This window comes from Chelmon rostratus, chromosome 19 (assembly GCF_017976325.1).
Source record: "Chelmon rostratus isolate fCheRos1 chromosome 19, fCheRos1.pri, whole genome shotgun sequence".
Taxonomy (NCBI): Eukaryota; Metazoa; Chordata; class Actinopteri; order Chaetodontiformes; family Chaetodontidae; genus Chelmon; species Chelmon rostratus.
Window position 1 is genome coordinate 19,113,294 of NC_055676.1, and position 72,089 is coordinate 19,185,382.

The 72,089-nt window shown below is 43.7% G+C and overlaps 1 protein-coding gene across 2 annotated transcripts; it reads right to left on the reverse strand.

The window, feature by feature from the left end:
- Window positions 1-39,619: 39,619 nt before the first annotated feature.
- On the reverse strand, window positions 39,620-57,475 carry olfm1b (olfactomedin 1b). 2 transcript variants are annotated; one of them, XM_041960114.1, is made up of 6 exons: window positions 57,237-57,475; window positions 50,560-50,709; window positions 49,646-49,801; window positions 47,482-47,701; window positions 43,105-43,211; window positions 39,620-40,725 (listed from the first exon to the last, which is right to left on the reverse strand). In XM_041960114.1, the coding sequence occupies exons 1-6, from the start codon at window positions 57,300-57,302 to the stop codon at window positions 40,051-40,053; spliced, it is 1,374 nt and encodes a 457-aa protein (XP_041816048.1). In that variant the 5' UTR covers window positions 57,303-57,475; the 3' UTR covers window positions 39,620-40,050. The 2 variants fall into 2 exon arrangements, with proteins under 2 accessions (XP_041816048.1, XP_041816047.1); XM_041960113.1 differs by lacking the exon at window positions 57,237-57,475 and adding an exon at window positions 52,097-52,502.
- Between the last annotated feature and the right edge of the window lie 14,614 nt (window positions 57,476-72,089).

Below are 72,089 nucleotides of genomic sequence, written 5' to 3' on the forward strand. Positions count from 1 at the left end.
ATGTTTCACATCCATCTCTGTTGCCTCGATATGCATGAACTGTTGCTCGCCGCGTCGCGCGCTTTCAATCAAGCCTCGCTGCTCCGGTATGTGGCTCGTCAGGATGTTTACAGATGGTGTCAAAGCGGGAAAGAGAGCAGGAGAGGAAGGAGAGGGGAGATGATGAGACAGAGATGTAAAACACAAAGATGACGTTCGGGGAACAAAGAGGATTTGAGCCAAACTCAAAATGCATCAAAGCGGCTCATCGAAACAGTACAACAGCGAAATACAGAAGTAATAAAGTAGTCTGAAGCATGCACAGATCATCACAGAGATAAGAATAGGCAGCTTGGAGAGCCTCAATACTCATCAAACATTAAAGAAAGTAATATAATCTCCTCTACAATTGTGCTGCATTTAACTTCACGAGCAAAGCTAAAAGAGAAGTCACGGTATGACAAGTAAATAGAGTGTGGATCGCTTGCAGAAATTGGTCAAAGTGTTGAGTAGATTCGAGGAAGAACCATTATTTTCCATTTAGAGGAAACTAATGGTCTACTGCTAATTTACTAATGGACCCTGCCAACACACACACACACTGAGAGGAGGGTGGGGGAACACATTCTCACTCGTTTCCACGCTTTTCCACCGGCCAACCAACCCCGTTTGAAGGCGCCCAAGAGCCGTTTTGCAGGTCTCAGCTCCCACTAGAAGAGGAATAACCCAGGATGTTGCATGTGCAGTTTTGATTTCTAGGCCATAAAGGAAAGCTTCTCTGGGTAGATATAAATATCGCAGTGTGGAGAAGGCAGCGTGAGCATCGTGAGGTTTCATATAGTCTTTGGACGAAGCTCGCACGAGACACAATGCAAGCAGGGCATCATAGAGAGAGAGAAATAAGGCAGCAAACTGCGTTACGGGGAATACATGCTTCTTACGTCAGTAGATCTCTCTTCCTGCCCCTCTCGCTTGCTCAAAACAGCCAATTTTCTAATCAAAGCAGTTTGAGATTAAATATGAAATGCGATTAAGACGCCGCTGAGAAAATGATGTGTTTGTGATTGCATGCCTGCACACTCACCCAGCATGTGCGTGTGCTGCTTTTCCTCAGCGGCTGTCCTCATTGGGACAATGATCCGGAGGAGATCAATAACCAATTCTAGCTTTGTGTGTGTGTGTGCGTGTGTGTGTGTGTGTGCAGATAAGACCTGGTCAGGTTCATGGCTGAGAGCAGCAGTAATCCACTTACCTTCTGCCATTGTGTGCTCATAAATCCAGAGGCAGCTCGAAAAGTCCATTGAATCTGAATGTTTCCTGTGACAGTGATGACAAACAGACATGAAGTAGAGTCAATAAATTGAGTAGCTGCATGTGCCACAGTGTTGATGACTAGTGTGTTTAATTAGTCACACAGACACACACACACACACACACACATATATATAAATAAAATCCGTCAGTACTGTGGATAACAGAGACACTTTCCGCTGCTTAATTTTGAATGAAGCCTCAGTCCCGTCTGCTCCTTCTACATGTACACAGTTCCACTTCAGTGATTCAAACATTTCCAAAGACACAGACAGAGATGTGGAGTCTGAGGCTGCAGCCCCGGCTGTGTTCTGCGTCTCATCTAAACATGAGTTGTCTTGTTGGTTAGCAGGTGGTTTGCTGGTATGGCGGGTCTACTGAGGACTAATGATCACTGGCAGACTGGTTCGTCCAGATGGAAGTGACATCTAACAGTCCTTGCTTGATTTGCTTTCGTTTCCCGGGCTCATCCATCTTCTCTCCCACCGTCTCCCTGGCTTCAGTGTCGTACTTAACAGATAAAGTAGTGAGACAGAGAGTGGTATCTGTCTTCTCAACTGGAAGGCATATACAGTAAGCATTTAAAAACTCCTTTAAACTATGAAATTAAAGGTCCAGTGTGCAGGATTTAGTGGCATCTAGTGGTGAGGTTGCAGATTGCATCCTCCCCCATCACCCTCCAGTGCAGTGGCTGAGCGAGTGTTTAGTTTGTCCGTTCAGGGCTACAGTAGAATGATTACATCATTGATAATACAATACTGGACTGCACTACACCCACACTACACTCATATCCATAGACCATATTCACACGGCGGCCATTTTTCTCTGACGTTTCGCTCAGGGTGGGAAGCTCCCGCGCTGCTATCTAAAGGAGGGGAATCTGTCGTCCTTTAAACTATGAAATTAAAGGTCCAGTGTGCAGGATTTAGTGGCATCTAGTGGTGAGGTTGCAGATTGCATCCTCCCCCATCACCCTCCAGTGCAGTGGCTGAGCGAGTGTTTAGTTTGTCCGTTCAGGGCTACAGTAGAAACATGGTGGTGCAACATGGCGGACTCCATAGAAGAGGACCTGCTCTTTCTGTAGATATGAAAGGCTTATTCTAAGGTAACAAAACACAGATGTACTTTGTTTTAGTTGATTATACACTAATGAAAACATAATTATGAAAATCATATTCCATTTATGCAAATAGATCCCACCAAATCCTACTCACTGGACCTTTAAAACAGCCTACTGATCATCCAGAAGACACAGACCAATATTAGCACTCATTTGGAGTCATGTTCCTATCCATTTGATGAATCCAGCTTCATTATTCATCCTCCTCTTGGCTCTGGCTGGTAAGTATCTGCATCCTTAGCAGCCATATGCTGCATGACGTTAACCAGCTAGGTGCTAACTTTGTCATTTGATGCTCAGCAGGTAGTGTGCATTTTGTTTTTTGTTTTTTTTCTAGAAACAGCTGCCTAGTGTGGCTGGAACAAGGTTGATGTGGGTTGTAAAACCAAAACGGTGAGCTGCAAGATGCTGGAACTCTCCCAGAAATGTGTTGGGGAATATAAAGTAGTTTGCACAGTACGTCTTCCTCACTATTTTAATAGCCGTTATTAGCTATTAAGCTCACATCGTTCGTACAAACTTTACACTTGCAGATCCATGCTCTCTTCTTCTCTCGGTTTTAGCATTTTCACTCACCCTCTTCCCCACCCCTCCTCCTCCCCCTCTCATCTGTCTCTCTTTCTCAAAAAAAAAATCAGTATTTTTATTCCCCTCCAGCGGCATTACTGCACTCCCCACTCTTGGGACTGCATATTAAACCTCGCCTCACGATCGATCTCGGATAAACACATTATGTTCCATCTCGAGCACAAAATGCAATTCTGATCCCACCATAATGACACGGTACACAGGGACAAAACAAAATCACCACCGCTAACAAGCCCCGCTTCTGTTATATCCAAATGGTTTACCATTCACGTCACAGTTGTTAACATAGTTGGGGTTTTGCTCGCAGGACCGGAACACACTGAAATAATGATGCTTGCTTTTATGCAAGTCTGATTTCCTGTGTTTCATTTTTTATTTTTTCCCCCGTGTAAGGTGACGTGATGTAGAAGGTGCTTGGTGTTAATTACTGAGCATGTGGCTTTAAAGGTTGGCCAAGAAGAGGGAGACCTCCATCCTCAAAGCCAGCTGGAAGCTTGGAGACAGATCAAACACTTACTGGTTGCAGACAGTGGAAACATGGCCTTAGCGTGCCAGCATTAAGTCATTCCCAAATACATACAAACATGCAATATGCGCCTGGATGTATGATTTGCATGGATTTTTGTGCACTCGCTCAGCCGAATATGACCGTCTGACAGCTCAGTGAATATCCTAGAATGATCTTGAGATACAAAATTCACTTTCATCAGAGATTGAGGGCTGTGCTTGCAGTGCTGGAGATGTGTGTCATGTGTATGTGTTTGCAGACACGTGAGCATGTTGTTTTGGTGGGTTTGTGAGCTGGAGGGCTGCAGCCCTGTTTCTACAGTCTGCGGTGTTTGATCTCAGTCCAAGGTTGTGGGCTTCACTGTTGGCCATGAGGATGAAGGTCTCTGTGTCCCCAGACCCCTTAATTCATGGGCATGCACACACTAACAGATTCTCCGCAGATAACAGCTGCTGATACAGAGCTTTAAGATTTTAGCTTTAACTACGAACTCTGCAATCATACAGTATGTGCGTGGTCGGAGCTGGATGTTAGCAGCCGAGCAAGAGACAGAGAATAAATCATGCAGGTTCATCTGAAGACTTTCTGAATTAAATTCCAAGTCCTGAGAACCCCATGACAATCAATATTTCTTGCCCTTGCTGAAGGAGCCAAAGCAGAGATGGAAAAATAGATACAGGGTCGGTGTGGACAGTTTTAGCAGAGATGTGAAATTTGAGGTGGGCTCGGTGAGAAACGAGACTTGTTGAATGCTGCTAAGTCTCAGCCTCTCCCGTCGATGAGCGCATGATGATGCACGTACAGCATAATCCATAAACCATAATCTGTTTACATGATGGGCATTTATGGATTACATCATTGATAATACAATACTGGACTGCACTACACCCACACTACACTCATATCCATAGACCATATTCACACGGCGGCCATTTTTCTCTGACGTTTCGCTCAGGGTGGGAAGCTCCCGCGCTGCTATCTAAAGGAGGGGAATCTGTCGTCATTTGGCCATTGATCAGCAACTGAAAAGACAATGAAGAGTGCACATCTGGATGGACATCGAGCCATATTTCAAGAACGTATTTCACAACCCATTAGCCACCATTAGATAACAGTTAACGCTAGCATTCAACTGCTACCTAGCCAACATCACGATTTAATAGTGTTACATGAAAGGTGTAGATTAATTCTACCATTCTTTAATATCTTTACATCCAACACAAAAGTGTGTTTCAAGCACTTAAGCACTGAGTGTTTTGTGTGGCTTGAAGAGGCTGAGGACTCATTTCGAGTTAATTGAATTAAGGTTTTTCCATTTATGACCTTGTAAGCATGAGCTGAAAGAATGTTCTGCTACATGTTAATTGAAATCATCAAATTAGGTTTTAAAAAAAACAACATGATTAGTAAATTGCTCCCAGCATGCATTATTTAGGTTTTATTTTTTTTTTGGTAGTTTCGATAAAATATTCATGATGGCAACTTCCTGTCTGTCTCTATAATCAATCTCCCACAGGAGCAGCTCTAAGGTCTTTGTGTCAAACGAAGAACTGATTCTTCAAACTGAGAAAATGTAGAAATGTAAAGGAAGGTTTGAGTTTATGTGTCAGTGTAATGAAACATACCTGTTGTTGGTACTATCAGCCATGTTTTCACGTTTTGGGAATATCCGGGAAGACGACAGCGGAAACAACTTCTTCCTCTTCTTCTTCGTCATTGTCATTGAGCAGCGTTTGCTAGAAATTACAGTGCCCAGCTGTTTTAGCTCATGACTTATCCTAAATTGAAAACAAAACTATATATTTCATGTTTTACTTGTTTTGTCTCCAGTGGGAACAAACAGGTTTTGGAGCTGGGGAACACAGAGAAGTTGAAAAGCACCGGAAGACAGACCATAGTGCTGGTTTTGGGCTTCTCGTGGGATTTGCTGGAAATAGAAGAAGTACAGAATAACGCCAGCCTATCCTTTAAAGTTCAGCAGCTTGCAAGGGTGGAAAAGTGACGAGGGTGTCATTGGCAGTGCATCAAATGACAACTTATTGCAATGCATATCAGCATAATTGCTCTCAGTGATGGACCACAGTTAAGTATCAAGTGCAATTATGAGTTACTTTTACTTGAGTGGTTCCAAGTCCAAATCCTAAGATTAAGACACAAAACATACAATGCATTGTTATAAATTCGACCACCCAACATTATATAAGATAGTTAAAATTAGGTCCACCTCCACCAGCTACATTGAAATGCTGCTTCCATGTTAATGCATCAGCAACAAACCATTAATATAACAATATCAGGCTGTTGTGTTTTGCAGTTCAAATAAATCCAAATGCAGGAAGGTTGATGATACAAAAATTTAGCTTTTAATAACACAGAAGCTGATTCCAGAGAGAAACTGATAACCGACTGAGGAAAACAGGCAGGAAAGCTGACAGGAGACTCTTAATGATGAACGCAGACTGACAAGTGAAAAACGGAAAACACAAGGATTAAATACACAGGAGGCTAATTAACCAGTGAAACACTGGTGATACCGAAAACAGGCGGGAAAACAGAGACAGGAAGTAAAACGGATCTCTTTTTACATCAAACAGGAAATAACTAAACTAAAACCCAAAACTATGACAGCCAACAAAGGCCCTTTTTCTGCATGAATCACTCTTACAGTCAACACTTGAAGTAAATGTTGCTGACAATGTTGCCATACTGTTTAATACCATTTTAAATGCAGGAGGATTTTTTTTTACATTGTTACTCATTCTAAAAGACTTGAACACTGCTTCCACTGCTGCCATCCCTTTATTGCTACCTGGACTCCGCACACAATAACACGGCTTGTTTGCCACCAGCCGTTACAACGCGGCCACAAGGTGACCCTGCTGAGACAGCTCTTTACCTCCTGCTCCGTCTGCGGGGACTTCATGGTAGTAATGCCACAGAGCTGGCTTAATGTAAAGACCAGAGCGAGAGAGGCGGTGCCACCTCACAATTTCCAGCCACTCTTATTTTCTGTGGATTGAGCCGAGGCCAGCTGTGAGAGGAAGGAGGTAATTTAAGCACCTGTGGTGGATTGAAGACCTCTTGTTTCTCTTCCATCACCCTCTCTTCTCTCCCTCGTGTGTTACTGCTCTCCCTCTCTCTCGCTTCTATTTTCCCCTGCAGTGGTTACTCCTGCCTGCCTCTCCTGCAACAATCCCCCATCTCATGAGCTAAAAATGATATGTACCCTCATATATAGCAGAGCGTAAGTAAAGGGAGAGTCAGTCCCACTGTGGAGAAATGCTACAGCGTACACTAGACAATTCCTCTGCTGTTGTTCGTGGGGAGGAAGGGAACAGGAAATGTTTGAGATAACATCCTCAGCCTTTTGCTGACTGGATTTAATCTCTAAAAACTTTGCTTTCTGCTTCACCGTCTGCGTGTCAGACAAAGGAGGGAAAAGTGCGAGTAGCTGTGAGAGGCTTAAGTGACTGACACAGGGAGAGTGCTGCAGAGTGCTAACACTTTGAGGGTGATATTGAGAATGTGGGAGTATGAAAGCTAGATTAAAGGCGATGGGAGTATTAGAGAAGCAAGCTGACAGAGGAAGAAAGAGCAAGAAATAATTAGGCCAAGTCTGCCTCTTTATTTGCCCGCTCTGTGTTTTCACACGCATGTGTTTGAGAATATACGAGATGTATTTGCGTGCCTGAGTCTGCATCTGTGCATCCTTGTTTGCCTGTATGCACACGCATGCCTAAGTAGGCCCGCACATGATTAATGATAAATGCAATCTGCACTTATAGGCCAACTTCTTTTAAATACAACATTCCAGGAGATAAATGAGTTATTCTCTTCTACTGTGCACAAATCCTGTCACGAAAGGAAAAAATATGGATTTACTTTAAAAGGAATATAAAGATAGATTAGGCTTTGTGGTCCATAAACAAAAGAAAAGGAGGTAATACAGATCATATTGCACGGGCTAGATTTTTTTTTATTGCATTTCATAAGCATGTGCTGTATTTTAGTCGCCTTTATACATCCATAATTCATATTCAGTCCAGAAGTTAGAGAAATAAATGATTAGGTCTATGCGTCATCGCATGCCAGACAGCACCCATCTGTGCTTCGATGGGTAACATTACGTCAGGGAGTGTGTGCGAGTGTAGGCTGGCGTGTCTGTATTTGTGCAAGAGGGGGAAAGAAAGAGCAAAAGAAAGGGAAAGCATGGGGGAACATACTGCCAGCGAGCATGCACAGCTTGAGTATATTTTTACAGGCTCCCCGTAACAGGGAAGACAGTCTGGATGCTGCTGGGTGTAAGGCGTGTCATTAAAAGTTTCGCAGGCACACTGGATAGCTGTCAGAGCCCATGCCAATTAGTGCCACTTTAGGTGTCAGTCTGGTAGGCAGGAGAGACGAAAGGCGAGGAGGCTGAGAGGAGCACCAGGAGAACCCTGCTGACTGTGAGCCTTCCTGCTCAGCTGAGCATCCTACAAAACATCAGCTCGGCTTGATACAAATAGATGCCCAAGCCTCTGTTTCATCCGTGTGGCAAGTTCCATTTTCATGCATATAGGTTGCACCCATACGTCTGAGAGGAGAGGACACCCCATTACGTCAGCTGTAAACATAAACTCTCTGCTCTCCAGCTATGAATTGTTGCTATTTTCTACCTGGTAAGCATTCAGTTTAATTGAACTGGGGTAAAGGCACGACTAAAAGCAACGCAAGTGCTGTGCTTCTGATCTACTGGCCCATATTACTGTAGCCCTGGCACCCTTTTTCAATTTTCTTGGTCTGTTAAAGGCACCCTGTGGAGTTTTTTTACCTCTAGTTCTGCTGTACAGTGATATTTCAATGAGCTGGTGCCTTTTTTGTTTGTATTGTGCTTTATGATTATGTGCACATGCATGTGAAACCCATTTCTGCAGGAAGGTAGCAATACACCAATAAAGGAGGAAAAGGAAGAGTAAACAATGTAGGTTTTAAAATATTCAGGAAAAGGCTTTGGAAATGTTTTATTACACCTTCAGGGGAAAGTAAATGGGTTTTGGTAAGAAACAAGCGTAATCAAAACTTTCTTTGTTTACAATGAAAACTCCACACGGTACCTTTAAATCTGTCTTAATCTGTTAAAAGGACAGATGAGAGTCACACACAGGATTATACCCGTCATAAAAGCAAGGGTAATAACTCAGCGTTTACTATGTAGTTTATGTTGAGCGACCAGTGTGGAGCCACCAAATAAAACATGCCTACAAAATCAAATACCCAACCAGTAATCCAAAAACCAATATTTCTGCTTTTTATTCAGAATGCTACAAAACACTAAGCAAGACACTGTAAGCAAGGCACTAAACTGTTCTGAAGCTGTTCCAACACAACATACGATAGATCACAAGCATAATTCAATGATAAAAAAAAAAATCATTTATTACTGTATGTGCTGTTGAATGCACAGCTCCAAGAAGCAGAGTAAACTGTGGTTGCACAGTATTTTTCTCCTTGTGGTTACTGTGCAGAACAAAAGTACTGCCAGGGTCAGAGAGACTTGAGGGGCAAATGTTCTTGCAGAGCTGGCAGACAACAGCATCAGCCGGAAGGCAATTCAGAGTCAAGTCACAGTACTGACACTAGTCTAAACGCAAGTGAAACCTAACTGTGTACTGACATCCATTATGTATAGCTTACCTATTCATATTCTGGGTAATGGGGATGGGGAGGGGGGGGATGGTAGGCTATATATTGAAGAAGGTAAGAAAACACCATATATTCTGACAAACTGATAGATTGTAGGTGTTGTAATAAGCAATGCTGTTTGTGCACTGACTAAAATCTGTGTCACAGTTGCAAAATCCATTCATTTTAATCACGTGGGTGCATTTTTAGCAATGCTAGCAGCACGGCTCTGTAGGGGTATAAATATCAGTTGGTCGTGTCCACATCTTAACAAGGACTGGATGGATTGCTATGAAATTTTGTACAGACATTCATTGTCCCCAGAGGATGAACTTAAGTAATTTTAGTGATGCCTGACTTTTTATTTACCTTCATCGTCAGGTCAATATTTCAATTTGTCCAGGCCTTTGGTTGATGACCAAATATCTGCATAGTGATATTCCCATCAGCCTCAGATGTACTTTGTGTCTCGTGCTAATTAGCAAATGCTGCCATGCTAGCATGCTAAATGTAGATTGTGAGCATAACAAACATTAAACTCGCAAGATATCAGCATGTTTTCATGAGCATGCTAGCATGCCCATGTTACCATTTAGCCAAAGGCACTGCTGTCTAATGTCTGTAGTACAGTACAACAGGCTTAAACCCAAATGCACATTACAACGACACAGTCAGAGGGAGGTTTTGTTATCTTTTGTAATAAGAATTTTGAAAATAAGTAACGTATAATTTAAAGAAACTAGCAAACTAAGCACAGGTAAAAGGAAAAGGCAGTAAATGTAATTGTTGTAGAGGTTTTCAGTGACTCAACAGCCTGTAAGAGAACGTGTTTTTTGTATCTTACAATAATTTTGTTTGCAGGTTCAGGGAAATGTTTGGGAAAAACAAATTCACAGAAATGCAAAGAGCCTGGCTCAACAGATGCTCTCACAGACGTAATCAATAATAAACAGGTTTGTCCCAGAGTATCGATGGAGACATGGTCACCAATTGATGAAAGGTTACAAAACCAAGACACTACCGGAATCAATTCAGCACTGTCTTTGCTCCAATTATTCCGAGCCTTCTGGAGGTGTCACACAGATTTGTCCACAGGCTGTTTGTTCATTTGAATCGTACAGTTTGTGAAATGATAAGAGACAAACTGAAACTGCGAGTGGTCTCATTAATTAAACTGCTTTCCAGCTGTCAACTTCCCCAAGAAGAGCTGATTTGTTCAATCTGCTGCGAGAGTACAGCAGAACTGGAAACACAAGGTGCCCTGCTGTGCAGCTTTATTGTCTCTTCACAGTCTCATCGATATCTCTCAAACATCCCTGTATTTTATGTGATTTTCATCCATTTTCCTCCCGCATCATGCTAGTTTTTTTTTGTTTTGTTTTTTTTGTCTTCACAGGTTAGCAGAGATTTTTTTGTTGTGGTTGTTTTTTTCAAAACAGCATCAGTCTGTCAATTGTTCTCCCCCGTTGATCCAGCCTGAAATGCCTCAACAGCTATATGATGGATTGCTATGAAATTTTGTACAAAACTGTGAAGTATCTCAACATTTATTGGACGGATGGGTACAAAGTTTTATTCCAGACATTCATGGTTCTTTGATAATGAATCCTACTGACGGAGGGTCCCCTGACTTTCTCTCGAGTGCCACCATGAGGTTCACATATATTGAGTGAAATGTCTCAACAGCTATTGGATGGATTGCCATGAGAGTTGTTACAGACATTCATGTCCCCCTCAGGATGTAATGAATTGTTAGAACTTTAATCCCTTAACTTTTGTTATCCAGCTAATTGGTCCTATAACACTTTAATTTATGGCCAAATATCTGCAAAACCATATGGCATTTACATCAGCCTCAGCTTTCCTGTGCTAACTGACAAATGCTAGCATGATAACACTCTAAAGGTGAACATGGTATCTGATGAACATCACACGTTAGCATTGCCATTGAGACTTCGCAATTTTGCTCATTCATTCAGCTGAAACTATTAAAACTATTTTCTGCAGCTGCTGTTGATAGTGAGAGTTTTGTGTTTTACCTGGTTGTTTGGACATTAAGACTAATGGTCAACAACTGCACAGCAGCAGTCCCATCAGCATATAGCAAACTGCGGCATGAGGGCAGACAGACAGTATATTGATTTCAAACGTTACTAAATGTGAGGACCTACAGTCATAGAACATCTTGTACAATTACAGTGTGTGATTTTCATGGTCCACATTGTGCATCAATACTGATACATCTGAAGCTAAATTCCATATTTGTGCAGGTGCAACAGCCTTGCAATGAATAATAAATGTCTCTATCTAGCTATCATCATTAGAGTTTTTTTTTTTCCTTGTTTAATAAAGCAATTACTTTATGTCAGCACAGTCACTCAAAGGACAACCCTGGACCTCTATTAAAAAAACTAAATGACACTGAATTATACATAACCACAAGTTCATTACCATAAATATTGCTGAAAGTAATTATCTCCAGGCTGCTCAAGATGGAATTTAGTTTTTTAAATGTTCTTTTTTCAAATGCCCCGTTCATTATTTGTAAATGTGAAAATTACTAGGGTGTAAACATGAAGTGGAAATTGACAACATCCTTCATCCCACAACAATGAAGTAACCTTGTATCCATCTTCATAATTCTGACATCAGTACACAGGCTTGGTTGTATGTATCCCCTGTGAATACTCTTGCAGGAGTCTAGCTGCTTGCTTTTCAGAGGCAAATGAGGCAAAATTAAAACAGTTATTTGGAGTTAAGAGGTGAGAACGATGTAGTGAATGCACTGTGGACGCTGTGCATAAATGTTCTTGTGCATGGACCAACACTTGTGCTTGTAAATGACACTTTCTTTAAAGGCAGTAATGTTCATGTGTTGCATATGTAAGAAGGACTTAATGACTATGGTGAAGGACTGATTGAAGCTCCTCATTTTATTTGAAGGATTTTCTTTTGTTCTCTTTTCATTTAATTCACTTCAAAAACAGCTAGCTTGCTGGCTACAGCTAATAAAAACGCAACACTACCCAGATGTCTGCACGTGAAATATGAAGCTTGAGTTAGAGGCGGTTAGTTTAGCTTAGCATAAAGACTGGAAGCATAGGGAAACAGGTAGCCTAGCTCTTTAAGAAGCCCCCCAAAAATCAGCAGCACTTCTCAAACTCACTAATTCTTTTATTCGCACAAAAACAGAAATGTGAGCATGACATATTCTGCTTTTACGGGGGGTCGTGTGCTGCGCTGTTTCCTGGCTGAGAGCAGTGATTTCCTGGACTCCTGTCACCACTTCGAGGCTGCCAGCTAATCCGCCGAGACTCCAGGAAGTCCCCGCTCCTGAACAGGAGTCAAGAAATGCTAAGCCAAGCTAACCATCTCCCAGTTCAGCTTCGTAATCAACACACAGACATGAGTGTGATGTTGATTTTTTCATGCAAATATCAGCAAGAAAACAAACTTACACGGATATTTCACAAAATGTTGAGCTATGGAGAAGCTGGTCTTCGTCTTCCTGCAGAAGTGAAACTGTTTAAAAGAAGGACAGAGACTTGAGAGTCGGCCAGAGTGATGAGATTGTTTAGTGACGTGCAGACATATTGGCACATATAAAACTAGTTCACAGTGTTATTGAGGCAGTTTGCTGTGGGCTATGGAAGCAGAGGGTACCACTCCCCTGCTATACTCCTGGAAGGGTTAAGGGGGCATTCAGGATCGAAAGCTTACACGTGTTTGCACTCAACATGAATACAACATATTAAGTTTTGCATCTGTTACAGCAGAGCAGATTGTAAAGAGTGCTGTTGGCATGCACAGTAATTTCCCTTTGTGAATATCACATGACTAACACCTGTTAGCATAGCAATGTTTAATGCGGACAAAAGATGGCATCTGCTTACCTGAACTTGTCTTTGTTAGACATTTATGTCAAGCTTGGTGTTCAAACCCACCATCCTCCTCCTCTCGAGTCCACGTGACGAACACTGAATTGAGCCGCTCGCTCGGCAGAGATGGAGACAAACTCTGTGAGCCGAGCGAGTTTTTGGACATAGCTTGTGCCATCTATTGTCAGATAAAGAAAATGAATTTTTTTGATTCACTGTGACAGAATGAAATGCGCACCAGGAGGAGGGATTAAGCTGATCCCCACCAACAAGAAAATGTAATGATCACAGGCATGAAAATCAAATACAGAACAGAAATCCCTTTTTTCCCTTAGGCAAATCGCACTCACACACACACACTCTCTCTCTCTCTCACACACACACACACACACACCAACCACAAACTACTGGCTTACTGGTTACAACTATTATGGACCACAATGCACCTTGAGATAGATTTGCTGCACTCTACGAGGAACAGTGCCCCGTCAAAAGAGGCCATTTTGCTGCTGCCTTCTGGTCGTCTTTGCAGTTTCAGCTCATCCTCCCCCAGACACAGTAGCCTTAATAACCTCTTAGATGCTATGTAACAGCTCCTCCCATGAGAAATGGCTGCCAGTTCAGCTCGTGTGTGCGTGTGTGTGTGTGTGTGGAGGAGAGGGGAAAGGCCAGAAAATGTGTTCAGAGCAGAGATGCACATATCAGTACAGAAGAGCTGCACTGCTTTTTACAGAGAGTACAGAAATTAAACGTATTAATCTATCTAGCTATCTGTCTATCTATGCTCTGCACTCATAGCATCCACTTCACATACAAAAATCTAATTAGCAAATGAGTTATTGTAAGCAATTGCCATTTTTAGACACACATTGATCCTAATGATACAGAGATGCCATACTCCAACTAATGCATGTACTCCAGCACCACTTCTGACTTCAAAGAGAGCAGCTTCACACCCCCTGCAACCTCTCAATAATGGACCAGGGCCCCTTAAGTGATCTCTAATGGAAGCTCTTATGGGAGGAGGCACTCATTCATATTCCATATTTCATCCTGCAATACCACCACTGCTGCAAATGGGTCAAAGAAAATGCCATTATACACAGGCTTTTGACTCTCCAGGGAATTGCCATGGGCAGAGGGGATGAGGCTGCTGGTAATCCAGATTATATTGGGTCCCCCCCCCCCTCTTTCCTAATCTGTATTAATCCAAAACAAGCAGTGTGTGGCAGAAGAACATGCCTGGGCATATGTGATAGTGTTGACAAATATAGTTTACGCATCATGCCCAGACAGGCTGAGAAAATCTGAATAGTTTGACATTTGGAGATATGTTTCAATCGTACCTCATGTTCATTCATAGAGTCACTTTGCCAACTTGAATCCATTCATCTGGGTGACTCAAAAAGCGCTCCACAATTTGTGCATTATGCAAATGCTTTCCTTGCAACCTCCACTGTAATTTCTGATGAAATTAATCAACACTGTTAGGGTGTAGTTAAAGGAACTCATTGAGAATTATGACACGCTGGAATGAGGGATCGGGAGGGAGGGAGCATGCCTTGCTAATTAGCCACCTGCAAACAGGCAAGATGATCATGCCGCTAACGTTTGCACAGTGCTGTGACTTGTTTTCTCCATTAACCGGCAAGCCGAACACGGCTCAAACCTAATGCTTCATAATAGACGAAACCACAGTGGCTGTTAAGCCAACATGAATGCCGTCGCCAATGTCACCGGAATACAAAACATCAGAAAGGGAGACAGAGAGTGCATCAAATATTGATGTGCTTTACAACAACATCTGCTGTGTGCCATTTATGAAATATTCAGGGGTACACAAAGGGAGATACATGGTGGTTTGCCATGATCTGGGCGCTCCGTATTTTACAGTATATATGCTGAGCTGTGGAGTGGAGCATGAACACAGAGCTACTGGAGAAGGGGAGGAAGATGAGGGCGGGGGGCACGGAAAATCCTCTTATGACACACTGAACGTCTGGTGTGAGTGTAGAGCAACAGCAGACACATTAACAGTAAACTCTCAGAGGTAATTTAGGCCACGAGTGTTGGCATTTCATCTGCACTCATGTGGACTTGGCTAATGACAGTTCCCCCCCCCCCCCCCCCAGTATTTCTGTTGTTTTATAGCTTGCCAAACAGCCTGGTTAATAGTAGAGAATGGTGCTAGAAGAGACAAGACAGGATCATGGGACAGCGCATCATCATCTTCCAGCGAAAGCTTTTCTCACCCACCCCCACTAACATCTCCTCATCTATCTGTCGGTGTATCTATCTCTTCTCTGACTCCACCCTTCTGTTTTCCACCTTTTTTCTTTTTTTCCCGACCGCCCTCCAATCCCCCGTGCCTCAGCTCCCTCCCCGCCACCCTCGCTCCGTCTTCCCCCTCTCCTCTCTCCTCCCCCTCCCCTCCGAGTGTGTTCTGGGACCCCGCTAATTCAAAGACCAAACGGCACCTCATATCTGCGATCAGTCGGGTTTAACCAAACTCCCATAGCCTGTCGACACATCCCAAGTTCAAAGAAGACAAAAGGAAGAGTGGCTGTGGGAAGAGTCAGCCCCCCTCCCCCTTCGGCTTCCATAAATCTTTTAATCATGACACTGACAGAAACTGTTTTTTTTTCCTTCTATCTCCCTCGACATGCCAGTATTTTCTGTTCTCCTTCCCTTTCTTCTCATGTATTTAACATCCCCCTTGCTCTCTCCTTCCCCTCTCCTCACGGCAGTCTCACCAAATAGCCGATCTTTCTTCTTCTCTCCCTCTCCATTTGACAGCAACCCCCCCCCCCCCCCTTAATGAGTACACTGGCAAGGTCTGTAAATTATTCAATAACTGGAAGAAGAATCTCTGTTCCCCCCCCTCCCCTTTGTTATTCCTAAAATAGACTTTCTTATGTTGGGAGTGAATCATTCACAGCTATTAGAAATTGAGATGCTCGTCACTTCACGCTGAAGCAGAGGTGAGCGAACGATTTGACGGCATATTGTAAAATATTGGGACAACTGTGATCACATCCGAGCACCATCGGGTCGGAGCTGAAGGCCACATGTCGCTCAGGGTGCTGCTCAGCTTGGTAAAACAGCATCTCGTGCGACTCTGGAGGGAGCTCAGAAAATAACCCTGATGACATCATCAGAGTTGTTTTATAGAGTCTGAGAAAATAGCTGTAATGATTACATCACTCTTTTGGGTGGCTCAAACAGTTTCTGTATTTTGCAGACGCTTTCCACGCGACCTCCTCGGCCGTCCTTGATGAAATTCTTGTCCTCTGCTGCATCGATCTGGATCACATATGTATTTTTCAGCTTTAAGGATGGCGATGTCATTTTAGTGGTCGGTTCAGATTCGTCTCCACGATTATTATGGATTGCAATTATCTATCACAGACATTCACGGTCCCCAGAGGATGAATCCCATTAACTTTGGTAATCACTTTTCATGCAGTGCCACCAGCAGGTTCACATTTCATTTTTTTTTTTTTGAATTATCTCAATAACTACTGGACAGGCTGCCATAAAATGTGGGACAGATGCAGGGGCGGACTGGCGACCAAAACCAGCCGAGGACTTTGCTGTCAGGTGGCCCCAGTTTGACACTGGGAACTGACTCATTAGTCCAACCCTGACGCCACAAATACATATGTAGCGTATTATGCAACAACAATTCATTCTATTTCTTCTAATGCAACAATAAATAAATTGAATGAAGTTGTCTAACCTGATCATTGTTGCACAGTAATGTTCAATAATGCGCCTCTGATTGGATCTTTGCTGGCTCGTGCTCCCCCCACCTCCATCCTTCCCCGCTGGGCTGGCTATCAAACATTACATGCCTTCCAATTAAAATACAAAATAAATGTAACTGTAATTTGTGACAGTTACTGATGAAAAGTTGGCTATTACGAGAGGGGGTTACATCCAAATATATTCTTTTTGGTACATTTTCCTTTATGCAGAACATAACATTTATTCTGTTGCTTGCATCTTTTCACCGTGCAGGAACACCATCAAGGGTTCATCATTGGTTCTCTTGCTTGAATTTGCACCACCTCTCATCTGCCAATCAAATCGACGCGCATTGCTCTTGGCCGTTCTGACCACATCAAAGCGGGTGGCCATGCTGTCGGACAAGAACACCTTTCAGTGCTGTAAAATTCGACTGTATTTTGTTTGTGAAATCAGAAAAGGGCTCTAACATTATTGTTCAGAGCGGGTCCTCGGCTGCATTTGACCAAGGGCCAGAATTTTTCTGAGCAGACAATCTGGACCTAATTAGCCTATTTAGGCCTAATTAGGCTATTATTGTTTAATATTTTCACTTGCTTGCGAATTAAGGTTGTTTAATAAGCCTATATCAGTACAAACATAGGCAAAATGTGGGAAATTCATAATGATAACATGATACTTAACTAGAAAATGCTCTCAGACCTGAGGCAGTCAGCGCCGAATACAAAACCCACAGTTCATCTACTGATGAAAGAGTCCTTATCTCAGCAAAAAACTCCTCATCAGGATCCCGGGAAGCAATCAAAAACACTCTGTGTGGGTCTCAACAACAGTTGGCTCACAAAAACAAACCCAAATGACGCCTCTTGCATCAAGTAGACAAGCTTAGTGATTCTCTGACGGCTCTGGCGTTACCTCGCGGATTATTCTTTAAACACTTTAGAGAAATTTAGCATAAACTTCTCTAAACATTCGTGCACTGAATCTGACAAGTTTAACCTGCAGTGTAGCTCTAGCAATGAAGTTCTTTTGGAAGTTCATTTAGCTAGTTCACAGCCATTAGCACGTAAACCTGACAAAGCACGTGCTCCCTGCTCACTCCTCTTTCATGTTTGTGCCTCTTCACCACTGTCCTCATCATCAATGCAGACTCCTTAAATACATTTCTGTTATCTTAGCATACTTTTTTTTGCAGCATGCTCTCTGCACTGCCAGCTACATGTTTTCTATTTCCATCCATGTTTTGGCTACTAGTAGTAGACACTTTGAGTTTCAGTTGGCAACTGTCTCTCTTGTGTCTCTACCTGTTGAACATCTGTCGTGCCGGGGTTGGGGAAAAAGTACTCTTTGAGACTAGTCCACTGGGGAAATCCCAGAACTTCCCAATGGCCAGTCCACACCTGATGGTGTCAGGAGGAAGAATCCTAATGTCTTCGGTCATCCTCTGACTTTTCCTCCAGCAGCATCGGGTTCACATTCATGGTTTTGAGTGAAATGTCTCAACAACTATTGGATTTATGAACTGTCATCACAAACTTTTCATTCATCGCCATCATCGAGTCAAACTTTTACAGTTATGAATGTTTGAAAAACTCAACACAGAGATGGTAAACACTGTAAAAATTAGGTGCTATACTTGCAAAACACCAGCATGTTGGCATTCTCACATTAGCATTTAGCTCAACACACTGCTATGTCTAAATGAAGCCTCACAGAGCTGCTAGCAGGTCTGCAGACTCTGTTTTGTTTCAGCAGAAAGGCAGCCAACAGAAAGAGACACACGTTCACCGGGCAAGAAGGTTCTGATGAAAGATGCTAAAGAGTTGCATCATGGGAAACAGAGGAAATCAGGGTTTTTGGAGCTTGGCTCATGCTAGCTAATAAAAGCCAGGTTATCTTGTCTGCTGCTGTATTAATTTGGACCATTTATATTTAAAATCTGTCTTTTGTCCTTTTTTGAGAGTGTAATACTAAACAGCTGCAGATACCTGCTTCCTAAACCCAATCCAATAACTATAATAACAAGAAATAACTAGTGATTAATTAGATTCAGTACTAAATAGATAAATGGCACCTCTCATATTAAAAAATGTAGTTTATTCAGTTGTCACTGTTTGTAATTTTGACTTTATGGCAGTTAAAAACTTTTTATGAGATGTAAGATGTACTTATGCATAATGAAATACAAGCTATCTTAAAAGCTCAAGCCATTTATTACCACAAGTTATTATTGTATAGTACAGTACAGTATTACTATTTATCTAAAAGTAATCAATAAAACTCTCTAAACTCAACAGGAAGCCAGTGTGAGGCAGAGAAAGTGGGAGATATCTGACCCCTTCATTTAGTTATAGATAAAAGCCCATCTGCTGCAAAAGCTGTGAGGGTCTAAGCAAGAGTCACAATAATTACAGGATGCAGTAAACATGTGAGTTTACAGGTTCTATCTATAATTGTATAAATAAGTAAAAAAAAAAAAAAACATTTTAACACAGGTGGAATTAAATTCCTCCTTCTGCAGGAAGCACCTTCCTGCAATAAACACGTGGGCTTCACTTGTGACCCTTTGCACAGGTAAATAACTTTTTTTTTCAAAACTTGATTAAAGGGTGCAACACTGTACAAGACCATAGTGCACCTGATCTATGACGTCTTTTTTTAAAGTACTAATACTGTGCTTTTACCCTAATTTGTGTATGGTTTAAGATCTATGAAGTAAATGCTAATTTTACTGCTTAAAGAAATACTGCAAATTGATCATATTCGTATCAATCACGTATCTCATTTGGACTCAAATAACTGATGAAAAAATGTTATAGCCTTTATGAAGAATGGAGCCTCCAGTCAGAGTCAGATTTAACCTTTTGAACAACATCAAAACAGCACTGAAGCATCTGTAAAAAATATCTGAAAAAAAGGGAAAACTACACGTTTGAGCTTTTCTGGAGGAGATAAAAAGGACAGCGGCTTCCATTTGATCTTAAAGGCGTTTGGTTAAAGAAAATAGTGCACAGTACATGAAACATGCTGTTCATAATGAGCCACAGTGTGTGCCTGTGACTCTTATTAGTGAGTTTGATGCATACGGCCTGGCAGTTTTGGCAGATAAAACAGAATATAACAAAGAGACTGAATTACATTTACATGTAAGGTACACTGCAGCTGCAGTCCTGCATAGAGAACAGAGGTGAGACCTGAAGGCCCAATCCTCAACTGTACAATACAGGTACATCAAAGTACCTGTGACTTGTGCATGGATAATTGGATACTTTGGTGAGTTCCTTTCTCACTTTGCTTTGAAAATCCACGTAACAAAGTTTTGATATCCAGGCCTCTTTGTGGCTGCCCAGTCCTGGTAATTGGAATTCAACTTGTCACATGCCCCAGTCTGTTTCCACCTATATTTATCCATTACACTATTCTGAACCTGCAGTCCTATGATCTTTTAGTGTCTCTACACAATTTGATATTCAAATCTTATTTTATTATCCTTTACTATTAATTTCAAGTAGATTAGAGGGTGTTAAGCTTATGTTCTGAGCTCCAACATCACGCAGCTCAGTGTAACTTCAGTTAAAACAGAAAAGTTGTGTCTTTCTTGATGAGTTTATAATGATTATGATCATAGTGTACTGTGCTTTCTTAATCAACATTTCTATTGGCTAGGAATAGAAATGACTGCATCAGGTGACTGCATTTTAAAGTGTTTAAAACTTCAAGACTTCAGGATCGCCCTGCATGTTGAAAAATTATGTGGCTTAAAAAGTGAAGCCAAGGGGTCCTGACCAAGCATCCGACACAGTGACGAGTTGGGAGTGAGAACAGGTTGGTTGTGAAATGAGTTTGTTACCTCACTGAGGCGTTGGAGGCGTGCAGCCTGTTGCAGCAGCTCTCCTAGTAGCGCCGTCTTGTTCCATTACTCCCTGCAAGATTTCAAACTGATCTGCTGTCAAAATAAATGCCAAAACTGACTGTTGTCTTGTTTTAAAGATGCATGTTTGATGAACAGTAACAGCGAATGCAAACCTCTGACAGCCACATTTCATTTCCCATCACTGCTTCAGAATAGAGGTTAGCTCGTGTTTAGTCAATTCCATGCTTTTAATGTGAAGGTGCAGCAGCAGGAAATGTTTGGCTTGCATTAGCAGTAACTTAATGCAGCAATGACACTATAATGAGAGTGAAAGTAAACAGTGAGGCCAGTATTAATGTGTTTATTAGAATCTGTAATGTAATCTGCATGTAATCTAGATTACATATAGCAACACAGATCCACAGGTAGATATATATGGCAATGGCGGACTCCGCCACCAATAAAAACTGCAAAACAGAGTAGTATACTTACAGATTTACTGGCTACTGCAAAAAAACACTTAACGTTAATCTTAATTTAACTCTAGCTTTCATTTTATTGTCACGTGTTGTCATCTTCCAGTGGAAATCTAGTGGAAAACTACACTACACATGTATTAGATTGCCAAGGGAATTGACATTTGTGTGAGCTCAGTGCTATCATCAAAACCATCTACCATCATTGTACACACGCACACGCACACACACACACACACACACGCACACACCTCCCCCAGATCCACCACTCCATCATATGAGGTGTCAGAGGAGGATCAAGAGATGATGAAACAGCTTCATGTGCTGTATAAGACACCGTCCTTTTGATCAGATCCCCAACCCCCACCTCCTCTTTTTCACTCCTGCTGCTTCTCTCCTATTTCCCAGCTGATGTGGGGAGGAAATGTGCCTCCTTCAAAATGAAACAGAACAAACAAATGAGATTGGCTGTGCTGACCTCACTTTTTTTTTCAAAGTAGATACACTCCTTGTGCATACAGAAGTCTGTCTCTCAGTATGTGTTAGTGTGTGCAAAAGAGCATGTGTTGTTGCAAGAGAGCAAAGAAAGAAGTTCATAATTCATTGTTCTGGGATGAAACGTACGACCTGATTAATTAGTGAATACGGTGAGAGCTCAGAGGGGAGGAGGTGAAGACAGAGAAGTAGTGGGAGGGAGCCAACAAAGGAGATGGATGAGCCTCAGATGTGTGCTGAAGGTGAAAGAAAATTTATTGTCTGTAGTTTTCCCTTCATTTTAACATGTATATTTGCACATTTGCAAAGTGTTGGGCATCAGTGTGTGCTCAGGAAACGTCTCCTAACCTCATATAAACACCATAACAATTACATCAATTATTTTGCTGCTTTCTTTGAATGAATCTCAGGATTTATCACTGGACCATCACGTGTTATGGTGGGTTCTCAAACAAGAGTTAAATCATGCAGCCTCTCTCTGAGAAAACAGTCAATTAATTTGTCTGAGGCAAAAACACCCCACTAATTGGATAATTAAAAAAAAAATATCAAAATTGATGCAGCAGAGCCAGAGATATCGTCTCATTATTCCAGGCATTCTTCCTCTCTGTCAAAAACTGGCACCGACATTACCCACAATGCAACTTGACAGTCAAGAGTTTGATTGGAGATTTGTGTTATTCTGGTAGCAGTTAATGCAACGTTAAGCCATTAGCTTCTAGCAGAGATGAGCGGTGGGCTACAGAGATCTGGTAAACTCACCTCTGTCTGACTCAACACCTCCACATTTTATTCATTTTCAACATGCTGTTTTTCAGACCCAACCGACTCAAATGACATCACTTGAGGCCATTAACAAGACTTTGTGCAGCTCTCTCTGGAGCCACAAAAGGCTTCATACGACTTGTAACAGATATGCTTTAGTGCTCCCCAGCACCTGTAAACAGAATGCTCCATAATCAACCACAACATGAACTGCACTGCCCCAGACATCCAAAACCTTCACCTTGAATATATTCACAGAGTGCAAATAACACACAAGCTGACTAAACTAACTAAACAGGCAGAGGTGGATGTCAGTGGAGCCAGTGTTATTTCTCAAAGCTGTGGGACTTACAGATTAAATTTCATTCGCCTCCATCAGGGTGCAGAAATCTCACAGGCAGTATCTCAAAATCTTAAATAGGTTTTGCTGCAATTTGGGTCGATTAACTCCCAAAAAATCTATTACTATTACTATGAGTGATGGGAACGATTAGGTGACATTCCCCTGCCCACCAATCAGAGCTGAGCTGACCAATGAGAGCTGTGGGGTCGTTAGCGACGTCAATCAAATCTCAAATCAAACTTTAACCTTGATTGTTGCATATTCATTTTTAATGCTAGAGAAAAAAAAATAAGAGTTTAAACAGAATTTTTAGGGCTTTCAATGAATAATACCTAAAGATGCTTTTTTTAATGATTGCTTATTTAGATATGAATATTTAAGATGTGAAGGGAAGCAAGTTTGCAGGGGGCTTCAAGGTCAGACAACAGGGAATGAATGTAATAATCGGTGGGTTCCTACAGAGATAAAAGTTGTTGGAGTTGCTGCTTTATGGATTCACAATCTATTTCACTGGTATTTGTGCTTTGCGGTGACCACCCACTTTGATCAGCTTCACTCTTCTAACCGCAACAAATCTGACATTTATTACTCACCCATCTTTGATTAATATCACTGTAAAACAGAGAGCACAGCTCTGCTCTGCTCTGCTCCCAGCCAGCCAGCTCCCAGATGAGACAGACAATCAGTATAACCGACCACGTCCTGGACTCTCTTCCTCTGTGTAAAGAGACAGAGACATCCTATTTCCGGACTGAAAACATGACCTTGTCTTGCCATCACTCTTTGTTTGTCAGCTGCTTTGTGTATATATCATTATGTCATTCCAGGCCCCTGACTGAGAAATCCATACCCCGGTGCTGCAGCTGACAGCGATATGACTCCACAGAGAGTAAAAGATGGCGAGGCCTGATTTCTGTCATTCTGAACATTTGCCACTACCTTTTGTAGATTCTGCGAATGGTATTTTCAGTAAGGAGGGCGGGCATATTTCAAGAACAGGAACTTTTTGCATCCGCTGCTCTGCTTCGGAATTTGCACAATTCGCTTGATGCTATAATGTGAGAAGTCTCAAAATAAATGGGCAATTTAGATTATCCAAAGCTCTTTGTCATGAATTTGCATACTAGAGCACTGCTGGCGTCTATTAATGGGAAGATGAAATGTAGAATCCAGGATTTTTGTGTTGCTGATAAAAGAGGACGAAATGAAAGGAAGAAATGAGGCAAAAGGAGGAATTTATGATTGTTCTACTTTGCATAAGCCTGATTGTGGCAATGCTACAAGAATAATTCATGCATATTGGTGGAGTCAACAGAGTCACTGAGCTTGCACCTGTGCTTTTAGAGTCGTCTTTTTCAACAGTTTGTGCTTTTCTTGCAGGTAAATTGGATGTGAGCTGCATTATCTTGACTTGTGGAAGTAACCCGCTTCAATTAAATGCAGTGGCTGCTTTCTAGCATTTTTTTCAGAACGGTCTGAGTATATTGCCTTTGGATTAAAGCCTGATCTAGACGAGGTCATAAAAAGGTGCTGCCAATTTCCCGTCTGGGGTCGTCAGAGGTTTCAGCGAGAGACGTTGGCTCCGAGCTATGTGGCACATTAATGTGCTACTTTCTTTGAGATTAGACCAGTTTCTCCAGGTCCCTATAGGGCAGGAGAGAAGGGCAAATGTACTGTAGATCACTGATTACGGGAGTTGGGATGAAAGTGGGAAAATACAGCATTAAAATCCTACCAAATAACACCCACGGCCTAGTGCCCATGAAAACCTAAACCCACGGCTCTTCTGGAATTAAATTTGCAGCGCGGCGTTCATAGAAAGTGGGAACTAATCGAAACGCAGCCAAACGTTAGTTATGTAGTACATCCCGTCAGCTCATTTCCTGTCTGAGTCCTCTGTGAGTTGTCTCAGTTTTCACACATCAGTCTGCAGATCTTCACGCTCACTAGCGCTTCATCCTTCTTTCCACTGTTGCTGTGGCACATATTCCAAACATTGAATCTCCAAAATCATTGTAAATCTTACATTTGAGCCCGTTCTGCAGCTGAATCCTTAAATAATGGATCGTATTAGAAATAATAAACATTGATACAAATATGGTATGAAATCCCAACATCATTGTATCTATGTCTTGAGCTTAACTACTGTTACCTTGTTGTATTTTGAAAGTTTTGTCCAGATAATGTACTTTGTTTGCTTCACAGCATTTAGCACACTACAGGTCAGCATCAGCCGTTTGAACAACATTCGAATGTCAAAGCCTTACATCCACCAGAGGGTGGATGTAGGAGCTGTGGCTGTCGTTCTTCAGGAGGAAATGATGTGACGTTGCTACAGAACCACAACCTCTGCATAGGAAGGAGTTCGGGGTGACAAAATGTCAGACTTCGGCGTGGGAGTCAAATGTTTGCTTCCTCTTTTCTTCAGATCGTTAACCTTGATTTCTTTTGACTGATTGTTTCCTCACCTTCAACATGTAATTATTGTAGCTAAACCAGATCAAACCTTAACCACAGCCGTGGTTAGCCGTTCTATGTGCCATGGTCAAGGACAATTGCAAATTGTAAATTAGGGCATGTGTAGGAAGAGATTGTAGGGCTGCTATGGTCTTTCTCGCAATTGCCACCGATGCAACACATCTGGGAGATGCCAGGAGAGCAACTGTGGAGCAGCTGTACCTCGCAAAGGTTTTTTTTTTTTTTTTTTGTCTGATTTGCTGTTTTTCACTATGCAACAAGCACATCCACCCTTTTATAAATTCAATCTTTAGCTGTCTGTACCAAGAGAGGAGCAGGCTGACCAAAGACAGAAGAGGCCCATCAGCCAATGGCTATCACCACCAGCCCTGTGAGGATGTAGTGCTGCGTGGGTGAGTCGGGTCCTGCAGCTCTTGGTGATTCAACCCTGTTCCCCCCACGGCTAGGTAAACAGAATGCATTCAACAGACAGGAACAACCTCATGTCAAGCATGCAACAGGCAATATAGCCTGTAATTTTTAAAGTAAAAGTAATTTTTTGTGGCATAGTGTACACTTTGACCATGCAGCTGAAGGACAATGGTGTATTTGTGTCCATTTATGAATGCAAACACAGGGTCTGGTGGTTCTGCTTGTTTGCAGTCGTAGTTGGTGATGCTGCATGCTTTGCTTCAGCTGATGTTGTTTTCAAAAGAAAATCCCAGGTACATCAGTGCAGGGAGAACAGAGGGGCTTCAACCTTGAGGTTTTTATATATGAGAAAAACGTAATTGATTCCTTGTGCTACCCAGCTAATAAAAAGCAGCCTACCACCCTGTTGACGTCCTTATGCAGAGAGGTCGACGGCAGTGGCAGCTCAGGGAGCAGTGGGGGGTGTCCCTTAACTTGCCTTAATTAAATGAGGATAAAGGTGCACCAGCGGAGAGGGAGTGTGGGACCGGACGTTAAAAGGCAGCATATATCTTCACTTTACGGGGAATGGAAAGAAATGGTCTGTCTGTTTGGGTTTTAAAGCGGTGTAAGTTTTCTGGAACAAAAAGTAAAAATGTCATTGTCTAGTTAACACGCTGCGTGGATGTAATTGATGGCCTATTGTGATGTATTGTTGGTTTAGCTGGTGGCATCAGCATCGGTTCATCCCATAAAGAACATAAGCATAAAGCAACCCGCTGGCGAGGGAGCTGGAAATCCTCCCCGCGTTATCTCAAGCCAAGAGCCACAAGCTGAAATCATTTCAGACTAAACACAAAGGACTGTTTTTCTTCTCTTGTCTTCCAGCCATATTTGGTCTGCATGTGCCAGCCATTGAGGGGCTGCATGCCAGATCAGTCTGCACAGGCCAGCGGAGGCACCACTCAGCAGCTCGCCCCAGTGAATTTTGGGGCAAGACAAGTCCCTCCTGGTGTTTTCTGGGAGTTCTGCCTGACAAAAGACAAGTCCCAGTGGGTCACAGGGTGACGCTCGTGGCTCCTCAGCAGCAATAAAGACATGCTCTGTCTTTTACAGTTAACTTCATTTGCAGTAAACTCACGTATTTGGATCCACAGACACTTGCGATAAACTTTTATATTCTGTTTACCATTTCAACTGATCACCTTGTGTGACTTATTTCATCCTGAGCTTGTCAGCTCAATGTGTCCCCTTTTACATAGCGCTGTGTACAACACATGCACAGAACCAACAGAGTTCAGGCTAATTTACAGGGCAGCTTTTATAGAAATAGCCTTTCCTTTCTGTTTGGCTGCTTTCATCGTTACCACCACTGAGGAAGGAAATGACTATTAAACTGTGCTCAATCATTCAGGAAATTAATTAAAAGCAAAGCCATGTCTCTCTGGGAGTGTACCTGGCACTCAGAAGACCAGCATGCTGTAGCTGCTGTTCAAAAAACAAAGGGACAGCTTTGTCATATATATTACACACTCGAATGCTGCTGTGAGCCCTCCCATTTGTTGTAAGTCTTGCGGTGAATTATAAAACTCACAGGAATGGCAAGCGTGAAGCCAGAGGCACGACACGCAGGGTTCTTGTTTACTTTATTCAAAAGGCAAGCAGGGGTCAAGCGAGGAATCAGGAAAACTCATCCAGCTCAGGGTCAGGCAGACAGTCATCAGTCCAGGGAACTGGCAAAGTGTCACACTGCTAAATAAAAGATAGAAAAGCTGCAGCAGATGCAGACATTCTGGAGCAAGAGTGGGGATGGCATATATACTGCCAGGCTGATTAGAGGAATTGGAAGCAGGTGAGTACATGAGTGAGGAAGGCCAGGTGATGAGAATGGTGGGAAGAGGGGTTACTGCAGGACAGGAGGGAGTGGCTGGATCTGGAATAACAGGGAGGGTCAGGTCATGGCAAGTTGAACCGTGCAAAACAGCAGAATCTCTGGAGGTGTGGCACCGTCAGCCTCTTGGTTCAAAATGAAAAGCGGTCAAAGTGGAAACAGACAACTTTTCAACATTTCCTTCCCTCGCGTTTCCAAGTGGTATTGTTGTTGGCCGCTGTTGCAAAGAGAAGCAGATCGATTTCCATTTTCCTCAGAGCGCAGCAGCAGCGACCGGCAACACAGCACATGCAGCACGCTGCATTTGTTTCTGCGCAGAAACCATCAACACCGCTTTGGAAAAGCAGAGACGAAAGAAGCATGTCCAAGAGAGGAGGTCGAGTGAAAATGTTGTCATTTTCTGCGGAGTAATAACACACTTTGAGTATTACTTTGGGCAAATTAATAACAGGAGGGGTTGGTGTTGGAGTGGAGGGGGGTAGAAGAAAACATTAGGAGAAAAAGTGTGAGCTTATTCATTCATTTAGTCCATAATGGAGGCATGAAAGCAGATTAAAATGGTACCAGGCGGACTGGATCGCCAGTCAGCCTTCATTTTCGCCCGGCAGATGAAATTGCACAGCCAAAGCTTATAGGGAAGCAATCTAGACGCCAAGGGGGTCATTATTCTGTAGCCATTAGGTCGTGCAATCAACATTTACTCCATCATGATAAGTTAGAAAAAAATGGTCTATTGCCAGTTTGGGTTAAAAATGTAAATGGTTGGATCTTAAAAGGAAATCAGTCCTGGAAAATAGCTAATAAATCGTGCTAAGTCTCAGTCATCGTCGCTGGGTCATCCGGTTTTCAAGCTAACGAACTGTGACCATTGCTGACCATCTCAAACTGCGCTCTGTCGTCCTCACTCCTCAGGAGGAGAGAGCAAAAACTAGAAATGCTGCTTACTACTATCACCATCAGACTCTGCATCAGTCACAGTTTACAGGCAGCTGCTAACTGTTCAAAACCTTTTGTTTTACTGAGCTGCAACAAAGACTACAGCAGAAAACATTCTGTCTCTGCACCTGGTTTCAAACTCCAACTTGTAGAGCAGGAACACAAAGCTATGCCAGCCATACTGTGAGCAACACATGCTTGTCATTCATCGATGCTAATTTGCCACCTCGACAGCGATTTGGGTGTAGCAGCTCGTCTTTGGCCGGGGTGACATGAGGACACATCCTGAAAGGATAACAGGATGTTTTAGGAAAGCTGCTGCAAGCGAGATGACAGCTGTTTTTTGTTTTCTGCAAGGATGCAGAAGAAGAGAAGGTGGAAGCACTTCCTGCATAAAGGGACACACCCAGGGCGGAAAATGACAGCATTTTTGCAATCGCTTTTACTGGTGAAGTGGGATTAGGGGGAGAAAGTAATGCAGATAGGGATCATTTAAGTGTAAACTAATAGGATATTTTAAAAAAGGCTGTTCCATTTTCAAAGAGTGGAGGGGAGGGTTGTTAGAAGAATCTATGCTTCCAGTTGTTTTTTAAGCCTAAATGTATTAAAGAAAATGTTTTGCCACAAGTAAATGTGATTGGATGAGTCTGCTGTTGCTAAACAGGTGCACACTGGACAGTTATGTTGCTTTTTATCCTGAACGTCGCTGTGGAAATGTCAGCTTCTTCAGCGAGGCTATATCTGCAGCTCGGGGACTTTCTGCCCTGAACTTACGCGAGCAGATTTATCTTCCTGTTGGTTTATTGTTGCATCCGTGGTTGTTACAGTTTCCCTCACAAGTGAGAAACATCGGAGGAGGAGCTGCATCTGAATGGAGTTTTATATCAGCTTAGAAACAGAAGGGCTGCAGTTTACATGTTTTTACATCACACAGCCTGCATGTCGGATCACAGTTGTGCTGCAAGTTCCGATCTCTTTATTCACAAGCGAAGAACTTATATTTCTCATAATGCAAATTAAATTTACACCTGTTCTGTACCAGGATGAAAGCAGAGGCTGTTCTGTTGCTGACTTGATGAACCTCTGCACTTTGCAGTAGCTGGCAGACTTCTCCCTGCAGCCCTGAGGCTAATGAAGCCTTTGCTTGCCTCCACACATTTTGCACATCTTTCAATTTGGTCGAGTGGTCATTCCAACTGCTCTGATGTCTCGGGCCAACCCTAATTTTTCTTATTTGTATGCATATGTACCTTCCCCGCGTTGTCTTCTATCTTCTGCTTCTCTCCAACAAATAGAGCCTCGACAAGTTTAGATGCTTCCTTGCAAATCAGCGCCTTGCGCAACAAAGTAAGAGGGCGAAGATATATCAAGGTGATACATCTTACGAGGCAGCTGGATTTGCAAGGTCACGAGATCACCCAGCGTGAGAATCCATCATGTCAGGCTTTAAGATATGCGTCTGTTCCCAAGCGCCGGTCTTTCGGACCAATCGGCATCTCATCAGGAGCTGCTGGCAGCTACAGGTGGCCGTGGTTTAGATGACAGCGCGAGTATTTCTTCATTGAAAGAACAGCGAAGCACGTCACTGACAGCTTTTCTCGATTTCTTCCAGCTGGGTGAGCGCTCCCCGAATACGCACATCATTTGGTTCATTGATCTGATTGGCTGAAGTTAAAAAGACGGCGATAATCACCTGCCATGTTTCTCCAAACAGTTTTCATGGACGATCAGACGCATCACCTACCAAAGAGTGTTTATTGTAGGCTACTGTCCTCTAAATAAAAACACCCACCAGCACCTCTCGCAAAGAGTGTGGCTTTAATTAAAACAGCCCCCCTGCTACAGTATGTTTACAGCACAAACTAAATGGATGAAAAGCTACTGAGGATATTAAATCAATACCAATAAAAAAAACGTGTCAATCTAACATTAATAACACACTTTACATTAGTAGATAAGTTTTGGTCCGAACAATCAGAATGATGATTGAACACTTAATTGAATTTCACTACAGCCAAGGGGATAATCAAGTTCCACCCAGTTATTCAGGTTTGCTCAGCATTTCACAGACAATATTAAACTTAATGAAATTGACAGAAATTACATTTGATGCCATATGTTCCGAAGCGTGGCCTTGGAAGTCTAGTCACACACGGAGCACTGAGAGTTGTGAGCGTTTTCTGCGATGTGCTGCCCTTTTTATTGGAAAAGCCGCCAATATGTGTCGTGCACGACTGTGAGCGTGAGCCGTGACTTGAGGTTTGAGGTACATAATCAATTGATTTGCTCCGGCCTGCCCGGCCTTTGCTGCCGTTGCTGTGCCTGTCAAGCTTTCTGTTCTCGCCCTGGTCATGTGAGGTTTGCAATGAGAACAGAGGCAGATTTACAGTGTTTACAGTACACAGAAGGCGTTTCAGATGCATATTTCATTTGACAATTTCACGTCTTTTTCAGGCAGTGGAATGACTTTTCACTTCTTCTTCTCACTTTTCGCACACATGCACAAAAGTTTAAAGAACACAGACACCACCCTCCGAACTCTTCAACATGCAGAGAAATCCCAAGCTTGACCGGCTCGTCGACTGGAGAAAACTGGGATGAAAACAATTTGGGGCAACAAGACTTTGGGCATCCCGAAGCATCCGTTTCGAAATTTAAGCATGTCCATCTCCATCTCGTGCTTAAAATTCTTTACACATTTGTGAGTTTAACGCGATGCACAGCTTATCAGTTTGATAGAAGCTCCCATAGAGAGGAAATGGAAGGGATGGGTGACATTGGAGGGTTTAGGGACGCTGACGGCAAGTCAAGACTGCCGTTCTGGATGAAATACAGGGGGCTAAATAGAGTGCCAGGCCGAGCCAGAAAGGAGTTATAGACCTGCTCAGACAGCTCCTACAGTAGCTGCATATAAGCTGAGTCTGAGGTCAGACAGCACCTGATGCAAATGCAAAATGCAAATCTGCCTAGTCACTGAAGGCTGGTAATACTGGTATTATTGCTTAATTTCTGAAGCCATAAAAAAAAAGCTGTAAAATGAAGAAAAGGGGAACGGAGGATAAAAAGATAACTGTTGTAGTCAGACCTTTTTAAGTCCTGTGTAAGAAACTGTTTTCCTAAACCAGGTGTCCTTTGGATTATATAATTGGAGTACTTTTACAGCACTCTCAGACTACTCTAATAAGATATTCAGTTACGATAAATCATAAAAGTGAATGTCCTTTAAAGGGCAACAGGTCACCTTATTAGCTGCCTGGGAATTGTACCACTGAATTAGAATGAGGGACGCCACGACTAGCCTGTCACAGGGGCCACCGAAGAGCAAGGGGAGGGGTGGTGGCTGGGCAGAACAGGGCAGAGCCATGTAGATGGAGAAAAAGACGAGATGATGAGAGAAAGCGAGACAGTAGCTGCGTACTGGTTAACATCTGTGGGAAAAGTGGGGAAGGGCGGGTGAGAGAGCAGGTGAGAGAGACGGTGAAAAAGTGAGAGACAGTGTGTGGGACAGAGCGAGAGAGAGACACATCCTGGAGTAAACGATTGGAGCTGTGCTCCCCTGTTGTATGCGCCAGATGGTGTTCATTGATTATTCATTGCATGCGATGGATGTCACTGTCACCGCACACGGCTCTGCTCCATTCTGCTCTCTGCCTCAGTGCACCTGGGGGCAGGGATGGGGGTGGGGAGGGCTGTATAGGGCCGCATTAAGCAGTGTGTGGATGTCGCGCGGTTTGGAAAACCGCATCGCCTAAATGCACGCACACGCGCGTGCATAAGCGCATGTGGATGTCCCAATTTATGCATGTGCATTTGCACAGATGTATGTACAGGGATCAGTGGGATTTAGTCTGGAATGTGAAATTGGTTTAGGATTAGTCCATCGGTCAATGCTGATTGGTGTTCAAGCATAATACATAAGTATGAACCTGCACTACTCTGCGTATCTAATTTCAGGTCGATTTATTGTGCACCATGTATTTGGTCATGTTAGACTAAGGACTGATCCTTGTCATGATTTGGAGGCTAATCTGAGATTTTTACCCCGAATATTCAAAGAGGCGACACCCATCAGGAAACGTGCGCACACATGCGATCACAGACACCAAGGAGTTCAATCACTGACACTCGGCCGAGTCTCCCATAGATCTTTGCCAGGCTGTTTCACTCTGTCTCTCTGTGATGGAATTCGCGATTGCACTGTCACTCCCAATTTGCATTCTTGATGACTGAGGCAGAGGCGACGAGAGATAAAATGTGGCGGGCGACGTAGACAAGCGACACGATTACAAGTCTACGAGGGACGAGAAAGAGCAAAGCGGGGTGTTTATGAGGGTGATACAACTCTTGGAATGCAGGTCAGAGACTGTACATGTGACTGAGGTGGAGGAGTTGAGCGCATGGACATGCGCTGATGGTGCAAAGGGGGGAAAATTGCCTGGAGGTATTGATCCGGTTACATCTAATGCAGTTCTCACTGCTCCTGCTGAGACTCGAGGTGTCAGGTGAAACAGAGTAATCAGGCTGCGCTGACAGGGCTCCTGCAGAACGGCAGCTGAGTAAAATGGATGGACACAGTGTTGAATTAGTTTCCAAATTGAAGATATTTGACAGTAGCTCGGCATTCCATGTGAGGACTCAGGCCCTCACGGTATTAAAGTAATTGTATTATTGACATCTTATAGGAGTCGCCAGACAGTCACAAATCAGGGAACACGTATAAAAACTGCACGGCTGTAATGAGTCTCTCCACAGGTGAGGATTCAGTGTGGCTCCATTCAAAGTCATTTATCAGAGGCTGGCGGTGATTTTAAAACTATGTGATTCTCTCCTCTGACACAAGCAAGGAAGGCAGATTGTTCTTTGTCCACGCCACTCTTTAATTTCAATCACCCACATCATTTTGATTTCGTCTCTTGGTTTCGTTCCAGGTGAACAGCCGATGCTGAATAATTCATCGTCCCGTCGCAGCGTGTCCTCAAATCATCTGGAAGCAGAGATTAGAAATGCCTGCACTGAATCAGAACCCGTGAGTCACCGCTCACAGGCTACTCCGCCACATCACACCTCACCGAAGGCTTATTTCAAGTCATTGAAGATCCTAATCTCAAACTTTCAGTCGCTACTCGCAGATTTCGTCGCAACATCTGAACGGCAGACATGACTCGTCCACACAGGAAAGAGAAACTGCACCTCCTAAGATGGAAAGCTACCTATTGTTAATCTGAAAATCTGGAAAAATCAGTCCCGTGGACTTTTATAAAAATCTAGCACAAACAAGCATTGAGCACACGCAGCACTTTCTCCCCATGTGGAGACCATATATTATTGAAAATCAGCATGGCAAACATGAGACTGGCTAACAGGCTGGAGCTTGTTGCTCTTTGCTTCCCTGTGATGATTGGCCAGTGTCCCTGATGAGAATACTGGCACAACTAAAACATGAACAAGAGTGTGAAATCTCCCGTGTGCACAGATGGCACGCATTTTGTCACCACAGCTTGTTAGTAATACATATCCACACGCAAGCACACACGCATGAGCAAATGCACACGCATAAGGCTTGACCCTCGGCAAAAGACCACCCGTATTGTCCAGGCGAAGTGCTTGTATGCGGCACAACTGTCATCGCTGCATGTGGCCACTTAAGTGTGAAAGCAAGTGTTCTATATGCTTCATGGAGCACAGTTATGGTTAGTTACACAGCAGAACACATGAGCACAATACATACACAAATTATGCACCCGCAAATACACAAACACACATAGCCCAAAGCCGTTTGACTGCAGTATAGAACGATGGGAAATATGAACTGCACTTTGCTCATTAGTCCTCAGTCAGCCTGCAGGCAGTCAGGGGTTTAAAGGTTCAAAGCAGACTCTTTCTGGATCTGGAGGAATTAGAGCCAAAGAAAACCTGATGTGTAATTGAGTAGTTTCTCTTCATGAGCTGAACATTTATTAGCGAGCGTAATTTTAACGGATCGCAATTCGCAATTTCTCCAGTGCTCCTTTGTGATCAGTTAAACTTTAAAGGAACTTACCCCTCAGTAAGGATTCATCAACCTCGCCTCCTGAAAAATGAGGAGGGGGGAAATGACATTTATATTCAACTAATCTGCATTCGCAAATCCGTTATGTAAGAAATGTAATGCTGCGCAGATTATATTTTGGTAGAAAATATTCATGCTGAATGCATCTGTAAAATATTCACTGGGAATATATTTGACTTATTTCCCTACAAACAGCTTCTGGAAGCTATTAGCATTTTCATGGCTATGTTAGGGAAACAAAGCAATTGGTCAAAGCTGCTATATCAATATTTTATATTAAAAATGGATCAAAGTACCACCGCTAGCGATGAACCCACAAATCGCCACCTGACTCTGCTGCTCCCCTCGGCTCTATGAGCTGTATCGAGTGTTGTTGCGTCTTTCAGCTCCTTGTTTCGGTTTTCTCTTAACATTCAGGTTCAGCCTCACCACTCATCAGTCATTTTCAGCTGCAGCAGGCAGCTGTTTTCACACTCCAGCACCCCTTACCCCTATGCTACCTGCCCAGCAAAGCTGGCAGTTATCTAAAAGTGAAGCATTTAGCGGCTAAAGAGCCATATATTTCCCTCGGGAGCTGGTGGAGACCAAAACAGAGCAACAAGGAGAGTGAATAATGGATTTATTTTTGGCACATGTCCCGTAACACAACTCCAAATGAATGCTAATGTTGCTGCGTGTCTGTTGGGTGTGTAAATCAGCAACAATGGACTTAGATGAATGTCAGTGTGGTGCTTACAGAAAGTTTCTGCTGCACCCGAGTGACCAGAAAGGCAGCAACACAATCTTTCCTCAACTGAGGGACTGACTGCTTCCCTATGACTTCTGTGCAGCGTATGAATGTCACGTTACATGCTGAACAATGCTGCCAGAGAACGTAATCCATGCAGTATTTACGGTTCCTCTAAAATGTTAATATATTTGCATGGAACAGTTCACGCTTTACACATCTCGAATCTTGAGTTTTGCTTTGGTGTGGCGTCCATATGTGGCACACACAGCTGTGTGTGTGTGTTCGCATGCACAAACTCCCGTGAGAACAGCGCATTAAAGAAAATGCTAATTGAGGAGATATTTTGCTACAGAGCAGCTGGTTGAATTGCTGACAAGGACGCAATTGTAAACGAAACCAGCGCGATGAGAATTGCAAAGGGGACATATGAGTTGTTTTTACTTTGCCTTTTTATTGCACCGTAATTAAAATGAATTGTCTTTATTGCTGTTGTTTTTCGCTCTCAGTCCCATTCTTTATGGTTGTATTGATTTATTATTGGCTGTTATTCCAACCCACACCGGGCTTGTAATAGTTTTAGCTCGGAAATTGCTCCCCGCTACAATGAAAACATGAGACCCCGGCTTTATTTCTGTTTTGTTCCCCTGCCAGTGAGGTGAATCTGAATGGAAATCTTCGTAATGGATAAAAAAAAAAGGACTGTGTTTGAGAAACTGTCGGTATGCGTCATCTTACATTAAATTTGAAAGGGCTCACAGTAATTGCTTGAGTGTGGGGCAGGTCTTATGCTGTGGGAATGTTATTACTGCTTTGGTTCTCTTGACAGTTAGCGATTAATCAGGTTTTTATATCTAAAATGAAACTTTAACCATTGGGTGGATTGCAGGACTTAAGGGGGAAGCCAAACCGGGAGTGTCTGCAGTTCCTGATTTGAAATGACAGAAATGAAATGAATCTGCACTTTGCACAGGAATACTGAAAACTAAAAGCCTGGGAGGGGTTTAATATTGCAGTAGTATCACTGGAATTCTGCAAATTGCAGTTTGGTCTGACCGATTGTTTTCGAGTCAAGTACTTGGCAACAACATCTAAATTCATGTCACAGACAACTAGTTCAAGGTCTGAATTTTCATGATTTACAACTCATCTGAGCTGGCAAAAAACATGCAGGTATTTGCATGCATGTGCAGACACGAAGGCATAATCAGAGAGAGAAGTAATCACTCTAGAACAGCTCATAGTGCTTTAATGGCCATTTTTGGGCATTGAGACAGGTTTAATAAAAAGGGCTCTGCACTTTAAGGGAGCTCTCAAGAAACCTGAGCAGCAACAGGGATTATGATGCTAAATTAATGCCCACTTAACACATGCATATAAACATATATATGAATGTGTTTGTCATTCAAACTACTAGTCAGCTGGCATCCAAGCAGCTGATGAATGAGCCACTGATGGTGGATGGAGCAGCTGATACCAGTCAGTTAATGCAAGCACAACTTCAGCGCTCCACCTGAACAAACACTCTGCTTCATATGCTGATGATCAGCGATGCTCTTGCTGTTTCTGATGCATGTCGTCGTGATTTTTGAGACATTTCCCCTTGACACATTACATAATTTTTTGCAAAGATTTGTAGCAACTTCTCTCACATCTTAAGTGCAGAGGCAGCCTCGCAAATGAGTCATGTCGAGTTGAATATCAATTAGCAGTTTGTGTCAGCTTTAATAGCGGCCCGACAGTCAGCTTTCGAGGCAACATAACTCAACCTTCAAATGTACAACGAGGCCATGGAGATGCTGCATGACAGTCAGCTGCAAAGGTGAATTATGTAATATGGCGTGGGGAAGAGTCTAAAATCGTGACAACACAGCATCAAATTTTGTGCAGCAATATAAAGTGTAAACTGCAATGCTGTGCAACATTTTTGCAAGCCTCCTGTTGGCACATACGCACTAGCTTTCTATCACTGATAAGTGGTTTTGTCCTTGGGGGAATGATGCACCTTACAGCTGGCCCAAGCAAGGTCAAACCTCTCACTGTGTCCGTCCTTTAGTCCCAGAGGAGCCGCTGCAGTAGTCGTGGCATTTAGAGGACAAGGCATGCACAAGGCAATTAGCCTACTGCGCCTATTTAAGTCTGGAGTAAACAAGACACGGGTGCAGAAATGAAAAGAGAGCGCCGACGTGCAAAATGATGAAATGAAATGCAACTGTCAGGTTCACAGGCGTGTGCGTGTGTGTGTTGGGTGGGGGAAGTGGGACTAGAGGGAGTGCTGCTATGTCTCTTGATGCACCAATTGCCGCTTAAAGATGCAAATGTATTCAGCTGCTGACTGACAGCTCACCGTGTCATACGCTGCGAGACCTTCCGCAGAGCATGTGTCTCTCTCTGTTTTCTTTTTTTCTGTCTGTCTCCCAAATCCTATCTGGAACTCTTTCTGGGGAGCAAAGCAGCTTGTGTTGGCCAAGCACTCGGAGTGAAAATAGAAGCAATCATTTATTCATCGATTGAAACATCAGAGGACTAAGAGGCAGTGAGGGAGTGGGAGCAACAAAGAGCGGGAAACATAGACGGGCTGCAGGATAAGGGAGGGGGAAAAAAAAGGTGGGGGTGAGTGAAATGGAGTGCAGAACAAAGAAGGAGAGAAAATTGTTGAGTGAACAAAAAGTGGACAGTTTTGCCTAAATAAGAAGACAGCATACAAATAAATGTCAAGTGATGGAAAACAAACAGAAATGGGGATTCTTCCAGTCCGAACACTGTCAGACTGTGAATCCTTGTATTTTAAAAAGACATGTTGAGCAACCAATCAAACCTTTTGATATCTAGTGATCAGCATCAAATGCTGCCACAGTTAATATCAACGTGACAGTTAGTGAAAACAAAACAGTGATAGCTCCAAAAGTGCCCCAGGTTTGTATGTATTTTTAAAAAGCTTAAGGTGAGACTGTGTGACTTCTACAGAACAGAGGCCACTGTGGCCTAATTTGCAGAGCTAAAGGTGGCTAATGTTAGCTACTGGACGTACCAGAGCAAGTAAAGCTGTAGCAGCAAAAGCCCTGGGTGTAGTGAACTGAGAGGCAGAGCATTTTATTGCTCTCTAATTCAACTTTTCATTTGGAAGAGAAGAAAAAGGTGCACAGCCTTGATTTTAAGACTTCTAAAAAAAAGGTCACAAGGTCTGTAAATGCTTCACACTCTTTCCCACAACTCAAAAAAGTGCAATCGTAATGAAAGATGACCCAAAAAAACAGCGAACGAGAGCGTTAGCTCCACCGCCATGCGTGTGCACCGTCACATGACAGCTCGTAGCGTTTTAAGGTAACAATCCGAGCATCAGATTTCTCTGTTTTATTGACACGAATCATTAACTATCTCATCTCAGATACAACACATGTCCAGCAAAGCGCAAAAAGAGTGAAAAGCTTTTGTCCTCAGCAAGGGTACACATTTAAACAGCATTATCCTTCACTAGCAGTGGGGGGGGGGACATGACATGAGACAGGATCATCCTCGAAAAGAAAACTCTCCCTACTACAGGCGCATGATGTGAATTGAAGATGTGAGGTCCAGGTTCCCAGGATACAATACTTGATACATTCTGTTATTTTTTTTTCTTCAAAGAGATGTAAGCTAGATAGATTTCCTCCCACGCAGTCCAAATAAACAAATACAGAGAGGCAAAACTGGTGCCAACAGTTACAGTGATACAAGAACATCTGAAAAATAAAATGACTGCAAAGACATAGAAATAAACAAAACGAGAACTAAATACAAAGAAGCTGGGGGGGAAAAAGTAAATATCTTTGCAAATCCTCAAATCCCGACGGTATTCTCCCTTGTTCCCCTTCCCTCCCTCCTCTTTTTTTTATAGTATCATACAGCAAAAGACATTCAGAAGAGCAGACCGGAGTGATAGAAAACACTCATGCAAAGAAAGCCTTTTTCACACATAGTCACTAACACAGGAAAATCATCTGAAACAACAGCGCTGTCAACAGTCAGTGCCTTCAGGTCTTTTAGTGGGTGTTGTTATTGTTTGCTGTTTCTCTACAGACTTTTGATTTGCTACTGTACTTGATAAAAACGATATGACAGTGTGCACCCGTTAGGCTATCAGGTCTTCTGACCAGACTGACCTCCCACCTCTCTCTCCGTCCGTGGGACCCGGGGGATCCAACAGTTTATTACCAACAGTCTTCGTTTCAGGACCCCCGTTGACCAAAAGAAAAGTTCAGCTGGGAGGATTTCTGCAGAAGAACCCGAGCCACAGGAATGAGCTTAGGTTGATATTCCATTATATAAAAAAAAAAAGGCGTGATGTTTTTTTTGTTTGTTTGTTTTTTTTTTGGCATCTGTTCTTATTCTTTTAAATCTTATATATTAGTCTACTTTTACAATCATTTTCTATGCGGCAAACGATTAAAGAGTTCCATTCCAAAATAAAAACACCTCTAACAAAAAGATGGCAGCTATCAAAATAAAGTCTACTATGGGTCACTATTAAAGTCAAAGTCATATTAAGACCTTTATTTACAAAACAGCTCTGCTTTTCCGAACAATCATCTGTGATTTTGTGATATTAACTGATAAAGCTTTTTTTTCTATAACAAATATATCACATTTTGGAATGAAACCCTTCAATTTAATATTTTTTTCAGTCTCATGTATATGCACATTCAATCCAGTTTGCATTCACTGTTGATGCAGTCTCTCATTAAAAGTTATCTGATAATATAAATAGAATGGTCTTGCCATAGAGTCTTTTTCTTTCGCAGATATATTTTTGTATATAGGGAGATCTCTACACAGACAATATGTATTTATGTATGTAATCCATTTTCCGTGGTTACAGTTCTTCTGAGCGAATGACGTGGAACAGTGTGACATTGTAGAGGACCTGGTGGCCATTGTTCCAGGCATAGAGGGCGCGGTCCCGCGGGTTGTAGTCCAGCATGGAGATATGTGAGTACTTATTCTGGAAGGCAATGTCAATGTACTCGTAGGTAGAGGAGTTGGTGGAGTAGGCGTAGTAGACCTTGGTGCCTCCTGAGTAGCCGTTGGTGACGTAGAGCGTGCCGCAGATCATAAAAGACTCGCCGGCACTCCTTTTGGGGTGGTTGGTGGTCCAGCTCTTGATGATCTGCAGCGTGTTGGGGTTCAGCTTGCTGATGACAATATTGCCGGCGTTCTGGTTGGTGGCATAGACGGCCCACAGGCCTCCCTCGTCCACCATCAGGTCAATGTCGGAATGGCCGCCCCAGGCGTAGTGATACGCATTGTTGAACCCGGCGTAGTCGAGCTGCCGGGACTTGCTGATTGAAGAGGTGCGGAAGTCGAACTTGATGATGACGTGGCTCTGGAATTTGTTGAAGTAGATGGAGCCGTTGTAGACCACCTGACCTGTTCCCGACCACGGGTGGGGCAGCCGGTGGGACGTGAAGTTGTCCGACGTCATGAAGTCCTGCATCGACCTGTACTCCCGCACGAACCGGTTGTTGTGGTAGCCATCCATGTACCAGACCTAAACACCGTCGTGACAAGAGGGAGAAAGAAGAATTAGGAGCAGACGCGGCAGCACGTCAGAGCTACAAACCCCCAAACATCATTCGTCAGCGCGCCTCCAGCATCTGAATCTTCTACGCAGATCACACACATAATATCTCAAATCACACCGTCAGCGAGCATCCCAATTAAGCGAGCGCTGAGACAACCACCGCTGGCAGACGAAACCGAGATCCGGCAGCCTCTGTATACAAACAGTCAGGATGACAGCCGCGGGGTGGCATGAGCCGGGCCCCGCAGGGACGATGCCCATCATTCCAGATAAAAGGCCTGTCTCAGCTGCCTCGGCCCGGCTTCCTGCAGGCCCCTGCGGTGGTGGGCAGAGAGCTCCTATTCCGGAGCTGCTGGAGGCTCAAACGCTTCCTCGGTCTCGGTGGGACCGAGACACCTGAAGCCCTTCCCCTACCTGCTTCCATGTGCTGCTGTGATTGACTTAAAAAATGATTCACATCAAGGAAGCAGGTCTCGGCGGACCCAGTGAAAAAAAAAAAAAAAACAACGTAAGGAAACCATGAGATGAAAAGAACTGGAGCAGACCTGTCTGCTCCCGTCAATTACACTCATTCTCCTTTTTCTGCCCTTTGATAACGCAGCACACCTTTCATGTGTTCTGTTCAAAATGTGTTAGTTTCTACAAAAAAAAAGTAGCCTTTACTGTATGCTAAATATAGCCTTAGTCAGCAGTAAGCTTCACCCGAGCCGCTGAGAATATACACATTATACAACCTCTCTTGTCACGACAATTAGCCTTCAGGAGGCAAACTCCAAATTCACACTGCCACTGTACTGCATGCTGCAGGCTCCTCTCAAGCCCTTTCCTTCCATGTGACATTGAGAATCCTGTCTCTTATTAATGTGTCTCGTAAAGCTGCTGCACAAAGAGCACGCTCAAGCTCAGCCGGCAAATAAACTTCCTTTATGTCCGGCTCCCTCCCTTGCTTCCTGTTACAGTTTTACACCTGGCATTTCCCTTTAATGCCTTTTAGTAATGAAAGCAGACCCATTTATTGAGCCAACAGACAGGCGAAGGGAAATCGGATGCAATCAGCTGATAAAAGGACAGTGACCAATTAACACAGACTGTTATTGACCTTCACCTGCAGTCAAGGACAAGTCTTTACTGAAGAAAACGATGTGTGTTGCAGATCTTCATGTACGTTAGCAAAGAGACAAAGGGGGGGAAAGGGGTGATTCAGCATTAAAAGTTTACAGCCAGTGTGATTGCATTAATTCGCTCCCCCGATGTGTGCACGTCAAATATCGTGGGGCTGCAACTAACAATTATTTCCATTAGGGATTAATCAACCGATTATCATCATTTCCCAAGTTGACACACTCAGAATGTGATTGGGTTTTAAACTGTTAGTCAAACAACGCGAGCAATCTGTTTGTCATCATACTCTGGAAGACGAAGAAATCTGAATATTTACAGTGAAAGTGCTGAGCTGCAAATAAAACAACACAAATACACACACACACACACACACACACACACACACACAGACATTATCAGGGTACAATCAAGCAAAGCCTGGATAACAGTACAGCAGATCCTGCTGCTGGTTTGGATTTTCAGAATTTGAAACTGAAAAGCTTACATCTATAGTTTTAATCTGAATATTACAGCACAGCAGAACCTGGACATGTGGCCACCTTAAACCTGAATTAATTGATGTTTTTGGCCACTTCGAGCAACGCTGTTATATATGCAAAGTTAATATGGCAAATGTGTCTGATGCTGCCTATTTACAGACATGGAGCCACGTTAGCAGTCATTCAGAATCACGTTTCTGGTCACCTGAAAGCTAGTTTAACATTCACTCTCCTTCTACCTGTAGCTCCTCCACCGACTCCTGCAGGAAACATCTGGCTCTTTAGCAGCTAAAGCTGGTGGCTAACTTTGTCTGCTGGTTGGTGCAGGGTGGGTGGTGTTGGCCGTAAAAAAAAACATAGCAATGAGCTATGCTCCATGCAGTGGAGGGGAACTTCTGAGCTGGGTGATAATACTCTGTGAGCAACACATCATTTGATCCACTGCTGATATAAAAATATTGATTATAGCAGTTTCACGGATTGGACTGGGTATGATATGATGATGTGATACTACACTAAAACTACTTTTTTCAATACCTTACTTGGAGAAAATGAACATACTTTTCAACAAAACCTTTTGTGATAATAATAAAAAAAATCAAATCAAATAAGAAAGACTCAAATTGTCAACTTTATGATTTAAATCTGTCAAAAATAGTACAAATTTGAGCCAGAATTCAATGTCAGCTTATGGTGCGAAATGGACGATGATGATTCCCATCGAACTGCGTGGCGGTGAACGTACCCGTGTGTCTCCTTCAGGCGCCAGCGGGTCGGTCATCCAGGAGCCGAACCTGGACCCAGACGTCTTTATGGTGATGGGGTCACTGATGCCAGTCAGTTTGCCACATGCTGCAAGGACAGAAACGAGAACATCTAGAGCAACACCCATTTGGCCGCTAATTCAGAATCTATCACAAGGGGTTCATTTCACTTCAAATCCAGATGAGCCGGCCTGGAGGATGAGGGAGCTGATGTCCATGCCTTTCTCTCTGTGCTTATTATTCCCTTCACACATGCTAACGCCTGTTTTACTCTGTGTGTGTGTGGATGTGTGAGAAAGTGAGAGGAAGAGGGAATAGAGAAGGCGAGCCTCTGTGTATTCTGCTTATCTTGTGCTGCTTGTAAGCTGCTGTAGTGTTAATTAGTGTTGATTGAGGTGTTAATGCGAATCTGACAAAAGCATCGCTCGGCTCTGTGGCCCTCGTGACTGAGAGCTGGTCGGACTAATGTATCCTCTCTAATGAGCACAGAGAGGAACGAGTGGCACCGTTCTGCCCAATAACAACGCTCCCTTACACCCATTTCATTTGGACGCAGGTCGGTTTCAGACAACGTTTGGGCCGGACAAAGGTTAATTAGACGATTTTGACGAGTTAAAGATAGCTCATGAACGTAATGAGCCGTTCTGAAATGCTCATCTAAAGAACGGGACTGTGGCGATGGCTCATTTTAAGTTTCCACCAGCATCTCTTTCTGCGAAGCGATGCATCCATTAACCCCTCGCTGCTCCGTCTGAACCCCTATCATCATCGTTGTTCTGAAACATCCTGCTGTCTCGCTCCATCCTCGCATCTGGCTAACTTTTCCGTCGCTTGCATTGTGAAAATTGTGGGTTTGTGCAACATATGCCGTGCCTGTGAGCGTGTGTGGGCATCACACCTCGGCAACGGCTGAGAGACAAACACGTGGTCACATGAGCAGCCTCTACTATTGCCACAGGGGGCTGAGTCCCTTACGCAACCCACAGTGGGATTAGAGACCGCAGTAATACACTGGCCATTGATTTATTTATTTCTTTTCTCTAATCATGCCTCTCTCTTTAGATGACACCACTGCTACAGGCTGCTGGGGAGCCCACTGAGGGATCTGCATTCTGGAGACGCACACGGGGTCTAATCCCCTTTTGGCCTGAATTTGCTTGGGCCGAAGCAGAGAGCAGAGCGAATGGAAAACCAAATGGGAACTGGAGCTGATATAACAGGAGCGCCGTCAGCCTTTACCCCGAAACTCTCAGTTCCTGAAGAGGAGGAATATTTTAAAGGAGGATTTCGACATGGGTCTTATTTTGGCAATTTTTTTTATCGGTTATGATGGACATGTACTCATCAAAGTAATCGGTGAGATCTGGGAGCTCTGATATAATCCTGCTAAGGCTAACACTTGTAACTCTGATGATCTCAAACATAAACTGAGAGTGAGCACACCCGAAATATCAATAGTAGGGCTGCAGTAACTTTTTTTTTAATTTTCAACGTTGATTTTCTGAATGATAGATTCAGTGTTTTATCTGTAAAATGTCATAAAGTAGTCCACAGTCCAAGGTGACTTCTCCAAATGGCTCATTTTTTTCCAAAAAGAAAGCATTAAAAACTATAAAAAGTCCTCCCAGTGCCCGACAGCGTGCGTGCTCATCAAAGAAATATCTCGCAGAGCTGAAACAAATCGATCCAAACAGCGAGCAGCTCCGCTTAGAAGGATTTTAACGCTTTGTACGGTATCGAGCACGAGGCCCCTGATTTTGTCCAAAACCCAGATATATGAAGTTCACTCTAAAGAGTTTAGTTTTAACTCGGCTGGTGCTATAAAGAAAACCAAACAGGCCTCACAGCTGGGATGCCAGTTAATGAATTTCCCGACGATGGCCTGAAGCAGGAAGTCGATGTGTTTACCGTGATGGACGTTTCTAACCGCCGGTTTGTGGAATAATTCCTCAATTAACCTGCAGTGTTGTTCAAAGGCCCTGAAAACTTAAATTGTCGATCAGCCTCTTGATATGAGCACTGTCGGGTTCAACATAATGTGATTTCGCATGAGAGACGTCTCTGCTGGAAAAAGGCAATGTCAGGTTTCCACAAATCAGGATTTAGCTTTTGAATTAGACCCTGACGACCGCTGATGGGCCGCTGGGTCATTGCCTCCACACCCACACAGCCCTGATGAAGCACAAATACTTCCAGGTGTTTTTCCACTTATTATAAGCTTATTTAGTCATGTATATTTAATGTTATGGCAGAAAAGTAATAATTTGTATCAGGTTTTCCGGGTCTTTCATCATCTTACCGTCTGTCTGCTTGTGTGGCTTCTTTTGACGTCTCCAAGTTCCCAGATCTCAGCAATTAACCGAACGGAACGACAATTTGAAAAGCTATAAAACCAATTTTTCAAGATGAGGGAACTAAAACAAAGAGATGCCTTCAGGTTGTTCGTAAAGAGAGACATATTGATTCTGTGGCATGTGAACCTGACTATAACATGAAGCCTCGTAATTGTGTTCTCTAGAGAGGCAATGCAAGGTGAGAACAATGGCTGCAGAGCAGGCAGCAGAGGGGTTTATGTGCTGGTATGACTTTCCGGCTCCATTCATCAGTGTTTGGTCGTGAAGGGGGCTGGATTTGCCTGAAGCTCCTTGCGCCTCCACAGTGCCGGGCCACGACACAGGGTGATTTATTTATTTGATTATTGCCCAGCAAGCTGGCATGTCCCCTTGATCGATGGCCATTGTGTCCTAGCAGCCGCCGAGCTGTTAGTCTCCCCGGCACAAAACAGCTTGAAGGACAGCTCTGCGGGGACCCTAGTTACTCTCTTTCACTTTTCCTGCCCGCCTTCACTTTATCACTCTCTCCTTGCCCCACCTCCTTCTATCAATTTCTCCCATTGGTCTATCTATTAGCCAATACTCCAATTTCTCCCACCCTCCCAATTTTTCTCCACTTTTTTTTTTTTGCCCCTGCTGTTGATCTGTTGATGCAAATTTGGCAAGTGACCTTCACAAATATAATCTCAATAACGGGAGTGCGTTTGTGTGCACTATGCGCGAGTGCCTCTGCAGCCCTGTGAAGATGAAAGAAGTCGCCGGCCTCTGTTCTGCCTGAGCCAGTCCCTCGCTGGGCGACCTCGCCTTTATCTCATCTCATCTCGCGCACGCTCCGGCGCGACTCTCGCAGCTCCTCGCTCTCCCCCGCCCGACCACGGATGCGAGGAGCGCCACTGTGCACTGAGCTGAGAGTGAAAACACACTCCTGCTCCAGGTTTGAAAAAAATAAGCGCGTGTGCACAGATAAAGAGAAATAACAACAGGTGAAGTCAGTGGGGGGCTGAGATTGGGCGTCTGCTTTTTGTGCTCCACACGTTCATTTTAAATCCAATCACTGCGTCTCCACTGGCGCTCCAAAAAGAACAGTAACCAAAAGCTTTTCTTTCTGTCATCTTGCACTGTGAATAATTTGAAACAGGGACACAATATACCCGTGATGTGCAGCCTGTAAGTGTCCCTGCTCTTGTAATCTTAGTCACTGTAGTGTGGGTGTGCATCTATTAGCACTGTGGGCTGTGACAGAGGTGTGAAGAGACTGAGGCAGGAGCTAGAAGCAAAGATAAGGCTGTGATGGGAACTTGCAAGCTGAGGACGCTGTCAGCAGCTCTCTGTCTCTGCATGCCGTCCTTTGGTGTGCTTGAACCATGTAAAAATGTAAAAATCCCATCTATGTCATCACAGGAAGTTGTTGTGTTGTATGTGTGCCTGCAGGACTACCATTAATGATTATTTACATTATTTATTAATAATTTTTTCATTCTATGAATCTCTGAATATCAAAAAAAAAAAAGTGTTCATATTGTTTATTTTGTGCAATAAATGGTCCCGCACCCCAAAAAGTTCAATTCACAGTGATGTAAAACAGAGAAAAGCAGCACATCCTCAAATCTGAGGGGCTGGAACACACAAAATTTGGCTTTTTGACAGATAAAATGACTTGAATGATTTAACCGTTCATATAATCGATTATCTCCTTTGCAGGAAAAAGCACAGAAGATACAGAAGTTACCAGGATGTAACTCAATGTGCAGCCCTCTTATGGACTTCATTATTAATAGCATTAATAGCACAATCCACACGTGAGAAATAGGACCATAGAGTGTAAATGACGAGTGTGTTATAGGACTTGTGTAAAGTGCATTTGACAGTGTAGTGCAACCACACACGATGTTCCTGTGATGTTCTGAATCATGTGAATGTGCCTGAGCGTCTCTCTCTGGTCAGTCACATCATACTGTATGTCATGAGTGTATGTGCGTGCACGTGTTTGAAGCAAAGTGTGTGCCAACAACTTTCTGTGCCTACCTAATTTTTGCATGCATGCTCGGAGTCTCTCCTCAAGATTTGACACTCTGTTGTGGAGCTCCTCGTAGTCATAGGCCCCCATCTCCTCCTGAAGTTCGCTTAGAACTGACGTCAGATTCTGGACCTCCTCCTTAAACTGCAATACCAATTTGGCATCGGCCTTGTACTCCTCCAACACTGGTATCAACGGTCTAAGCTCCTCCATTTTCGCTTTTATGGCCTGAAAGGATTAGAATAAGCTCGGTTGAGTGTCATGCGCGACAAAAGGAGACTGTCCATAAAAGAAAAAAGGAAAAAAAAGAAAAAAACACCTGTCTGAACCTGACTACTCTGACTCTGCCCTGCCTCTCCACTGACATGAGGACCCCCTGTTTGTGTCCATGTTCAGTGTTTGTGTGTGAACAGCTGTGTTTTGTCTGTGCAGGTGTGTGTCTGAGGAAACAAACCCGGAGCAATATTCTCCACCCGCTGGACGAGCAGAGCAGGTGGCCCCCGTCCCCCCCGGCAGTGACCAGCCGTTAAAAAGCAAGCCCTCGGTACACCGACAACAATTGGGAAAGCTCTTTATTGGTCATCATCGTTTAAAATGCAACATCGTATTAAGGGTTACATGCTTTTACATGTCACACACAACAAAGTGTCTCGAATTTTTACGTCTATAGTTTAACGTATAGATTTGTTGAGTAACCAAATATGCATAGACAAAAGCCAAAGGAAAATAAAATGAATAACAGCAATTAATAAGAATAAGAAGAATAAGAATAATAAGAATAATAATAAATGTATTTACGTTTGAAAAAAGCTTTTAGATGGAAAACTTTGACAGCAGTAACATGCAGGAAGAGATCAGTGGTGGGTTGGTTTGGGAGAGGGGTGGGGTTTCTTAGTCTTAATGGTGCTAAAGGTTAATTAACTGTTTGACGCCCAAATGCTCTCAGTACTGTGGCCCAGTTCAGGGGAATCTGGAATTGACCTGCCTCTTCTTCCCTGTGGCTCTCTTTACATGTCTTAAAGTTAGCCCTGCAAGCAAGAAAATGACAAACTGTTGACAGGGGCTGGAGCTTGCTAACCTTTCTAACAGACACACAAACAACACTTAGTATATATGCACAGGAGACACGTTACAGGACACTGCACACATGCTGTTGAACGTGGCGTTGGATGCATGAGGTCTGTGAGCATGCACGGGTGATGGGATGCGTTGCTGCAGGGAAGATGGTGCGACAGGTAACTGAAAGAATGCATTCGCGTGAGTGGCTGCGAACAAACAGGGCTGGGTGCAGAACCGCAACATTTGTTTGGCAGCATTTGAACGGAAACTTAAAGGCGGCATCGAATGTCTTCTTAATCTATCATCTTGAAAGTTTCTGTATGGCTGCTTGTGTTTAGACGTGCAGCACTTAAGACCTTGCATTAAACAGGCAGCCGAAATGATGAGCCGATTAATCAATTAATCAATCAGCCATCAGATATTTAGATGATTGGGTAATCAAAGTAATTTTTCATGCAAAGGTGCCCCAAGATTTGCTGTTCGTCTTGTCGTATAAAGCAGGTAATATGATGTCTTTACAAACTGATTTTTCACTGACTTCTGACAATTAACCAATTAACTGAGACAATGATCTGCATACTATTGATAATGTACATCTGTTATTTGCAGCAATTGTTATTTTAGAGAAAAAAAGCTTTGGGTAGAGACACGGAGGCACATCAGCACTCACTTCAAAATCTTTTAAATGATGTCCTACCTGCAAAATATTCATTCAACAAAGCTTTATTTTATTTTGATAGGACAATAAAGCCTTTATGAAAAGGGTTTAGTGTCAACTCTTTATTCTAATATCTCAAGAGTTCACTGTTCAGCACACTTACTGTGATAAAAGAAAATGTTTTGTCTTTTTTCTTTCCAAGTTGATTTAGGATTCCACCTCATGGTTTAATAGAGTGAGTTAGTGTGAAAAGAGATATGAATTCAGTTTACGGATCTAATAATTAGACCTCCTTGATTGCACATGCAGTATGGATGTCTAGGTGTGCGGTTAGGTGGTTTATGCAACACAACTCCACAGCAGGAAAACACCAAATGGGTTAGGCTGTGTGTGGGATACAGAGCAGCTATGACAGAATGGCGGTTGGGTCAATGGCTGGAGATCTGGCTCCGTACCTTGTATTGCTTGGCGATGTTCTGCTTGTGGTTCTCCTCCACCTGCCTGAACTTGGTCTCCAGGCCGCGGAGCTGGACCTCCATCTTCTCAACGTACTGCAGGTCCCTCTGGGTTCGCTGGTCCAGCACCTGGATGGACTGGGTCATGTTCTGGACCTGAGGTGGCACAGGTACGGACACAGTGGACCAAGTGATTTAACGCGTCTCTGTTTCTAATGGTGTAATTAGAGAGACGAGCGCGAGAAAACGCAACAGACTTTCAATATGTTGTTTTGGCTTGGCTTTCTCCTTGCAGTGATTCACAAACTCTGACACCAGGCCAACTAGTCAGGGGCCTCAGACACATGGTGGAAGTGTAGAATGCATACTGTTAAGACATTCGGTTTCTCGAAACTGTTGGGCTCCAGAAACTCCATAAACCTGGCACATTATTTATTCATTAGAGATCTGTTGATGTCTGTATTTTCTGCCAGATTATGTGAATCATTAGGCGACTCTGCATTATTTGGTGATTATCTCCGTCTTTGGATGACAAGCATTTTGTGCTAAACGTGCTTAAACATCCCTTCCGTGTCCAGTGTTCGGGTATTGAGCCAGGTTGCATCATCAGGCGTGTTGCCCTGGATGTGTGCAGTACAATAAACAGAGAGCGAGCGTATAGCTGCCTCCCATGATGCCTGCTGGGTTTCCAGGGAGCTCATTAGAGCATGATTCCTATTCTTGTCCAACGGGCAGAGAGGTGATTGGAAGACCACAAAAATGGGTCTGCCTATATGTGTGTGTGTGTGTGTGTGTGTATTTGACTTTATGTGTGAAGTACCTGTAGGTAAAAAGAGCTAAGCTAACCACTGTGGGCGCTGCACGGCTGTGATTGTTCGGGTCTTGTGTTGCTCAGGAGTTAAGCAGGTAATTACCTTCTCTAACAGCTGCCTCAGTTGTTTGGTGCGGGCATCCCGTGAACACATGGACTGCTGGGGCGCCACCACAGTGCAGACACACCTTCCCTCGCTATCCTGGGCTGAACTGTACACCTGCCACGATTCCTCTGGGTTTGCTGGCAACACCTGAGGACAAAGGAGCGGTTAAAAGGGGCAGTTGGAGTGCAGCGCTGGAGGAGAGTGGAGCACAGAAAGACAGATAAAAGCAGAGAAACACAAACGTGGGACCCCAAAAACACATCCTGGTGTTTGCCTGACCATAGATGACACTGAGGTGTACTGTGCAGGTGTGAGGCTGCAGCTGTATTTAAAAACCGCCACGCTCCACCCAGTTCGTACCCTCGTACAGTACATTTTAAAGGCAGACAAAGGGTGGATGCAGCCAGTCGTCACAGCTGAAGCTGCTCCCATCATTCGCTGGGTTGGGTGTGTGTGAAAGCTCCGGGTGTGAAGTGTGATGTGCATGACGTCAGAAAGAGGTTTCTTTTTTTTCCAAAGAGAAAACTCCAGTTACTGACGTGCTGATGAGAAAAAAACTGAGTGACTTTGAAAAAGATATTCAGCGATAAAAAAAGAAAATTGCTCCTGATTTATTCAATTAGTGGGAAGGAGCGACTTCAAAACCCAAAAGGAGCAATCGCAGCGGCTGTCTGTCAGCCGCTCTCTACCAAAGGATGTGCTGACAGGACAAAGAAAAATCACTATCGACAACTGCCTCGATCCCTCACTGTTCCTCTGTGCTACTCAGTCAGTACGCTTACGAACCACTGACAGACATGATCACATAAAACATCGCAAGTCATGCAAAAATGCTTCAATCTCCTCAAAAAACATGAAGCAACCACAGCACGGTCAGGACAAAGAGTCAGTACCAGCCTCTGCTTTGACTTTTCATTTATTTATTCGCCTTAAGGATCCATTGTTCTAAATTTCAGTGCAAGCATCCACTTGACAGAGCGCTCGCAATGTTATCCTGGCACAGAAACAATCCGAATGTGCCAGCAGCCTGACAGAGAAACAAAGGAACGCTTCATCTTGACTCTATAGCAGCATCTTGGCTTTGAGCGCCTCTCTCATTCACACGGGCGGCGAAAGGAAGAATGAGGACTCCCGCTGATTGGGGGGAGAAAACAAGACTGCTTTGAAATTTGGACATGCCTAATTTTGAAGCAATTTTGCACCATGGATCTCTCATTTCTACCAATGCCAGAAGAAAAGAAGGAAGCGATAACTTTCCACTTAGTGCAGGCTGCTCATCTGGACAGAGGCTGCAGCCCTGTGGCAGCTGGAGCAACATCAAACGCAGGGGGAAGATATCTATGATGCCTCTCCAAGACTTTTTTACTTTTGCATGCGCCTTGCAAGCGCGTCACAGAAAAGCTTAATTATGAACCTCTTAAGAGCGCACACATGCTGCCTGTCTTTGGATTGCAATTTAGCCGCAGCAGCGGAGTCATTCATTCAGAAAAACAGCCAAGCAGCCGCAGGAAATATGCGAAACTTGCGCACTTACTCCGGTACTCCGGTCTGGGTACCCTCCCTGCGCCGCCGTGAGCTTGGTCGTATTGAGCCCCACCAGAGAGGGGAGGGTCTGCGACATCCAGTTGGTGATCATCGCCATGGTGCTGAGCACGACGCCGATCTTCAGCAAAGGCACCGACATGTTTGCGCTGCGCTTTGGACTTTATTCAAGCCGTCTTCATTCTACGGACTCCGGTGAGAAACAGGCGAGGCGAGTGATGTTGCCCAGAGCATCTTGCTGTTTCACCCGGGACTCCGGCTCGGCTGGTCTTTTTTTGGACATCTCCAAACGAAGCACCGGCGGCGAACGAGTCGGACGCGAGAGGGTCGACCGAAGCGGGACGGAGGTAAAACTGCAACACCTGATCCAGTGGAGGAGGAAAAAGCGAGAGCGGCTGCTGCGTGCGTCCTCCGGATAGCTCCTCTCCGCGCGTTGTCCCGCACACTGCTGTCTCTCCACTTCAACGTTACTATTTCGTTCACGCCCGACGGTCCGCCTCCTGCCTTGGTGCGCTCTGTGATTAAGTGCCACTGACTACACACAGGCTGCTCCAAATGGATGAGAGGAGGAAGGAGGAGGTACTACGGATCTATCTATATCGCCAGACGCAGTGATGTCAGCCAGGTTGGGGTCCGTTCATGGTGATATCTGGGATTGCGCCTGATTCGCCCGTAGCCGCCCGACTCAGGCTGTCCCCAGAGGGAATGACAAAGAGCAGTGCGGCTGAGGTCGGCCGACACTGACGCTGAGGGATTATTTATAGCGAACAGTGACACTTCTTTCTTCACTGCCCCCCAAAAAAGGACAGGAAGCTCTGTCACAGAGGACCGCGCATGGTAAAGCTGCCCTTTCATTTAAACTACACACAGCGCGCAGCCCGCAGCGAGCGCACTCCTGCAGAATGTCGCATTTCAGCGAGCGCGGGGCGGTGGGTGCGTTTTATTGAGAGGTTGCAGGATGCTTTGCGCTCAAACTGAGGGGCAGCTTTTGATTCGTGTGACTCTGGCGCCATCGTGTAGCTGATTTTGGCGTTGCTGGAATCAAAAGAGAAGGGCTTTAAAATGCAAGGAAGTAGCTCAAAATATACAACATATATATATGGGGTTTTTTTATCTAAAAAAAATGGCCAGTTTTAATAAGACAACTCGTCAGCTTGCATGATTAAATTTCATGTTTCTGCACTGAATATGCGGTTATTAGACTCAAAACATTGCAGGTGCATGAGCAAGTGCAGTTAAATGGTGCATTTTTTTTGTTTTGTTTTATCTCTCAGGCTCCAGACAAATGAATTATTTGTCATTTCTAAGTCATCGACAGGCTTGTAGGCTAATGCTGCAGCCTATGGGCTAAACTGCAGCACTGCATGATACATGAGGTCCCCAGAATAGTACGAGTGGCTCTGTCTCCACAGCTATTTCCGTCAGCTCCATAATGCATTTTTTTGGTCAACTGAAAAAAGGAAGTGAGTAAAGTCTGCACGCTCTAAACCTCCATATCCCCCCCTCCGTCTCCCTTGTGTCTCTTATCTCCCCCTCTTCTTTAAAACCTTTGAGGTGAGAGCTCACAGGAGTGATGGCTCCACAGATTAGTGCGAATAGTATCAGCAGGGGTCACCTCACCGCTGTGCACTGTGTCCAGAGTCCAGTCTCATGTGTAATATGGTGCAGTTCAGTGCAGCACAGCGGCCTCTAATGATATCACTTTCTCATGGATGCAGTTAGTTCCTGTTAGAAGCTTCACAGGCGGAATCTAATCCAATTCAGTTTCAATACAGCTGAAACAAGTTATCTTAGCATAAAGTCCTCAGTGTTTAACACACAAGCATCAAGAGGAACTCCACAGGTGCACTGAAATAAGATGACTGACTCAGTAAAAATCAGTCAAGGAATTATCAAGAGTGATTTATAGAGAGATTTTTAAATTAAAACCACAATCTTTCATTAAACTTGCACCACAGCACTTATTGCAGAAGGACTGATTTATAATTCTGCATACAAGATCTCAAATGTGCAATGCATAATAAAAAAAACACTCACACAATGATCAGTTATGCAGTCTGATATAATAACCCTGCATAAATATGACTGTGTAAGACAGCTTTTGATGATTTTTTTTTTTTTCAGAATGAAGCTTGTGTGCCTTCAAAAGTTATTAGAGGACACAAATTATGATTCAGAGTCGGTGGAAGGTGTAAATGTGTCTGGAGGGACAAACAAGCTGGCACATCTTATAATATAATGCAATATAATAATAATGATGATAATAATAATGTAAAGCGAAGCAAACAGCAGCCTCAGAAATGACCAATAAACATAACAAAATGGAACATTAAAGCTTCATAACGGTTATATTTCTGACTGGGTGACTGTACTCTATTGCATTAGAGCGAACAGGTGTCGACAGCTTGTAGGAGAACCACATTGACTCACTCAATATCCAATGTAGTAAATGTTCATAAAGTAGCGAAAAATCCCATTTCCAGCCTGCAAGTGAACTACAAAATGCACCGTATCTCCACCTACTCCTCTTCTGCTCGCTTTCACTCTCCCTCCCCTCTCGCCTCAACCAACCATACTGAATAATAAATAGCTTCAACCCCGGCTGCCAATCACACCACGCATATTGCAATTCAGCTCAACTCCGTCTTCAGTTTCTCACATAAAGCCGGATTGATTTTTGTTTTGGGTTTTCATACATTAAAAGCCCCTAACTGTTCCAAAACGTCCCCCTGCTGGAGCCCCTGTAGACATGTTGGCAAAGTAGATTTAGTTGATTCACGCTAATTAGATGACTTTTTTTTTTTAATTAATGCATGCATTAATTAAAAAAAAATCAAATTGTGCATGATATGAATCTAAAACCTGAAGATGTGCAGGTGTTTTACAGCATTTCTTTGCATGACGGCTGTTATAGGATGAGCTATGGTATGTAGGTTGCCTGGTGTCAAAGGGGGTGGCTATAGCGGTGCCATCTGTTTTGTCAGGTGTCTGTGGGATGCTTGAGGATGTGGGCCCGAAGCCATGGGGGAGCCGCTAGGTGAGGAACAGATGCCGCTCTGGCTGCTTGCTATTCTTCTCTGTGTGAACGCGAGGCAGTCGCCAAATCCTCCAGCGGAGGAGAAAGAGGTGAACAAATGCGGGCGGAACTGAAGAGGGGAGCGTGCTACTAATCAGGCGTCTCCCTGCTCCCCCTGCCAGATGTTAAGAAAAGCTGCCCCACGCTGCAGGAAAGTGTGTAGGACTTTTGAGGCAACGTGGTTAACGCTGTCATTGAGAGAGCGTCATTTGTTCTGCATCAAAGGTCGAGGCCGTGCTGCCTGCGTGGCTTTTTCTTTCCCCCCTCTCTCATGAGTAATCTGGCAATAAAATGCATCTCTTGATACACCTCTCACTTTTTATATCTGTCTTCAAACAGAGATGAGATGTGGAGAGGCCTCTGCTTCCTACAGAGAGATGCACTGTAGGTTTCTATAGCAGGGGCAGTATAAATAGCCTGTCGGTGTATCTTGTGTTTCTGTTCTGCTGGAAGGCAGCAGACAGGCCAGGCTGTGGACTAATATCGATTTACCTTCAAACAGACGACACACACACACACACACACACTCAGGCCATCAGAGAAAAGACTGTCGCTGTAACGCCGGGCCCTGACCTGCACCGTGCACAACCCGATCCGACTGTCATGAAACCCAAAGTGAAACACGCTCGCTTCCCCTCCCTCCTCTGACTGATGGCTTCCATCAATCGGCGCAAGCAGCCCCATTGTTCAATAGTGTCAGCATTTTTTTGTGCACCCCGCTGCTGCACACTGTGTCCGGCTCAGATCACATTTGATGCTTCAATGTGGGGACATAAAAAAAGGAATAAACAACCATGTGTTTGTAGGGCTGCAGCTTTGATCAAATAACAAATCAAATTCCACGTGAATGTCAAAGCCAAGCTGTTGCTCCACGAATAAAAAGCCTTCCTCTCACAGCACACTGACATTCCTCATAAATTTGCAGGAATCAATCGCTGGCATATTTCTGCCAAACCGATCTTACACCAATATTGTTCTAACACGTTGGTTATCAGGGCCAGCAGGGTTTGCAGCAACCTACTTCCAACACATTTTATTGAGTTTGTCACTCGAGAGTATATTGCAGACGCACAGGGAACAGAGATTAATTTATTGATAGTACCTCAGTGGCACTTTTGATTTTTTAGCCTCCAATTACCAACCACAGTTGAATTCACACAACATGAAGCCCATGAAATATGACCCTCCATTCGAGCAAGGGCAATTAAATCATCAAATTGTTCAATCCAGCGGTGGCCGGGCCCGGGAATAAATAAATTATCTACCCCCCAACAGCGTGATTGTGGGAATTTATAATGGCAACAGTTTAATGCAACAGTAACTGTCATATGTATTGCTGCAAATGGGCTTCAGAGAGCAGGAAGTAATTAATAGTTCCAGTAAAGAATCACGGAGATGCATTTTATTGACCAGTGATTTTGTTTACTACTCCTGAGCTGGGTGGCTTTGCACTGCTGGACTAAATGTCCCCACCACACACACATACACACACACACACACACACACACACACAAACACAGAGGCAACAGTAAGTCACACAGTGGTCATTGAGCATGCTCAAAACACCTTCTTGGAGACACTGCATTTGATTGTGGAGCCATGATTTAAGAGCACAATTCAACAATGGCCTTTTTGAGAGGAAGCTGCGGGTGTTGCATCAGAGCAGTCGTGCAGCTGATTAATCTTCCCAATTTGCTAATGAGGAAACTGACAGATCATGCAATATATCCCCTTATATCTGGCCCGCTTGTCAGCCCCGGCGGTGGAGACGCTGAACAGGGCTCTCTCTCTCTCTCTCTCTCTCTCTCTCTCTATCTCTCTCTCTCTCTCTCTGCTGGATCTATCCGCGCCCGTCAAGCACAATGTATTCACATCATGTAATCCCACCCGTTAATCTGTTTAAGCGGGGTAGAGGGCTAATTCACCGGGGCTCTTTATGCGAGGTAACCGGGTGATCTCTCACCGGATCCGGAGCCCATTAACCGCTTTTTTTTTAAATGCAGGGAAATGGCGTTAATAAAAGATAATCATCATCATAATAATAATAAACACCTACTTGGGTGAGTTCTGTGCCCATGAAGATGAGGAGAATCAGAGTCAGGAGCTTGCTCGCAGGCTGCATCTCTTGCCTCCGGTGTGTGTGGACCAGCGGTCTCACATGCAGATCGAGTCCCTTTGCGTCCCCCCGCGCAGCAGTCCTTTCCTCCCGGCTCTCTTTTGCGTTGCAACTCGCTTGTTTACTTGCTTTTTTTAAGAAAAAAACAAACAAATAAATAAAAAAATAGAAACGATTATTAGTATTTGATCCCTCAGCAACCCAGCGGCAGAAAGATGTGCTTCACGGAATCGTCTCCGTGCATATTCAGTTCATATCGGGAGCCTATCTTCGGCGCCTCTCCCCGTCGGTCTCCGCGGCCGCACTTATGTATGGCTGCGACGGGCTGTGCCGAACATTGGGCTAAAGACGCGCAGACACTGTCGTATACACGGCTATAAACCTTCACTCCGATATTGCCAAAAGTTTACCTCCCCGCCTCAAGCTGCCGTGTAAGCTCTCGATGAAAAAATGAGAGTGACGGCGCTGTGCATGATGCTGAGAGCGGAAGTTGCATCGCTCGGAGAGGGAGATTTAAACTGGCGAGCATGCAGGAGGGAAGCAGCCTCTCCAGCATGATCTGTGGTTAGTCTGTCACAGGAAGCAAAAACTGTTGCCTGCTCAGCTTCTTTTTATTTTCACTCAATTCAAACAGCTCATTCAGTAAAATTAATAATAATAAAAAGGCTTGTTTACATTCTTGGCTGCATGAATGGGTGCAGGGATGGATGATAAGGCGCCCCTGAAAATACATGCAAATAGGCAAGACACAAGCATGGTAAGAAAACAGCAACACAGGAGCAATATGTGCAAAACGTGCTGCGACGTGACCAAGTGGCACAGATGACAATGGAAACTGTGTCCAGAGGCGATGAATTAAAGAGCACTTCCCTCCAAAATGATTAAATCTGTCTGAATGAAGGATGAAAATCAACAACGTACATCTGAAAAATGCTCAGTCGCTGCAAACCCTGCAAAAGGCACTTTCAGGGTTCAATATTGTTATTTATAGGGCTTAGACTTTGGGCTCGGCAGTGTTGGAGTGTAACTAAGTACATTTACTCAACGGCTGTGCTTATGTTAAGTACAAGTACCTCGTGATTGTACTTGAGTGTTTATGCTACTTAATACTTCTACATTTCAACGGAAAATAATGCTTATATAACTCCCTGTCATTTATTCTAAAGCTTTAGTTACAAGTTGCTTTGCAGAAAAGCGTCTGCACACCTGCACAGGTTTGTTAAATTACCCCGTCTGATTAGTCCTCAGCAGTAAGATGAGTGGGGCAATGCTAGGTGTCAGCAAATTCTGTGTATTGTAATTCTGTCACTGACAGGGTCCAGTCGGCATAATGGATACTATCACTTTTCGTACTTTAAGCACATTATTCTCGTAATACTTCCTCGATATTACTTCAGTAAATGTTTAGTGCAGTGTAGTTGAATGTGCAACTTTCCATCTGTGAAAACCAGCCGTTCGAATTATGCCCAGGATATTGAGTTATTAGATATTGATTCTAAGCACTTTGCCTGATGGCCATGTGCAGCAGAGTTTGATTGACATCCCTGACCCTCCCGTTAGCTGTGTTGCACCTGCGGGGGCGGGACAAATCACATCTTTGTCCTTCTTATTGAGGAGTCTGGTGACTCATGTAACTCCCATTATAGCTCAGCTTCCACAACATGAGCAAAGAAGAAGCCTGCTGCGGTGTGCACGCCCTTTTCTTTCAAGTTTTTGGGGTTAAATAAAATAAGTGAACATCAACATTTGGTCCCCTCATACTGTGTCTGTTTATCCTGTGTATGCTTTATGACTAGAGCTATGCAGAATACTACTACTTTGATACTTTGGCACTCTGCTTCTGTGTGGGCAGTACAGTACTTATGCCATTGTGAATATCAACAATAGGCTCTTAATTGGGTGGTCATGTGCTTCTGAAGCTGTTCTGCTTCTGCCTGCCTGTGACTGTCTGAACCACATTATACACTAATAGCTCAGCAGCCAGCAGATAGACTCTCAGCTGAAATAAATTCTCTTTTGGTGGCACTAAGATACATAAATCACCTTGGTAATGGCATCAGGGTGAGTTCATATCTGTGTTCCCTTATGTGGACTCTCATTTGTCTGTTAGCAGATTTTGGCTGCTCTGTGCACCTGAACGGAGCAGCACAAGGTCAGACCGAGAGGAGGTTTAAGCTCTAAAAGCAGGATAATGATTTTCAGGACAGCGAGTTAAAGAGCACGACACCTGCTTCCCGTGCCTCTGATTGAATTTGCAGCTTTCGCCATGCTTTCAGATTTGTAAGTTGAGCGTGTGCAGGCTGCAGACGGTGCTGTCCGGGCACGTGCACACGCGTGCGCTACTAGCAGTGCTACTAACTGAGTTTCAGCTCACTCAATGAGGATTTGATTACGGGGCAAGGGAATGAGATCGGTGAGTAATGAAAGTGGAATGCTACAGACAGAAAGAGGAACATTTGTTTGGCGGCAGGAGCCCTTCCCTACGTGGTGGTACGCAGCCCACACACACCAGACAGCAGGGGACACATCTCACTGGCCAACATTAAAGTTTGTCTCAAAAGGGGTGGATGCCACCAAGTGCAGCAGATCCTTTAATCACGCCTGATGAAATGCTCTGCTATTATGAGTTTCAAAGGCGAACGGGAAAGGCAGCGTGCATGCGTGTGTCTGGATGTTTACCTTGCAGATTTTGCAAAGATAACAATCCAATTATGGTGACAGGTTTGATTATTCTGTGCACGCTCGTTGGCGTGACGTGAGGACAAGATAATGTGTCTCCTCACTTCCTGGTCTACTGGCGCTAGTTAAAGGAGGATTGTGATGAGGAGCAGTTGCGAACAAGTGATGAACGGAAAAACAATCAAGGTCTCTGAATGTCAACACACGCAGGAAACAGGAGATGATGGAGCACGACTGTGATTTGGGAGAATTCGACTGAAAAGCTGTTCAAACGGAGCAAAGCTTCACGGGCGTGTTGATTTAATATGGCGGCCCGTGTGGATAATTCTCCTCAAGATTTATTCCCTGCTCATTGAGCTCAAAATGCAAATTGCTGGATTGTCTTATTTGCATGCAGATGTAGGTAAAATGTCTTCATTGCAGGTGCATTGGAGGGGAAGCTACTCTGAGGAAAATGCATGTGCTGCCTTAAGGCACACACACACACACGCCCACTGTTTTCTCTCCCCACCTCTTTTTGCAAAAAGCTGAGATTTGGCATCCGAGATTCGCATAAAAATGATTAACCTTCCAAAATGTGTCCTCGTTTGAGAAAGGCCCGCTTTTTTCACCAGCAGAGTTCTTCTCCTCTTCCCAGTTAGATTTTGCGAGTCAAGCGTGTGAAAGCGAGTGGGAGCGAGAGACAAAGTGAGTAAAAGAGTTTAAATTTAGGTCCTAATAGAATTTGTGTCTTTCCTCTCAGGCACGCTGCCATTACTTCCCCCTTTCATCACTTTCTCTCCCCGTGCTCTCTGCAGGGTGGATGCTACAGATAGCTATTAAAGCTATGTTTCATGCATCTGCAGGGTAGTGCTCCGTTCGTTTAGTGTGCTGCAGACCTGGTCTGGATGGGTCCGGGACCAGTTCTGCGCTTACAGGAAGAGATCAGTAAAAAGTCTGTTTCAACAGCCTCCTGTGAGTTAATCTTGAGTAAGCATTCGCGCATTTAATAACCATTCTGCCTTCAGACCTTGGGAGGATGGTGGAGAAAGTGCTGCACAGAGAATGAGAAAGAAGAGGAGTGGAGGGGGAAGGTAAAGAGAATAAGATGATTGGCATAAGGAGAATGGAGATGAAAACATTCATCATTCTATCTAAACAACTGAGAGGCGGCTGTTTTAGAAGAGATCTCACAATAATCACTGGATTGGTCCAACACCTCTGTGAAACAGCACTCACCGAGTGTCACAAAGCTGCCGTTCATGACAAGGCCGCCTTTCAGAAACTGGAGATATCGAAGGCCATCAGACAAAGATTAAAATGCTGGCATAAATTCTGGATTCCTGCATGTGAAGAAGTGTGGTGTGATGAATCATTTTCCACTCATTTATCTGCATCCGCGCAGATTTGTGTGAACCCCCCCTGAATAAAAAGCCATTGACGCTCACTGTCAGATGCCAGATGTTAAACGCGGTTTTAGGTCTGGAGTGATACCGACAGTCATCCACTGCGAAACATTACACCCAATGATTGCTCTACATGATTTTATACCAGCTGAGAGATATTAGACTGTGTTTACAGCATCGGGTGCACACAGTGAGGCTAATACCTCTCCCTCATGGTGTCCCCACACTGCACGATGGTAATGTCACCAGAAACACTGCTACAGCAATTTAAGAGTGATTTCATCGATGTCGGGATGAAGCCAAATACATTATACGTCCTCTCCAATCACCACATCCAAAAATCATTAATGTTTTATGGGCAGTCCAGAATCAGAGATGAATTAGATCGTTAACATCTAACCTCAATGACCGTCGTTCATCAAAGAATCGAGACTTTCCTTCTTTAAGGGTCGACTAATATCTCACTAAATATAGCTGAGGACGTTTACAGAGCAATGAAACTTTTCTGCAACTTACAATCACTAAACCTGAACAGTGACTGTCCAATCATTTGGAAATATGAACAATAAAGCATAATTCCCATAACCATGATCTGCTTGTAAGGCCTCTTTTTTTGCTATAGCTAGCTAGCTTTACCATGCTACACAAAAACAATTTCCATGCTTTCTACAACCATCCTCAGCTGATAAGGATGCTAACTCTTCGCCAGGAACTTAAAGGATGAGCATATTATTATGCATGTAGCATATTTAAGAGCTTTATGTAGGATTTTCATTTCAAAACAAGCTAACCCAACACAAAGTTTCCATCAAGGTAATGATAGCTAGCTGCAGCATCTAGCTACCTATGTTAAAATATGCTGTCATTTCAGTTAGCAAGATTGGGAAATCAAGGATGCGTTGTTTTAAAAGTTACTGAGAGTTTCAAACCCGCCGTGCGAGGACAGCAGACCTGACATTTGATAACCGGGGGGGGCGTTTACACGAGCTGATTGTTCTGGAGGTGGTGGAGGCTGCTGTGAGTGTTGCTGAACCCACACAATTTGCTCCGGTAAACACAGGCAACCCAGGGCCCCGGGGTGGAGAAGCCTACGGGCCAGCCCTCAGGCCCTGCCTTTGATTCACTGACTAAGCACTGTGATTTGACTAATGCAGACATTCACAGCAAGAGCACCAGATCCTAAATTGACAAATATTATGCATCCCGCGCGTACGCCTTCACCCATCAACGCACCCATTCCAAAAAGATCCAGACACATTCACCGTGCACCACGCTTACTGTAGATGCTCTTTTATTTAGCACTTTGAGTCTGATACACTGATGCTATGTGCTGCTCACAACCACACTGTCAAACATCTTTACAGCTGAGTGACTGCATGGGTTCAGAAGATTTCCGTGTGCCTGCTCTATGGTGTTTCCATTCAGCTAGCTGCTTCCACCCGAAATTACTAAGGTTTGTGTGTTTCTCCCCTTCATCTCTTAATTATGTGTTCCATTTCTTTCTTTATTCACTTCATCCAGCATCTGTGCAGAGATGTCATCATCCCCTCTCCCAATGTGCAGCCTTTCTGCCCCTGAATAGGCTGCAGTGCTGCTCGCCTGTGTTGTTGCCGGGGGGCTCATGTCAGCCAGCGACTGCCACGGCTCTGATTTATGCTTGTGTGTGTGTGGGTGCATGCGTTTGAGTGACGTGGCGCTGCTCACAGCCCCCGGAGGGACCTCTCTGGCATAGAGAGCCATGCATCATAGTGCATCAGCTATATACAAAATTGATGACCAGAGGTTATGTAGGTCAGGCCAGAATGATCCAGCAGACATGCACAGAGGGAAGCTGACTGACAATGGGAGACAGGGGGAGGCTGCGCAGACTGGAGGCCGTAAACAAAAAACACAAAAACAGTCAGTGGAAATGCAGCAGGAGACGGACTGGTGGACGAGCAAAACCAGAAGGTGGAGAGAACAGAGTAGAGGAGGATGGAGGCAGCTCTTGGTGTTAGTGTCTGTCACAAGGTACCATCCTTTGTTTGCTCATCACACACAGCATGTCAGTGTGGTTCTTGTATTCATGTCGGAGCTAATTACAGGACGAGGCCGCCAGTTGCCAGATCAGTCGTTAGAGGACGGAGCTGCATCTCAGCAATGTGCTTTCCACCCTACTGGGTCGCCAGATTTGTGAATGTCTTAATTACGCTGTATAAGCTCGCAGCGACGCCTCACCTTCTGCATGTCCTGGAATAATAGCGTTGCCAGGCTCCAGATTTCTTCACTGTGTTTGCCTTGAAGGTCAAAGCAGCGCATTCTAACGTTCATTTAGATGCTTGCGACTGTAGTTGTGCAGAATGCTGCTTTTAAAGCAGGCACAGCGAAGCAAAGAGGAATAATCAAACTCATTTTCCGTCACTGTTTTTTTGTTTGTACTTTGCCGTTGCTGTAAATGTCATTACGAGTTATGTAGCATTTAAAACGTCTGAATCATTATTGTGAGACAAACAATGGATCAAATGATTATATATGTGAAAGGTGTTGCTTGTATTGACAAACCCTCAGATAATCAACCCCGACTCAGCAACTCTTTGGTTTTTTCAAGAAAATTTTAGCACTTTTAGCACATTGCTTTACAATTAGTTTAGCTTGAGGTAACAAGCTAAAAGGCAGCAACTTTATTGTTCTGTTCACACTTACAGACTGTTTTCAGCAAAGATGCTCTAATAAATCTTCCACATGCTACCTGCCCAGCACCAAGCGGCTCCTGATAATAGTCCTGCCCAGCAGACGTAGGTGCACCAGACTTTTTTTGACATGTTCCAAACGTTGACCAATAGGAGCACTGAACGCTCTTTCGTGCACAACTGAATGACGCTGTTGATGCTGTGAGGTGGAAACAGACTAAAGGTCACAGCCAGTGTCATTCACACGGCTTCGGAGGCCATTGTTCGTTTACATTCTAGTTCCCGGAAGTAGCACCTCCTTCCAGATGACATCAAGCATGTGCAGTCTGTCGTGTCAAGGCATCCCCTAATCTGACACAGTGAGCATTTCATCAGACACAGATATCACCGCTGCTAACACTAGCTGGTGAACATATTTACACATTTATGCAAATTTATCAGATGACCAGAAACACGAGTCCATGTCATTGTTCTCCGTAACTGTGAGTGTGCAAATAAGCAGCTGATAAGTAACATAAAAGATGATGATGTGTCGGTTCCACAATGTTCCCAATATGCCAACAAATCAGGCAGCAAAGGTTTAAGCAAAACAGCTTGTTAACTATGAATTCATTCATGAAGGTTGCTGAAAAATTTCCACTGCAGTATGGGATGTGAGAGGTGGGTGTCTCTTTGTTTGAACCTCAATCAGTACACAAGATTTGGTTGATTTCTCTCAGCAAATTATATCTCACTAGTTATTATTGTCTGCAAATTGGATTTGCAAGTCTGACACTGTGCAACTGTTTCATACACAAATTGTTCAATTATACATCACGAGTGAAGCTGGTCGAACAGCACACAAGAAAATGAACGGCGAGATGAGTAGACAAGAAAAGTGACTTAGTATTCAAAGACGGTCCACAGAAACTTTACCGAGCTGCTTGCAGTGATTTATGAGGGCGAATATGTGTGATTTGTTCTTGAGAGCAAAAAACTGCCCTCTCAGTTTAATAGTGATGTGAATGCGGCTCGAGATTCTTACGTGAGCGTACACACCAGCGCTGCGGAGTCGAGTTAAACACTATTTCAAAGCCCATCAAAGGGAGCATTCGGATTATAGTGATGTATTTGCCACTCTGAGACATCACAGTGTGAGTGTTACAACTTCAAAGTGGCGACTGCAAGTTCCATTGGCTCAAACGCTGGGGTGCCATAGAAACGAAGAAGAAGGAAAAAAAAAAAATCCCTCTGTGTTGAAATGAAGACAGCCCATAAATCAGACAGAGCTGAACGTCCTCAGTGTGTTGTGTGAGGATGATCTTTCAAACATCCAGAAGAGGTCCGCTTTTCATCTGCATACTCTTTCCTATTCGCAGGCTGTTTCTGACAGGTGATGTCAGCTGTACCTGCAGGGGGAGGTTATAATCTCATGAACACCTGTACAGTCTAAATGTGCCTCTGTGAAGCTAAAAGGCTTTTGTTGAGAGACTGTGTCAGAGGGATGTTGATGCGACCGTATTGTAATTCGTGAGGCCGTTTGTGGGTTATAGAATCGATCGCAGTGTATTATAAGCTGCAGCTAATATATCGTCCACCTCTCCAAACGGTGCATCTTTAATCAAGTTCAGACGCTGTGCAGAAATCCTGGAATTTTCCTTCTCTTTACATCTATGTCTTCCCTCTCTCTCTTTCTCTGTGTGTGACATAGTTTTCATCTTTTTGTGTTGTATCTGGAGGGTGCCCAGGCAGGAGAATTCATCATCCTAATACGCCGTGTATAAGCACTTGTTAAAAACCCCACACTGCATTTTTTCGATATTCATCATGGTTGTAATATTTCTGCTTTGGGCGCCTCAGGCAACTTCTGCAGCCGGTCAAAGAGCATCACTGAAAAGAGTAAAATCAAGTCGTATCTGGTGGAACTCCCAGATATGAAAGAGATGGCTATTCAGGAATAGTGTTTTTGCTGGAGGAGAGGTCCCACACACACACACACACACACACATACTACTGCTACTGTGTGAAGATGTTGATTGTTTTCCCATTTTGCAAGCATATAAAACATTAATGCATTTATATTACAACAAAATTATTGTGCAATAACATGACGCCGGCATTGCTGAGCTACTATAAGCAGAATGTACACAAATACAGTGTTTGCACAAGCATGCATGTCCATGTACCTATTGTCAGAAAAACACACACATCTCACTGTAAACTATAAGTCCTTAAAGGCACCACATCTTGTGCTTCACACACATGCAGCCAAAATTGCGTTCATTTGTCACTGCGCCACATACTGTACACCTCCAAAGCGCATTATACACACAAGTGGAAAGCCACGTACAGTAGAAAGCCAGCAGCTCGCAGGTCTAACTGTAATTTCCTTTGACTTGTTTATTGTGTATGTGCCACCCACAAGCAGAGACACACCTTTAAACATTAAAAATGAAATGAGTTTGCCCGGCTCTATGGGTGATAATGATACTGTTCAACTGTTTGCTTTGCAGATGCCCCTCCAGGCACTGCAGTCCTATGGGTGTTGTGTGAATGCCATTAAGCCAAGTAAATGTCATTTAGGGGACAAATCAGCCTTCATTCCAAATAGCTGCCTGGCTGTGTATTTTTGTTTCGTAAATATAATCATAAAACACATGTTAAAATCTGTGACTTTATTTCCCTATTTGTTTGCAGTTTGCATTAATATGCAGCAATATTAGATAACGGTATGCTATATATATTACCACACTTGTGCATATGGCTAGTTTAGTTTGATAGTAATTAATCAGTCATTACATTGAATAATATGTGACAGAGAAACAGGATGTTCTGTACATGAGTGAAGTGTGAAAATTGTTGTTGTTGTTGTTCTCAAGGAATGCATTGCCTGTGCCTTCTCCTAAAACACCATTATTTTGAATGGGAGATGGTATAAGAGTCACGACACATCAAATAATGGAAAGTGACATTTTGAACAGACTCAAAATGAGTCCCGACAAAGGCACTCTTTCAATAGACGACCCCCCAGACAAATGTCCAATTGTTCATTTGAATTTGTCCTCGTCTGAGACTAAATGACATTTCTAAAGTAATTATCTCAGGCCATATTGTGTCCCATTCCAGCTCAGTCTTTGTGTGGCACTGTCAACATGGCATGTCAATATATTGCCCCATTAATCAAACAAAATGTCAACATACAGTTTCATTGATTTCACGTGGAGCAGCTGAACTGCTGGTCTGAACATCTCGGTTTGGATTTGGCTGAGCCTGTGTTAGCCAGTCCACCATGCAGCACCGCAGATTAATGTTGATCACATGTGTCCAAATACTCATGATCAGTTTGAGGGGAAAATCAATAAGAATTGAGTCTCCCAACACCCCCTACTTAAATATTGGCCTCCACAGGGGGAAGAGATCAATGACGACACCGGAGGCAGGTGCGTGATCCAATTACACCTGTGTAGTAGCAGGCATCCATCATGCTAGTTGGCGTGCACTCAGGGGCTTTAACCCCCACATAAAACCTCACGGTAACACTGTGATGAAGGGACAGACCCACTGCTCCAGCACAGTTGAGACACAATCAGTCTCATCCACCCCTCCCCCACTCCACAGACAGGCGGCTGTCCTCTCTACAGACGAGATGCTAGCTGGCAAACGAGCGGCTGCTGTTCAACACACGCAGTACGACAATCTTTTTATTTACAGTAAACGCAAGCCAGAATATGTATTACCGTCAGTTTGCCTGTAAATAATTTATTTGTCATCAAGCCACTGATACTATTTCTGCATTGTGCAGTGCAATTTTCAGTTATGGATGTAATAATAGAGCCACTGGAAATATAGTCATCAAAGGAGCAATGGAGATTTACAGCACCAGTTTTTCATATGAAGAAAAAAGCTAATTTCTTTGCAAAGAAAAGATATTTGCTGAGTATTGATTGATTTGCTTGCACATTGTTATGCTTTCTGTGCAGCTCCTACGCACAATTATAAACCAGGCACTGTGTGGTTAACTGAATCAACTGATTGTGCAATGCTTTGTCAGTAAGCCATCCTTAGATTAGTCTGGGTTATTAAAACCTTTGTAAACAAAGCTAACACACACACAAAAAAAAAACAAACAAGGATCTTCATTCAGCATTAATACAGCATGCCAGCAGATATTCATCTCGCTTGAGGCGTCAAACTGTTGCGATTACTCTAGAAAGCCACCGCTTCTCTATTATTTCGGGAGGCTGCACAGTGAACAGAGTAAATCAACATAACCCTGCAGAGCTGCCTTTTGACAAGACTTTTTTCCCCTCTCATTTTACAGGAGGAAGTTCTGGGTCTCTCACTGACATCTTCATATATCAGTGCTGTCTGTGAACAGAGTGCCTGCCTGAGTCAGATTTGTGTTGACAGATCCAAATCATGTAAGAGTGTGCTGATGTGCAGCTGGCACGGAGCAGATAGATGTTTTTTAATATCTACAGCTCCAACTGGACACTGAGTAAATGAATCCTACGCTATCTTGCCAAAAACATCTCGCTATTCTCTTTTGTGTGCAATTGTTTATGAGAACAAGGCTGCGCAGAATTGATTTTGATAGCACAGCTCTGATGTGCGTACACAGCCCTACCCTAACTTGCTGCCCAAAGCATGTAATATTAAACCGCACCAACAGTTCTCTGAATGAATCTGACACCATACGCCGAGCTGCTTCAGCTCCTTCGAAAAGGCAGGGGGGGTAAATTGTCAGCGCGATGATGAGCAAGTCGGGCGCTGTAGACTGCTCATTTTGAAATAGAATTTCTAATGCAATTTGAACAAGCATCTGCAGGCTTCAACGGGATTCCTCTCTGTGTTTGATTTAGTTGCAATTGTATAAAAAATGATATTGTGTTTGCAAATGAATTTGAGCCCTAATGCAGAACAGAGATTCCATCCAAACATCATTAGGTCTGAGTTTTCCCCAATCTATTCTAGGCGAAGCCAGGCAGCAGCTATGAATGAGTAATTTGCATCACATTGGGCATCATTAGCAGCCCTTACGAATCTTTAGACAGTGAGAGTGTTGCTCCTTTTTTTGATGAGACAGAAAGTGTCTTTCCCCTTAAACTCTGCAGGCAGGAGAAGATGCAATAACTTCCATGACAACCAAGATGGCTTTTCATCTAAGATCTCATTTCAGTTTGTGAATAATTAATCATAGTAAATACAGTAAATAGCCTGCTAATGTTGAAGTTACATTTCATGTAACTGATCTTTGGTGACTGACGCTCCTGTAGTTTACATTGGCAGATTTCTTTTGTGATTTTTGAAATAATGGTTCCTGATTTCAGGCAGAAATAGGAAAAGTGGTTGAGAACTCATCTCCAGCAACTCTGTAAAAGCGTCTGAAATGAGATCTTGATTGCCACATTTGCAACTTAAGGTACAGACACCTGAATGCACCATGACATTGAAAGCTCCGGCTGGAGGATGATTTAGTACGAGTCAGGCGCTGCTTTGTTTTGGCTCGTCCGTTTTCCAACATGGCGGCCGGGTCACAAACTTGCAAGCAAGAAGGACGATAGAGCAGATAAATGTAGCTCAATGTCGTTAAACATTCCACTTGCAGTTAAATTTATTTACTAGCCACTAGCCACTACTAGTATGTTGTTTACTTTTTCTAAGTAAGTAGCTGCTGACTAAATTATTTCTTTGTTTGTTTTAGTATTTTTAGGCAGTTGGTGCTTATGTGGGAGATCTGATATAATTCTGATGTTACCGCGTGCATCTACGCTGATACTGATTTTACATATGAACGAAACAAAAATAGCCTACTATATTCTGTCCCTGTGTATTTTCTGAAGCTTGTTACCACAAAGCTGGCTGTGGGAGACCTAATATTACTCTGCTGTTACCAGAATGAGCAGCTGGTCGGAGCCAAGAATGCCGGTTTGTGCCGCATTCATCTCTCAGTGAAGGAGAAAGTACACAACTGCTGCATAAATACACCAGTTCCACACCTGATCCGTCAATACAATTGCATTCTTGTGTTTTTGGCTGTGGAAAAGCTAAAAAAAATAATAATTGTCCGATCTCTTTAGATGCTGAAAAATGCCCCCACAGAAAGAGATGCACAAAGACGTCGGATAATGGGGCGTACGATGAGGGGAGGAGAGGAGATGAAGATTTGCGTGGCGTGAGAGTGGACAGGCTCCTCGCAGCCGCCGGGTAACTTGAGATTTCGCTCTGCTGTTGAAGGGAAGCAACGTTTCCCCAAAGGAGGATACTCCTCCTTCATTAAGCCGTAATGTCTCCTAATGCTGCTCTCTAATATAGGCAACGCCACTTGCGAAGCGTTCACACAGAAAGTTGCCTGGCAGAGATATAACTTGGGATGCAGAAGATGCTCTATGTATATAAACATGGGGGGGGGGGGCTCTTTTCTATCCAAGAGGTGTATATTATTGAACTGCTCTCCAGTACCTGCAGTTGGTACAGTTGTATTGTTGTGCATCAGTAGAGGATGATGGTCTGACATCACCACCCTCTGGGCCTGTCTGGCTTCCTCGCCGACCCCATCAACAGCAAAAAATAATAAATAAAAGCTGAGTTGTCTCAGTCTTTGGGGGTGAGTGGGTTGACAGCCAGGATATGGGGAAACATAAATAGTGATGGTACAAAAACACCAATTTTGGTTTATTGGACGCAGCCTTGAGAGCACCTCCTCGCCTGCCATACTTTTACCCTTTCGACATCTCTGATCTGCGTCTCCTATTACCGTCCAAAGGTTATAAAAGTCACCGGGAGTGCTTTTACTGCAAAGCATGCCGAGCCAATTAGAGATCAGTCCTTTCATAGCTCTCTAAAACTTTTATAACTCTTGACACTGGGCGTCAGCCAGGGCTTGAAAGGGATTTGTCGAAGTAAATTTGCTTCAATTTGTCCCTTGGAGAGAGAGGACACACGCTCAGAGAGAGAGAGACACTCAAGTAACACCTCAAAAAGCCTTCACCGGGCCATCAAGCATCCCCTGTCTATTCTCCGGGCTCAGCAGACTACCCTCACAGCATCAGCAGCTCAGGCGAGTTAACTTCTGAAACTCACAAAGTGGCTTCTTTTTGAAATACAGCTGCTGTGCTTTTCCAGGTCACAAAAATGAAGCAACTGTTTCATTCCATTTATTAAAAATATTTGTCCACTGTGTTCAAGAGGCATTTTGCATCATAATTAGTTAGAAATCTCAAATGTTCAGAAAAAACACCTCTTTCCCTTCTAATGCTTTTACTCTAACCTTGTAAAGTAAGGACTTTTCAAAGCATCATGAACATCTTGGCCCCCTAAGACAGAAAACAAAGCCCACCTCGGCTTGCTCGCCTGCATAAACGGAGAAGAAAGGATAACAATGTTGTCCAAACACACACAGAGGAGGGATGAGAAGCAGCAGACAATCACAGTGAGCGATGGAATATAAAAGAGGACTGAGGGAAAATTGGCGGTTTGTGTAAAAAAAAAAAAGAAAAAACTATTGATAGGGAAAGTAAACAAAGAGTCGGAGGGACGTGAAGAATATGCAGTGCGTGAGGAGAGATTGAGTTTAAATTCAGCACAGCAATAAATGTTCAGTGAAAGACAAAGAGCCAGAGAGAGTGAAGGAGGAGGGAGTGACTGCAAAGATAATGGGGAGGAGAGGTGAGTGACAGGAGAGGATGGTGTCACTGGGAGCATCTTTCTACCTTTCCCTCCTCTTTCTCAAAAAGTGACAGATATGCACACTCACACACACTCACACTCACACACACACACACACACACACTCACAGAGGATGCTACCTTCGTGCCAAAGTCAAATACAGAGACAGATGAAACCAAGAGGGAAATGGTGAGGGTAAAGCCAAAAGCAGCCTTCTCCTCATGACCAAGTTTATAAAATAATGATAAAGGTGACAGAGAGATTCTTTCTGTCTCATCAACTTTACTTTCTATTACTTTCTGTGGTTAATCTTTTCCCTAAATTCCCATAACAATCAGGTAATACATCGACAAAAGTCCAAGCTATGTTCCAGGTGACCTTCGTAAACTAAACTGAGATATCCATTGCTTTCA

What these genes read in the sequence shown, in the direction of transcription:
- olfm1b (XM_041960113.1), bottom strand. Translation starts at nt 52,246, where the DNA reads ATGTCGGTGCCTTTGCTGAAGATCGGCGTCGTGCTCAGCACCATGGCG. An exon ending in ACATCGCCAAGCAATACAAG is followed by an intron (nt 47,702 to 49,645) that starts GTACGGAGCCAG and finishes TAATCCTTTCAG; the next exon opens with GCCATAAAAGCGAAAATGGA. An exon ending in AGCATGCATGCAAAAATTAG is followed by an intron (nt 43,212 to 47,481) that starts GTAGGCACAGAA and finishes CTGTCCTTGCAG; the next exon opens with CATGTGGCAAACTGACTGGC.